The sequence below is a fragment of the Colletes gigas genome, unplaced genomic scaffold, assembly GCF_013123115.1.
Source record: "Colletes gigas isolate AHSC1104 unplaced genomic scaffold, ASM1312311v1 Colletes_gigas_Sc00003, whole genome shotgun sequence".
In the NCBI taxonomy this organism is placed as follows: domain Eukaryota; kingdom Metazoa; phylum Arthropoda; class Insecta; order Hymenoptera; family Colletidae; genus Colletes; species Colletes gigas.
In genome coordinates, this window is record NW_025106632.1 from 9,069,251 (window position 1) to 9,141,339 (window position 72,089).

The 72,089-nt window shown below is 38.5% G+C and overlaps 6 protein-coding genes across 10 annotated transcripts in view; 4 read left to right on the forward strand and 2 right to left on the reverse strand.

Annotated features, from left to right (window-relative positions):
* Positions 1-1,204, forward strand: part of LOC122404859 (serine proteinase stubble) — an 18,456-nt gene extending 17,252 nt beyond the window's left edge. The window contains exon 10 of the mRNA XM_043409166.1: positions 1-1,204. This exon is cut by the window's left edge and continues 641 nt beyond it. The gene's annotated coding sequence lies outside the window, so the exon portion shown is untranslated.
* Positions 1,205-22,074: 20,870 nt separating this feature from the next.
* On the forward strand, positions 22,075-31,631 carry LOC122404786 (serine protease filzig-like). The gene is made up of 7 exons (XM_043409011.1): positions 22,075-22,162; positions 26,798-29,283; positions 29,643-30,081; positions 30,154-30,340; positions 30,675-30,940; positions 31,030-31,184; positions 31,455-31,631. Exons 1-7 carry the CDS (start codon positions 22,075-22,077, stop codon positions 31,629-31,631), a joined length of 3,798 nt encoding a protein of 1,265 aa, XP_043264946.1.
* A 3,711-nt stretch (positions 31,632-35,342) lies between these two features.
* Positions 35,343-41,184, forward strand: LOC122404524 (prohormone-3). The gene is made up of 6 exons (XM_043408558.1): positions 35,343-35,444; positions 36,951-37,146; positions 37,668-37,803; positions 37,870-38,019; positions 38,211-38,299; positions 39,240-41,184. Exons 2-6 carry the CDS (start codon positions 36,985-36,987, stop codon positions 39,381-39,383), a joined length of 681 nt encoding a protein of 226 aa, XP_043264493.1. The 5' UTR covers positions 35,343-35,444; positions 36,951-36,984; the 3' UTR covers positions 39,384-41,184.
* Positions 41,185-47,412: 6,228 nt separating this feature from the next.
* Positions 47,413-49,541, reverse strand: LOC122404671 (metallophosphoesterase 1). Of its 5 annotated transcripts, none has more exons than XM_043408847.1 (10): positions 49,463-49,541; positions 49,032-49,154; positions 48,810-48,955; positions 48,653-48,723; positions 48,440-48,580; positions 48,204-48,371; positions 48,042-48,127; positions 47,860-47,982; positions 47,656-47,796; positions 47,413-47,574 (listed from the first exon to the last, which is right to left on the reverse strand). In XM_043408847.1, the coding sequence occupies exons 1-10, from the start codon at positions 49,502-49,504 to the stop codon at positions 47,413-47,415; spliced, it is 1,203 nt and encodes a 400-aa protein (XP_043264782.1). In that variant the 5' UTR covers positions 49,505-49,541. The 5 variants fall into 5 exon arrangements, with proteins under 5 accessions (XP_043264782.1, XP_043264785.1, XP_043264783.1 ...); XM_043408850.1 differs by having other exon boundaries at positions 49,439-49,518; XM_043408848.1 differs by lacking the exon at positions 49,463-49,541 and adding an exon at positions 49,302-49,439.
* A 3,867-nt stretch (positions 49,542-53,408) lies between these two features.
* On the forward strand, positions 53,409-57,319 carry LOC122404552 (trifunctional enzyme subunit alpha, mitochondrial). Its single transcript, XM_043408606.1, has 11 exons — positions 53,409-53,558; positions 53,983-54,092; positions 54,222-54,494; positions 54,590-54,840; positions 54,920-55,303; positions 55,379-55,549; positions 55,670-55,892; positions 56,125-56,334; positions 56,406-56,601; positions 56,685-56,887; positions 56,959-57,319. Exons 1-11 carry the CDS (start codon positions 53,486-53,488, stop codon positions 57,160-57,162), a joined length of 2,298 nt encoding a protein of 765 aa, XP_043264541.1. The 5' UTR covers positions 53,409-53,485; the 3' UTR covers positions 57,163-57,319.
* A 4,108-nt stretch (positions 57,320-61,427) lies between these two features.
* Positions 61,428-65,007, reverse strand: LOC122404560 (early growth response protein 1-like). Its single transcript, XM_043408619.1, has 3 exons — positions 64,034-65,007; positions 63,557-63,763; positions 61,428-63,012 (listed from the first exon to the last, which is right to left on the reverse strand). Exons 1-3 carry the CDS (start codon positions 64,283-64,285, stop codon positions 62,149-62,151), a joined length of 1,323 nt encoding a protein of 440 aa, XP_043264554.1. The 5' UTR covers positions 64,286-65,007; the 3' UTR covers positions 61,428-62,148.
* Between the last annotated feature and the right edge of the window lie 7,082 nt (positions 65,008-72,089).

Below are 72,089 nucleotides of genomic sequence, written 5' to 3' on the forward strand. Positions count from 1 at the left end.
CGTGTATTAACAACACGCCTGTACCAACTCGACTCGCATCGCGAGCTTAGTAAAGAGTATCGATTGATGGTAATCGATCCCCTGTAGATCTCTTTTCTATCGAGAATAGTTTTTGATTCGAGGAGAAAAATATCTTATTCCAGAAATTAGATAGAAATTAGAAAATCGCGAGAGGATGTTCGACGAGACGGAATCGTCAACTCCAAAAAGTCGACGATAACTTGACGATTTCCGGTCTCTTGCAATTCTATTCTCACATCTTCCGTCCCGACAACCGCTAACGCGTTGACTGCCAGTTTTTCATGTGAAACGTAGTAATATTCGATAATTAAATAGTGGTAGCTGTTATTTCACAGCATCCCTAATAAAAGTAGCGTTACTTACAATTTTACAAGTATTAGGATTCTTCCATCGTAAACAGCATTGCAATGCGCTGTGAGTTTAAAGCGCTGGTCACCAATGACCGTCATGGCAGTCAACGTGTTAAAGACCGTTATTGTGGTTGTGTTCTTGTTTCGTTTCTGATCACGCTAACGCCATATACGTACGACTTAGGATGAAGATATCGAATAGAAAATAGTATATTCGGTGTTCGAAGAAAATTAAGAAACTATTTAATAACCGACAGTACGAATAAATACAGAATACGAGTGAACGTTGACGTTTGATCATCAAAGAAAACAATAAGTCTGGCGAATCAACGCATAAAAATCTGGTAAAAACGGGGTTTGAGTGATCTCAGCGCAACGGAACATTACTCGAAACTCGGTGCTGCTTGCGGTAATTTCCGTGAAACTTGTTTTTCGCGATCGTTCCGACTGTACCAAGCCAATCTCGAGCAGGAATACGCCGACAGTAAACAGGGCAAAAGCGTGCTGGTGCACTTTGCCAACTCGTTACGCGCAATCGAGCATTCTGACACGAGTTGGGCGCGAACAGTGGCATAAATCGTGTGCATACGAAATTTAACGAGAACTCGCGGCGAAATACAACAATTTACAGAACCGGTGTTACGTTCTGTTACGTACAAGAAATTGCTTAAATCTTATTTAATTTAATTTATACGAAAAATTCATGCATATGTATATTATACGTGTATATACGTATGTGTGTATACATAGATACATTATCATGTAAACTCGTATAGATAGGCGGACGTGTATACGCGAATAAATAATTTATTAACGTACGTGTTGCAGTCGGGGCTGCAAAAATACGAAATCCCCGAGCTTGTAAATATGTACTCGATCGATTGGTGGTGCGTGCTGTACTCTAATTACACTCTGATATTTTTTACTGTTTCACTGCCCTTCACACATCTACCCCTCAATGTCTCTGTATTTACCAATCGAGCATTAAAGAGCAGGAACGACGTCCCTCGTCAAAATAAAGCTCTCTGATTATCCTGTTTACCTAACGCGAATCGTCTAACCAGAACCGTTCGTGTCCAGCAGCCGACAACGTGGGTGTTGTTATTTACGATCCATTCCCAACCATGAGTTCGATCGTCGCCCACTGGAAACGCCCACGCGTTCACCTGTGGCTAAATGGCTAATGGAACATCGACAAAATCCCAAAGTAACAGGATCACCGTGCCCGGCCAGGTTTTACACGATTGTCGCACGAACGACGCGAAACATTTAACGAACCGGGGAAACTCGATCGGAAAATTTCACGGCAAGCTACAATAATCACATTAGAATCTGTAATCGTAACAAATCATTTTATATTAATATAATTATTAGATATTTTCGACTCTCTGTTTGCGACCGTTTTCAAAACAATCGGTGATGAAGTTTGTATACGTATATTCGATATAAATGACGAATTTATTACTGCAAAACTGCAACAGAAATTACATAGACCGAGTGCAGTTGTTCATCACAGTTTAATGAGCAACTTTTTTTTAAAAAACCGAAATTGAAAGTATCTGGTAAATTAAAATCGGCGTTCTCCGTCGGAATAGAATGAGTAAATTCTTAATGTCAAATATGAAACCTGTAACTATATAAATTACGAGTGCATTTATGGAAAACTATTTGACCATAGAAATTTCATCGTAGACAATGATAAATTGTTTCTACTTTCAGATCGAACACCTGCATCGCGATTGATACGTTTCTTATGTCTAGCGTGTAATTATATGGTTCGCTAGACTTTATTAGCGTTTTTATACCGTTCGATTTGTATAAATTTGTTCTCGGGGACGAGGCGATTTCTTAAAACTTTCTATCGTTCGTGTGGAATATCGAGTGTTAAAAATCTCAATAAAATTCGAAAACTCCATTCTATAGACTTCGTTATTGCTGCAAGATGCGCGTGAAACAACATGATTCTATCCGTACCGGAGTCGTAAAACAGGAACGTCGAACGAGCGCGATCCACTTCTAATTGGAATTCAGACGGACGTCAAACTGTTCGTACCGTTTGTATAAATGGAAGGCATCTTGGATGTGACACCTCAATTTCCTCGAATTCAACCCTAACTTCGATTGCTTGGCCCGTTACAGACTTCTCCGTTTACTTCGCGAATGCATAGGCCTCTGAAGGAACGATACATTTCGATCTGAAGTGTTCGATGAAAGTTTTGTCCCCTTTAAGATTTAAATACTTTCCAGTAAAATACTAGTAATCATGTGACGTAACTACGATAAGTAACAAAACGATCTGGTTTGCAAAAGTACTTTTAATACATTTTCTTTCACGGTCTTAGCTAACTACATAATAAAAAATAATGAAGCTATGAAAGTTTAAATATTAGTTTAAAACCTAATAAAAGTAAATGCAGTCGTTACCGTGCACTACTAAGGTAGGTAAAAGTTAAAATTAAACATGGATAATTGAGGTCATGAGAGCGAAAGCTGACCCACGCATTTTCTATATGCGGGCCACTCAAACAAAATCGGTGTAAATGTAATCTATTTTCGATGTTTTTATATCTGTACATTTAATATGTGCAGCTTTAATTTCTTAACAATAGCACTGGCTCAATGACTTAGCCACAACTAATTCGATTTGTTAGCAATTTACGATCTTTACATAATACAAATCCCTCTTACTACTTTGACACCATTCTTTTCGCTTGTTTCCAATCGTTTCTATTTATGCTAGTTCATCGTACATTTAAATTTCGTACTTTCTTTTCCTGTATTTCTGCATTCTATAACAATTCTTTCCCCTCCGATAAATATTCATTCGTCGTCGTCATCGTTATTCTCTCTTTTATCCATAAAAATGTTTGCGTTTGCAGCGATGAGTTTAAACTCGAATAAAAGAAGAAAGTAGATTCAAAGTTCAAACATTGTAAAACGCATTATTATGAACGCACCTTTGATTTTTATATTTAATTACCGCGTTGTGTCAAAATTGATTGGTAGATTTATTTAGTAAACACACAGTTGCTTGAATTATTAAATACGGAATAGGTGTTAACATTAATTGTAGCCTGTAACCGATCTGACATCGATTACACAAGTATTTCGTAGTTCTGTCAGAATTATTTAATCATTTCTGTTCCTTATTTTTTTTATGGAATTTCTAGATAAACGATATATGTAATTCGTATTAATACATCAAGAATAGTAGGCGTGTCTACATTTTTTTACTCTGTGCAACTTACTGTTGCCACATCTTATTCGCGTGTATCGTCAGCATTTTTCGTTCGATTTTCTTTTATCATTACACGTATTCAGAATCGAACGTTTTCTCTAAAAGTACACAACGAAAGTCTTCAAGGATCAAGAGAAACACGGCCGTAGTAAGATGAAACTCATTGGCGTTCGTCTTATTATCAGTACACGAGCAACGCGGGAATTCGTGCAAAATCAAAACCGAAGTTAATAAAGAAAATAATCGATCCTCCTGCTTTCTGCGACGCGGCAGCGAAGTTGTCAGCACATGCTTGTAAACGATCACGAAGGAAGAAAGAAAAGAAAGACGAAATGATTGACGCTCGTTTTCTCACGGAAAGACCAGTCTGGCCTAGATAGTATCGCGGTTTTTAGATTTCGTTGAACGGGTCGAGCAGATAGTCGCGCCCAATTGTGCCGATCTGTCGCCGTGAATGTGACTCTCTCTCCTTTCACGACGTTTCGTTGGTACGTAAATTTTGAGTGGTCGGTAAGACCGGGTGTGATTTCTAAATCGCGGTCGCGCTACTCTTTCTTTCGTCGCGTTCGTATTGTGTCAAATTTAAATTTCTAGCGATGCCGCGGTAAACGGGGAAATTCCACGCACGGATCCCGCACTGGCCGTCGAGCGGGTAAATAACGCTCGACGCGATTCAGAGCAACTGGAAAAGCGAGTGCTCTTCGAGCGTTTGCATCACATCCGTGACTTCGGAGCATTCGTCGAGCGTAAAGAGAACGAGAGACGCTACCGGGATCCATTTCAAGAGACGCTTCTTTCATCGGAGCGCTCGAATAAAACTGTTAAGATTTTCAATTGGTTCCGACGTCCTTTTTTTTTATTTTTAACATCCACCGAAACTTGCGTTCCACACATTTTATTTCTGAAAAGTCTGAATAAGTGTCATCTGTCGATAGTAAGCGTAATGTAGTTAATATAAATATCAATATTTCCTCCGGAAAAATAATTCTACTTATTGTTTACCGCTTTGACGTAGAAACGAGATATCACACAAATGTCAGAAAAAAGATCGACGATAAAAACGATTGTTTTAATTCATGTTTTGCAGCATAGAACATTTCGCTTTTCCTTAACCGATTACTGGCACGCGTTACCCCTTGTTATTAACAGTAGAGAGGGTGTGGCAACGCTTCTTCGACAAGCTATAGTTTTTAATTATCGAATAAACACATCGACTACAAAAAGTAATCGCAAAAGCAGTAAATTACTGACCAATTCAGCGACCAGCGTATCTTCCGTCGGTAAAGCGTTAATATTGATTACATTGCAAACGGTTCGAACCGTTTCTCGTCGCTTCGAGGAACGACCCAGACCCGACGAGAAATGCACGGTTTAAATTATTTCGTTCCATTATCTTCGGGTCGCGAATAGATTTGCTTATCGTTGTTTCACACGCGGTGCGTCGTTGCCACGGCGAGGCAATTTATTTTAATTTCACGGAAAGCCGAGTAATTTAAGAATGTCCGGCCTCTCTCGTATCGTGTAACCTCTAATAAGAACGGTAATAGAATGTAACTGTTACAAACCGCATAGAATATAGGCGTGCTGCGATCACCGGGAACAATAATCGTTCGTAATTTCTCCCGCGGAGTTTATGCATCCTCCGGCCGGTGGAAGTTGATAGTAAAATTACGTCCTCGCGTACGACGTTTTGCATTCCGCGACGCGCCGGCGAAAACGTAATCGCGGGAAGAGATATTCCGCGGCCAGCCTCCGCGAGAAAATGTCGAAAATGTCACAGGCGTGACGGCTCATGGATGGATGTTACTGGACCGGGTTAAGTGGCTTTGGAGAAAGCCAGCTACCTCCGCCTTTTCCTTATGAAGCCGCGAAACCGTGCGGACACCGGATAGTAAACCATCGACGGCCTTCACCCGTCGGTCACATCCACGAACGATGCAAATTTCAAAGCATATTCGACACCCGTGACCTTAAACGATGGAAATTTACGACTCTCGGCATACGCGGCTCCCGCGATTCGATTGGAGAGGATCGATGGACCGGAAAGGGTCGTCTTTCGATCGCGATACGACTTTCGAGAAACGGTATCCGATATTGAATTGGCACACCCAAAACGCAGCGATAAAAAAATAATACTCTATGCATTTTTATTAATTTTCGTCGTGCAATACCAGTTTTTATATTTGCACATCAATTTTACGCCCAAAATGTGGTAACGACTCTTGAGATGAACGTTGCTCCTACGATAAAAAGAATTTTTTTAGATAGTATGCATCTGTATATTTCAAGGAGTTACGAAACGTACCATTCTCCTCTTTATAAATTAGGTTGGCTCAACATGGGCCAGAGATGGATTTTCTAGCTCTAATCATAGAGATACAGCGATGATTCTTAAAATGAACGGTGGTGAAATACATCAGCTATATCGTATCCGAGTCGATTTTATCTTTATACAAATTATTTTTACAGGAATCAGTCACCCAGCTTAACTCTAAGAGAGATCCTGCAGAGATAGATATGATCAACTTACGAATCACGTTCATTTAAGAAATCGTTACTGCATCTTGGTTATGTTTGGAGTTAGAAAAAAATACCAGAGCAGAAAATTGAACGTTTTCGTAGGAGCAACAAGATAGTCTAAGGGTGAATACGCAGCGATCATATGTTGGCGTTTAACGTATACAAATATTTTTTTTGAAGCTAAACCTTGCGAGTCAAAATGGTTGAACGTTGTTTAATAAAAATTCCATCAGTTTCTGACCAACTTGATACAAGACCAAATATATCTCGTCCTTTAAGCAAGGCGGATTTTCTCTTATAGCGGATGGTTCGCGAACTGAATTTCATTCGCCAAAATGAAAGTTACGGTTCGCGAATCGTACCGCGATTTAACATGCGAACAACGTGGAGAAAAGTGGTACGCAGGAGGAAGCTTGCGGGAATAAGTGAAACACGTCGTCGAGGACGAGTTGCGTCGGCGCTGGCACGCTGCTGCGCCCAGATCGATCAACAGATTTTATTCGAATCGCCATCAGACTCGGGCAGGGTCATGGGCTGGCCTTGATAATCCAGAACGATGTCGCTAGTCGTAGAACCTTGTACCTTTGCTCGCCAAACATTTACGTGTCGTTATTACGAGTTAAAAGCGACACCGAGTTGGTTTGCCACGACCAACGTAACTGATGGAAGAAAAGGGAATCCGACGATGACTACTCCGAGGTCAATTTAACAATAAGATACAGGGGTTCGGGTTATGGTTATCTTCGTACCATACACCAAAAGGCCTGGCAAGTTAACGCTAGCAACAGCAATGAAAAATGTGAAAAGACACGGCTAAATTCTGACCCAGTTTCGTCGAGCGTGTCCTGGGTCATGATCATCGATTGTTTCTCCTCGTTCTTTCTCGCGAATGGCTTCCCATTGGTTATGGGGTCACGACCCAAATGCTTTGGGATTTGCCTCTCCCTGGAATTAGGCGCTATAACGATCGCCGGAAATGTATGGCGATACGTAGAATGAGAAATTCTCTTTCTTGCTATCTTCTTCGATAATCGATTCAGCTGGTAATGAAACTTTTTGCGTCCTTGCACTCAAGGATCAGCTGCTAACCTCAATCCTCCTACGAATTTTAGTCCTATAATACGCGAGCATGAGATTTACTGCACCAGAGACGTGTACGTGCGATATGAAACGAGGTATTGAATTAAAAATAATAAGTCGAAGTAAAATATATTCTTGAAAATGACAAAATAAATAAAACAGCTTATCTGACTTATTATTTTGATCACCTACTGCGATTTTTCATTTAAGATTAATTTGTGTTTCAAAATATATCTATTTTATTGAACATCTATTGCATAAAAGAATATATATGGCTCTCCGCTACGTATGTATTATCTATTTGCATAAATATATATATATGCACACGGTGTTCTCTTTGATCCCAGTCGAATCATCTTTCAAAGGGAGTCTTGCGTAATTCCATCTCATTAACCACGAATGATAACTCCGTACAGAAGGAAAAATACGTACTTCGGGATTCAAAGGCGAAATGCAGTTATACGCTATCATTAATTTATCGCTCGGAGCTCGCCAGGTGTTTATTTTTACGTAATCGTCGCCGCTTCTTTCACTGCCCCTGCAATTTCGTGAGGCAATAGAAGCATTCTATTCGACAATAGTTACACCGCAAACAGTTAATTGCCGTAATAATGTTAATTAAGAGAAACGTGAAAACTATGCTACGAAGGCTCATAATATCGCTGGTATTCTTTGTGGAGTCACGAAGGTGTAAAATCCATTTGAAGACGGACGAGTTCTGACCCACTTAACGAAAGTCACGATCACGGTCAACATTCGTACGTTCTTGCGAGGTGCGTCACGTTCCGAAAGAAGGGAACCAAAAAAAAAGAAAAAAAAAGAAGATAACTCGTCGCCCTAAGGCCGTTAGCGACCATAATTACGAACCAATACCGAACAGGCTCGAAATTAATACAGCAACTAATGGCGGAATATCCGTTGGACACTTTTGGAAAAAATGGACAAAATTACGAGCACCGTTATTTTTACTGTATAATCCAGCGAACACATTTACGAATTAAATCTCTTTGACCGATTTCTTCTCTCCTTCTGGTCTAATATAGCGTAGAATCGCCGCCACGGAATCGATTCGTTCCGGGCTTGAAACGTCAAATATAAAAATAACGAAAATAAAGCTGACGTTTCGTTTAAGCTGAAATCGACTGAAACTGTTGAAACGTTTCAACTCGTTCCGATATAACAGTAATTTGTCGACTGCTTCTGTTCTAAGAAAATAATCCACTCATTTTGCAAACGAAGTTCTAATCGAGCAGTAACAGTTACTCTGTTTTGAAAAAGTTAAAGTTCATTCCTAATAGAAAAATTGGGTGGTAATTCTCTGATAAAATTATTGTGAAATCTAAATTAAATTTGTTACTGTTCGAACTAGACCTGCCAAATCTGCATGCCACGATTATATCTTCCTAACTACTTTCTTTCATAAATTTTTCTAAACCTAGAGTACCTACTAGAAACCATTATAGTCTTATTTATTATAATTAATACATCAAGTTTAGTATGCAGCTGAACTTTAAGCGTAGTTTAAACGATAGACTAATATTATTACAACTTATGTAATTTTTGTAGGTTTCTGTTAAATTGTATGTTGTTTCCTTCGTTTATATAATTCATTATTATTATTGTTTTATAAATTTTCGATTTGCATTAAATTAATTTAAATCGTAAACTTTCAAATCTATCTGTGCATCGCGTCGACCGGAAGATTAATTTCCCACGCGCAAGATTCATCGTTGGTTTTCAGTGATCAATTCAAGCCTCGCAGGAGTAACTGTACAAATCAACAGGTACGCGTACCACCGGCGAGCATCTCGACATCGCGTCGAGTTTAATAAGACGCCGAGGGAAAAATGCAGTAACATTGTTCAGAAATTGTTTCTGTTTACGTCTACTCCGCGGATCTTCGGGCAGTAATTCCATCCGACAAGCATCGCCGGTCAATTATATTCTCGGTCGGGACGCCTCTAAATAAATGGGATGCCACCTTGGTCGAAGACAACGTCGAGGTGCCGCTGAAAGGTACAGGTCCTGACCTACTTGGGACGAGTCACGTTCACGATCAAGGATTGAACTTTACCTACTCTCTAAAGGCACCACCACCATCGCCGCGTGCACCGGTGTAATCCCATACGAGTGCATAATTATTCCCGAAGATCTACTACTGTGCATCTAAGACCGCGGTGCGGTTGTAACGGCGGGACAAAGATGTTAGGAGAAGATCTTATCCGGAATTCTTGGTCCCGAGTCACAAGGTGAGCACCAAGGTACCGTAAAAGATGGCCTGGCGAAGTTTGACACACTTCGTCGGCTCTGACCTCGTGAGATTTCGAATCTCGGACTCGCCAGGACACTTCGGATGCAAATTTCGTTCCAGTGAAAGGGGCATCGATTATACGCGGAACTCGTTGGAAATGTCGCCGCGACAAACTATCGACGAGCCGACTGATGTTTCGTTCCGTGTCCCTCGCGATAAGACTCGTGTTTAGCAAGGACACGGACACTTTCCTTCGAGTAATTGCACCGTGGCTCGTTGAAAACTTTTTACCGCGGATCTCGCGACCGAAACTTTTTCAACGGTACACAACGATCGAACGTTTGATTTCCAAAGAAATCATTACCGCGGCGTGTTATTAAAGAGTTTGCAATGGGGTCGCGGGCGCTGTATAAATACACCGAAACTCGTCGATATTTTCACATAATTACACGGCATGGAATTGCACGATACGACCCAGCAATTATCGACGTTTCGACGGTGCATCGTTACACCCTTGTCAGTTCTAAATGGTAATTAATGCCTTCCTAACACCGTATCCTCGCATCGAAAGTCTACTTTTTTTCGCGTTGTTGGTTGTATCCGGGGCTGGTGCACGCCAAGGAATTAGCAAAAACGGTTAGAAAGTTTGTTCTGTCTCTCGTCCTTTGATGTGCTGTGGCTCGTGTTTTTTCGGACTGTAATTATGGTTCCTGAAGGCAGCGCGTGTCTACGATGCGATTCGTCATAAGTAGTTGACACACATTGACGCTCTGACTCCGAAATGAAGTGAAATTCGATCGATTGGGATTCTTAGCCGTGTTGTTGCCCCGTTCTCGACGTCAGTTTTTCTCTTGTTCCAGTTACACGAATGAATTTCGACAATAAGACCGGCATTTGCCATTTCATTGCTCGTTCGACACATTGACTGCCATTCAAAATATTAATTATCAAAATTGGATGTTAAAAAAGATAAATCTAGATAGGACTCTTGATTTTTAACGAGGCTGTAAAAATAAGTTCTATAACAAATTGTGTATATCTTAGTTTCTAATCAAAGTTTCCCTTTCGTGAACAATTTGAGGAGTTTGGTGGGGCAGTCAACGTGCTAACGCAATAAGAAATCGCAACCTCTCGCCAAAGATGTATCGTCCAACAGTATTAGATAACGCGCGGTGAAAACTGTTCTCCCGTTAATAAAAGGCGTTCATTAATTTTCACGGAGGTCATTTCGAGTAATGAACAACAAAAATTTCAAACCAGCTTCATTAACGGAACTCGTTAGCCTCGACGCAGGTTGTTTTAAAATTAACCCAGCAGGAGTTTATCTTTTCGCCAAAGTTTCATGAAATATCGAACAAAACTTGTAAATAAGGTAAATTCGAGGCGCATCGTTTCCGTTTGTTCAACGACGCACAAGTAAATAGAAATTTTCTGTTTACGGTGAAAACACCAAACGAAGGAAACGAGTCGACTGAAACTTTCGTTCGCGCAAACGAAGTTATATTTAGAATCTGTACCTTGTGAATTCTGGGTTGTGTATCGAAACTTGTAGTTGGACGTCGAGTAACTTGTAGTAATTAGATCCTGGAATCACAAAGAAAGAATAGGATAACGATCGTCTAACAGAAATTATTATTTAATATTAATATAATATTGTTAATATTAATTTTTGTCGAATTGCTAAATTATACGTTCAATATTACAATATATGTTAATTTTAGATTAATCTTAAAATAAAAAGTACGTAATTACGATCGGTAATATTCAATTATGTGGGGTCATCGCAATCAGATTGTGGGTCACAGAGATCAAGGTAAATCATGTCGATCATCAATTCTATCTTAAGCGAGCAATCAGAAAGTGTGCCGTGGCGATCACTTTCATGATACTAATTTAAGAATGTGAAATGTTTCCCCGAGTTATATATTTTCTTCATATAAATTTTGTTTTAATAAGATCTATGTATAATATCACAGATTAGTTCCAATTTTTTGGCATCGCTGTATCAACTATGGTTACATCGTCGAATAAGATTAAAAGATAACTACTATTCAATAAAAGATAATGAAAAATGGACCAAAAAAGTGTGTTCGTACAGTTTAAAGGTCTCTCTTCGTGTTCCTAAACGCGTAATACGATAGAACTTTTAATTATTTACGAAAAGAATTAAAAAGAAACCTTTATTAGAGAATACCCCTCTAAGTATACTTCTTTCCTCGCGCTCCACGTAAACGCGATGATGTATCTGCGGATCTCTAATAGCGAGTAATGGGAGAAGCGTCGAAGCTCGTAACTCATCGTCTCTGTTGTAAAAGTGGTCCCGCGTCTCGGCTCGAGCACCGATCGAACAAGCGAGCGGAGGCTGAAACGCATCGCGATACGTTTCCTGAATGGACAGATAGAAGCAGGAGCGGCGACGATGCCGATGAGTAGGACAGTGTGTCGCTGTCGTGCGCGTTGGGCCTCGTTCTTCTCCACGTGACCTGGTCACTGGCCCACTTTGATTCCTTCTGGTTCGTTCTCCTTCCCTCCCTTTCACCGTCTCTCTCCCACGTCGTCCTTTTCGCTTCGTTCCCTGACGATGGTGCCTCATCGTTTCTGTCTTTGACGACGTCCCCACCTTTTCGATGGACGATCGGTCTTGGCTACGACGCTACCTCCACCATAAACGACCTCCACCACTGTTCGTTCGTTCGACCACCACCACCACCACCGCGATCCTCTTCGAAGGCGCCGCTTATGACTTAGCCATGCGATTCCAGCACATGCCGTGGCACGAGGTACAACAGCCAGACAGGTACCATCCAGTTGACTAACCGGATGGACGAACGATGCGCGGAAGAGATCGGTATTAGAATCGCGTGAAACACGTACGATCGAGCATCGTTCAGAGTCCATCGAGTGCATCTGGCTGGCGAGTTTCGGGACCGGGTTGTCGACCAATCGCTACAACTTTCGACGCTAACGAGGCACTCGATCGTGTCGAGGTTTGCGATCGGTCTGGTGCGTCGCTGACTGATATTCGAGTGACTTTCGGATAGATCGGTGCACACGGTTAGTCCCGCTCGTTATCGATCGCGCGTAAAGTTCGGATTTTCTCTTAACGACGTACGGACGGGACGGTACATGGTCCGTAAGTCTGGAAACGGAAGTGGAGGAAGTTCAGTGACGAAGTGTACCGGCGCGGAGGTACTGGGGTGACAACGTGTGAACTCCGACAAAGTACGTTCCTGTGACGTGAGAAAGGTCGTGTTTTCTTCTGGAGGACGACCCGGGGCAAGGCTTCTCTCGAGGATTTAAGGCTACGGTATGAGACGGTTCTGACGAATCGGTGGACGTATCACGATTAACGGGTTGCATGGTAAGTGTCTCTCTCTCTCGAGGTTCTTCGATTAATCAAGGCGACTCATAATTATTCCGTAAACGCACGCTGTTGCTATCAATTACGAGTGTCATCCGTTAACCCACTCGCGCGAAGGAAGAATGGATTGCTCGATTTCTGCGAACCATTCTTGCTGAAATTAACGTTCATTAGTATGCTCGATCTGTTACAAAGGCCATTCCCAACTATGTCTCCTGGTTCTAGGATATACTGTTAGCCCGTTCTAAACGACCACCACACACAGAAACACCGTGCCATGGATATCAGTTCCGTTGCCATGATTTCGCGAGGGGGGAAAAAAACCATTCTTGGATGCAATTACACGTGGCCGGGTTACGACGACGCTCCGCCGCGCCGCGTTCGACGCGGGTTCGCGTCGCGCGTCCCACCGCGGCACAGACAATACGATAAATTATTAATGTAGAAAGTTTCACGGTGCCGGCGACAAAAAGAAAATTGGCCAGTTTGTGTCGTAGGATCGTTTATCGGAACCAGGACGTGATCAGGAATCAGTGCGATCGTACAGAAGGTAATCTGACCGTGGAGGCAGGAGAAAGCTGGGCTTCCGACTTTGGCCCGTAGCAAACTAGGCGATATACATAGAAGATCATTTGGCATACTTCGCTGCTTCGACGCATCCTTCTACCCTTTTTCCCTCCTTTCTTTCTTCGTTCTGTTCGCTCGTTTCGGTTCCCAGCGAATTTCGTCCACGCGTCGTTACCTACGCGTTGCGCCTTCCCACAGGCCCGTTTATCGAAATTAGGCGAACACAACGCAGTCACGCGTAATTACTCCGCGCTTCTTTCTTCACGTAATTACGGCTTTTAAACGCGCGTCAAACGCAAACTCTCCTAAACGCATCCGTTTACCCTTCTTTCATTCCGCCTCCGCTCGACTGAAATTTCAGTACACGATACGCGATACTTACTTTATTTAAGAACTAAACGAAGAAAGTTCCACTAGCACGCGCAGTTTGTCGAACGCTAACTTCTCGACCTCACGTTTAAATTCCCGATACGATTTATATGAAATTGTTTGTTAAACAAGAAGCACACTATGGTCCGCTAATATTTCCATAAGGAATATGCGTTATGAATTTTTCAAATAGTTGATAAATGTGTACAGGTATAAAACAAACACGGTAATTAATTAAAAATATGTAGAAGATAACAAATTATATGAGTCGAAACGAACGAACTAGAATCTCGTAGAATACTTGGAAAGAGAAAAATGGAGAAGAATAAAGTGGTGGGATAGCTGAGAAGAATATCATAAAACGCTTATAAAAGTTTTTACAATCGACTCGACTAACGGCCATGCTATTAATTCCGTAAGAATAATTTTCTAGTTTTTCTCGCTCGTATACCTAATAACCTTTCTGCAAACTATTCAGATTCAATAAAAAGTGTTTGATGCATAAATTATAACGAAGAGGATCTAAAAATAAGGTCGAAACGTTTATACGCTACTTTCTCCATTTATGCATCGAATTTAAATAACGTCGCGAATTAATATCATTACCAAGTTTCGCTTGTTCGATAAAACTTTTAACGCGAATGGACGTGACGCAGGTAGTAACGTTAACCTCGTTCTTATCCTGAAACTTGACCTTCGGAACATCCAACGGGAGATGTCGCGAATTACGGGGACACGCACGCTTAGTCCGTTATTCTAATCGACACGATCATCTAATGGACTTGTACCATAAATCGACGATTTCTTGTGAAATCGAATTTACCTGTCCATTCGTTGATTTGCTGGAATGACTGTCCTCGACCTTAAGAAATTCTTCATTAATCATGCGACTCGAGCGTTCGCCAGAACTTCGTGCTACCCGAAGGAGATGCGAATACGGAGAATAGAGATTTCTCGTGTTGACCCCAAGCAACGTCTGACACGTAGGTACCGTGCACACACGCGACAACACACGCGTGCACTTAACTCAGGTATGCCACGGCACCGGGTAGTGGTAAGTTGGTAACGGTTGTCAGCGCACAGACGGCTCGTGTCACTCTTTCCAATCCTGCTCTCTGATTTGTACGTTTAACGCTTATTCGTGACTCTTCCTGTCGCTCTATATCGATACAACAATAAATCTACCAACATCGAGCCAAGCCACGAAAAAGAAGGTTCTTGTCGAGCAAACGTCGCATCGTTTAAATAATGTAACACCCCTTCTGGTGCTACGCGTAAATTCCGACAACAATACAGTAATGATTCTTAAGATGAACGTAGCTCCGGAGTTGGCCTGTTCATCTTTCGTACAGCGCAGGTGAAACTCGACGCCAGCAGATGTACTCTCGTAGGAAAAGCTGCTAGCGAGAGCAACTGGGAAAAAAGCATTGTCTTTTATACAAATCTTTATACTTTCTTAAACGTCTTTCTTTCACGCTTTACTGGCTCCAAGGGGGATCCCCCAGTTGGGAGTTCCTTTTAAGAATCATTACTGTATCTTGGTTACGGTCGAAGTTAGAAAAAAATATCAGAGGAGAAAATTGAATGTTTTCGAAGGAGTCACAAGATAGCCTAAATTGTTTTTCTATGAGTGGATACGCTGCGGTCATATATTCGTATTTAATATATACCAACATTTCTTTTAGAAGCGTCGGTTCCTCTTGTCTTACAAATGTTTAGAGTACTGATGTTAAAAAATTACCAAGTCACTAGCAAAGGTGTACATACTAGACATAAAGTTTGTAGAAAAAAGATTCGAAAGTTCGTGTTATAAGTCCAGTTTTGAAACTTTGACTATTGACTATTTTACAGTGTCTATCTCTCCTAAACGTCCAATTGAGAGGGATAGAAATGTTCAATTTACGAATCGTGTCTGGGATTCATGTTAAGAATCATTATTGTACAATACCGCAGAATAAAAGCGTAAATTAACGTAATTTAACGCGCTCGTTAGTTGGGCTTGTAATTATACCGATGCATAATTTTCTAATGATCGGCTTCTGTCAGCGTGACCGACGTAGATTAGCCGGCTTAACGTCCGTACCTTTTGTTCCTATTGCCCTAGATTCGGGGACTACTTTTCGAACCTCTTAAAATGCAGACGACGCACTGTCCCTTTCATGTTGCTCCAAAGTAACTACATTTTGGCACGTAGCAACGATAGAAAGTGGTCGTCGAGCGTTTCGTGCATTCTCATTTCCCCGGGGACTATATGCACATACGATGGCTCGAACGAAGCATCTCTTTTCCTTGTCGTTTTTCCGCCAAACGTTTCACCGTTTCGATACGCAATACGGCCTGGACTATCACTTTCTGCAATTCGCGCGAAGGCGAGACGACGATAGGCTCTCGTTGAGCGTTCGAGAGTCATTCGAGTCGAACCGAGTCGAAGGAGGCGATCGGTTTTGCACGAATGGTCGGGCTCAAAGCGTACCTCGAACGTACCAAGTGAAAGCAGAGACCGTCCCGCAATGCCGTTGCGTATCTTCGCTTTGCATCTCTTCGTCTCTTCCTTTGTCTGTCCCGTGGCTTCGGGGTTACTTTCTACACCGTTTCGTTATCGGGCCAATCCTCCGATCGACTCGACGTAAAAATATATCGGTCAAGCGAGAAGAACCGGGAAACATGAATTCGGGAAGTCACGATCGTTCGAGGATCGGAGGGAAACAATACCACGGAAGAGCAGGATATCTCGGATAAGGGAACCTCGATCCGAAAAGCTAGCAGGAAGCTCTTGGAGGATATATTATGAAGATCGACCGATGGTAGTTTCTACTGTGGCCTGGGCCTGCTGGTGGACTCGTCATTAAAGCAACCCTAGCAGATTCTACCTAGGACGCCGGGGCAATTAAGGTTGAGTATTTGCGAGAGAGAAGAGTTGAGCGTGTCCCTCTGGTGGCGAGCATGAAAAGTGTCACCACGTTACTTTTACGGCAAGATTCGATGCGACCGCGAATCGTTTGCAAAAGAATAATGATCTTGGCATAGCATATTCGCGCGATCCGACTGCGAGAGACAGGGGAGAGGCACTACGAAGTCCATGACGAGGACGATGACGAGGAGGCGTTTCTCGGTTGGTCGGCGAGGCCAAGCCAATCGGGTCACCCAGATCCAATAACGAAGAAGAGCCGAACCGAGCTTTCTCCGAGGTTCGCGTGTACGCGCGTGTGCGCAGAATTCTATGCACGCACCTGTACACGCGGCCCTCGTCGCTCGCTGACTGACGGCCAATGAACGCGGAAGAATTTTCGAGGCACTCGAGTCTACTCTTTGACTCTTTCCTCGTGCAAGCTACGAGCCCAAGATCGTGACCGTGTCCAGACCTTCGAGCGCATACAGGGTGTCCTCTTTCCATACGCGCCGATCCGAGACACGCGTCGCTTCTGGATGCAGCTGACGCGAAGGTGTTGCTTGACCCTCTTCAAATACCGACGAGTCCCAGATTTTCTTATTTACATGGGTTCTTTCTCAGCTAAACGATCAAACCTTTTCTACGTATCAACGCCTACCTAGATCTAGAAATTTATTGATAATGTTTCACAAGCTATAACTCTCTCGTTTCGAGTCAACATTTAATGACTTTTCCAAGTTTAAATGTTAAGTTATATATTTTTAAAGAACGTAAGAAGGATCGAGACCACTAAAATATTGAATCTCGGAGACTATTAAGATCGCTATTGATTTTTCAAAGATGCCTCCGCCGTGTTTTAAAAACAATGGCCTACATTTTTAAAATGGAGTAGATATTAATCTTTAAAGTCGATGAACTCGTTACCTGTGGACTTGTACACACGTTGGGCGTACATCTTTAAATTTATCACACTTTTGACGACCGCTAATCAGTTCTAGATACACATAGTACCAGACCTACCGATTTCAAATTTTCGACGCGTATGTTTGCATATGTTAAGTATGTACTTGTATAAATTGTTTCGAGCATTAACTCTTGGATTATATGTACGTTACCATGTTGAAGGGCAAAGGACCAGCTGTAGTCTGCAGAATGATTACTATATCGTGTGAACTTGAATTTTTTTAAAGTTATCAAAATTGCAAATTTACCACCCTTCCAAAAAACAAATTTGACTCGTTAACGAACATTTTGCATGATCATTTGAATCAGTGCGTGGGATTCTCCGATGTTTCCAAGACTTTATCTCGTGAATTCTGCTCGCTGTTTAGACTTCGTTTACGAGCATACACGTATCGTGAATGGTTTTAAAGAAAATACGTAAAATTCGCTTGGAGTAACGGGGACCCGTGTTCGCGCGTGCATACCTCTGTATAGCGAAATCCCGTGTGCATCGAGCTTCAGTTTCAATTTATTACTACAACGTTTCGCTTTATCCGCGTTTTCATATGCGGAACCTGTTTTACCTTTTAGATTTAACCGTGGAAACACGTTCGCGTGCTCGCATCCCCGTGAAATCTACTGAAGAATAGGAGGAAGGTAAATGGAAAAAAATGAAGTTATCTCCATTCTTTGAAACCGGATCAAACCGGTTGAGGATGCATTGACACACATAATTGTATATATCTTCGAAACAAAAATAGATTTGAATAGATTCGACCGCCATTACGTAAATTTTCGTAAGATTGTCCCCTACAGGAAAATTCTTATTTCGTTCATAGTCCAATTTCGAGTCATAGAATCTCCCCGGTTCTATTTGTACTGCCAATTTTTTCTACATATATTAGTTCGTAAATAGCCTCTGGTTACTTGGAGCTTTCGGAGGCTGTTTAAATAAAAAAACAAAATTTTTACTTTCGACTAATAGATCCGAATGCCAGCGAAGAACCTGGCGCACACCTTCGCGAACTAACGCTAGCTTGTTGAAACGGTAGCAAAACGGCCGTCTTATTAGCTTTATTACCGCCAGCGAGGATTTCGTTCGAAGAGTAACTGTTAACTATTCCGTAAGAACGAGAGGATCGTCGATGATAATTACCTTCTCGTCTTACCCTGGCTGGTTTTTGTAGCGATCGAAACTGCTTGAAACCGAAGCCCGAGAAACGGAACGGTTCGATGGAAAGTGACTTCCGCGTATTCGCGCGTGTGGGGCTCGCCCGTATCGCGCGTGAATAAACGTTGAACGAAAGGGAACGATTGTCGTGCTATCAAACGCGAAACGCTCTCGCGACACGGTTTTGCGGACGCGAACCTCGGATGCTGCGATTAATTTTGTCGATGTCGTATAATGGAAACGGGGGAATACTTTCTCCGTGTGTCGTGTGTGCCGCGAGATGTCGTGGATAAGAATAAAATTTATATGTAATTCGTGCTGCTGGAAAAAAACGAACTTTCTACGCGTAGACTGCGTGACGTTCGCGAACAACGGAAAACGAATTTAATTCGAATTTCATTTAGCTTTTTTTCTATTTGCTCCGATGAATCGTCGCGCGGGGCAGGCTCGCGTGAGCGTAATACCGTCTCGCGACCAAACGGAAAAAACAGCAATAACGCCGAGTATTGATAATCGATAGTAACGGTACTGTGCCTCGACTCTTGGATTCCTGTCTGACGCTCTCGAGAGGGAACAAATTACTATCGGACGTGCGAAAAAAAACGGGCGTTCAGCGTTTAGCATGCTCCGGGCGATCGTAAAAGGAAACAGAAGGCAACGAGGTGCTAAAAATACGCGTCGACTGGAGGAATTTTACTGTTCTTAGAGTTTTGGACTTACGTAATTATACTACGGGTGAAAACCATGGGGTAATAATACATAATATGCGAGGTAAGTGTACCAGCAGTTGATCATTCAAAAGAACATTGACACAAAAACTTGTACAGTCCTTTGTTTCCATTCTTACGGCATCGTTACGTGCCAACTGTTTCTTTATCGAGTCAACAAGGTTGAATCTCAAGGAAGATGCTGCAGTGCTCGATACCTGTTGATATCGAAAATTTTGGTACTCGACATCCTTCTAATGCAGTGTATTTGAAACACCAGTTTTTTTAAAAATGCAACAGTGGATGGGAAGAAACAAATAATTCAAGCTGAAGAGTATCTAGAATTATTCCAATTTACCTTCTCTTTGTAAAATTGAAAAGCATAGCTATTAAAATTTCCATAATTTAGAAGACAAAGCCAGTTTACTTTCACGGAGCAAGCATGGCGCGCGATCGATCGTTGAGATTCGAAAAGAGAACGCGGTGAATTTAACGAATAATCGATTCGCTTTTATGGGGACGCAATCGAACTTCTCGTTCTTAAGAAGGTCACAGGAACGGCCGAAGAATAGAACCGGTGATGGGGGAATTGGTAACTGGGTTACCGGTGGCTTGGTGAAGCAAACGCTGAAGCGATCAGCCACTCGCTCTCTTCGTCTTTCTCACGGCCCCTCTTCTCTCGCCCGGCTGTTCCGTTCACGTTTCCATCATTCTTCCTCATCGTCGTCCCTCGTTCTTCTGTTTAGCATCGCTCGCAGGTCCGTGTTAATACGTAGAACGCTCCAGGACGGACTCTGTAACGGGATTTCGAGGCACGTAGGGACCCGTCGTGCGTAGCGTATGCTCACATACGAGAAACGCACGTGCCAGCGAGCATGTAACTCTCGGGAGGAATTATCATTGGACGAAGAAAGTCCGACGATTCGGAGGCCATGGACCTCGGTCGTTTCCTCGAATCAAGATCATACTACTATCATATCTTACTATTTCCCAATTCGAACCCTCGAATCCGTCGTTAAAAAAAGTAATATATCGTTAATAGAAAACAATATACCCCTGAAGTTATTTCCCTTCTTTTCGTAACCCATCGTGTACCAGTGTCCTATTTACATTCGAAAAAACTAGTGTTTATGAAGTAACAAAATACTATATACAGCAACGATTTACTTAATTTTTTTTTACGTGCAATATTCCCTGAGAACATGTTTCTTGCTTCCAAAAACAGAAGTTTTTCATGAAAATAATTTGTCTCCCAATAGACGAACCTCTTCACTGTTTTAGCATCGACATACGGTTGCCAAATTATTTTAAACATTGTAACGTACACGTAACCACTCGAATTGATAAATATTCAAAATAATTCGTACCGAAAGCGGTTAACTTCGAAGTATTTCACTTGCAACGTTGACCTGCGTATTCACATTGTGAATCTTTCTGCAAGACTTGTTGGGCCTTCCTACCCAATGATTATCCGAAGAAATTTTTTTTTTTAATTAAGTAAGAAGAATGTAGTCCGCGAATCAAAATAGAATGCTAACTCGTTCAGAATTTCCAGCTTCTATAACGCATGCGCGGGATTGGAAGTGTTGTACCGTTATCGAAAATTACGTACAGTGACGAGCAAAAGTGTAAACATGCGACGCTAATCTCGTAATGAAACGAGAATGCAGCCAAGATTTTTTTAACTCGGGAACGAAAGGAGAAGGATTAAACTTACTGGACGTCGCTGAGAATGAAATAATTGAAATGTTGGCGAAACACGTAGAGATACAAGTCATTTCCGAGTGGCGATAAGAATATGTAATCCCGTTTTAGAAAACGTAGATGAACTTGCGATATCGAAGCATACGACCTTGAAAAAATTGTTTGCCATGATATTCAAAAGACGTGTAAATTTTAAGTGGGACACTCTATAGAAACCGAGGCTCGATATATCGCTATGCGTCGTGGGTTCAACAGTCGACGACGACACTACTACAAAGTAAACTGTGTTTCACGCATACGTGTAGACAGAATTCGACTGTGTAGAACAAAAGTTTTTTGCGAAAATCTCGGAAACTATTAAATAACCGAAGCTGAAATTTTATAATTATGATCTACACCCCCTCCACGTATATCCTTTCTTTCTATCATCGAAAGTAACGGTGATATTTAACGCAGTCGAGTACTGAATTTATTGTACTCAAGGTCATTCGAAGGTCGTGATACGTATCATTGGATTGATTTTGACTTTCTACTGTTACGCCACGGTGATAAAAATATGTAGTTTCGTTTATAAAAGATATCGAACGATATGACGTTGAGGAAAGATTTATCGCGTGCCAGAATATTTGCCAATTTTGCAATCACTGAAAGTAGGCGAGTTATTCAGGTGGCCTGTTTTATACGGTTCACCTTGTATAAGTTTGTAGATTTGAAAGGGCGATTAATGAATTTCTCGTTCTTAATATCATACTAAGATATAACGTTTAAATATATCGCCGCGATGTGTTCAGCGACTTTAATTTCATTCAGTCCGTAAATGTAGGCTAATTATTCTACGCTGTTTCACGGCAACCCACAATTTTTTCCAACGAACAATATAATTTCTTTTTTTTTTTGTTGCAGATGGCTGTCGGGAAGAATATCCAATTAATCCTCGTCATCCTTTCTTCGACGTCCGTCATTTCGCACTCTCGCGTGGCTCAAGGCACAGGTAACAATTATATTGCGTAACTAGTACAAGACTATAAATCGAAAACGAAAGATTCATGGTTGCATAGATACACGGGATGATGACAATGGCACTGAACGTTCTTTTACTATAAATTCAGTTTTTAATAAAATTCAAAAAAATAAAGAATTCTATTTTTTTTAAATAACGAATCTCATTAAACCTTATCTCATTATACATTGTCTCCTTTTTTGCCATGTAATTGTTGTTTGATAAATTTTTATCTAATTATAATTTCTAAATTAATCAATGGGCTAGAATTGTACCACTCTGTATGCATTACAACCCTGTTTAGATAACTCTTAACAGAATAGTTTAATTGCGCGGTACCTTGAGGCTACGTATACATTGTACTATGGAATATGCAGATAACCTTTGACTTTTAAGTTTCCATGGAAAAGTTCCGTTCGATTTCCAGTTCGAGGTTAGGGGTAGATAAATCTTTCTTCCACCGAGGCGACGTTTACAACCCTTATTCAATGCGCAACAAAGTAATAGCATGACAACAAAAATATACTAATTTAACTTTGCAAACAATAACAACGCAAAAATTAAAGTATCGCTGCTATGATAGATGCTTTTATCTTTTCATAATATTATTTCTATTTATAGCTATCTTTGTCTTTTTCAGTCTATTTCTTTCCTTCAACCGTTAGGTGTAAAAAACATACACTTATTTTTATATACAATCAATAAAAATATTTCACAATCTCTTTCAATTAACTTTGATTAATTACGTTGTTCTATTTCAAATCACTTGTGTGATTCGAATCATATATACAAATATCAACAAATTGAATATTAAATATCTTTGTAAATAATGAGCATTTACAAACAAACTTGAACATGTCTGCTTGTTTATTTGGTATCGTAAAAAAAAGATAAAATCAATGGTTCCCCAGGCGAGACTTCTTCTCGTCAATGGCGGATATAAAGACTACGCGGGGTTGAGCCACTACTGCCCTATTAACTAAATACTGAAAAATCATCGAAACTAATGTTTCTAGTTCCATCTCTATTTATAATTTGCCAGTACCCTTTGAACTCTTCTAGATCCACCACTCTATAATATATTATAAAAAGTATACTACAGAAACGTATAAAAAAAGTATTTTTTCCAACACAAGACGAATCGATACTGTCCGCACCACCGTACGCTTCTCAACGTAGAACGAAGAAAATGTCGGGGGTCAATGAAAAGTTCCGTTCGCGTGGAACTCCGCGTTCCAGCGTCCGGCTCGTCGCGTACGTATTATTTACACTTCTTCGGAAGAGTGTTCCAACCAATACTTTGTCGACTTTGAATTATTTGCCGATACCGTAATTCCGTGTGCCAACACATTCGACGAACGCAGGTTTCCACGTGTGCTTCCCGACCGATGGTTCCCAGAATCCGTGAATGGCGGTCATTTTGCAAACGATCTACGTGTCGTCCAAGTTTCACGTTTGAATAGCACGGCGCGCATGCGCCACGCACACGGGCACGCGGGGATTTTCAGAATCCCGCGAACCAACACTGACACCGAATTCCACTTACATCTCTCGCTTCCTTTCGAAAGTCGCGAATTCCACCGGTCGCATTTACACGCGCGCATCTCATTCCGCGGGCCGCGTTCCCAATGCGCGACAGCAAAATTCAAATAATTCCATCAATGACACACATACTAGCGATTCGCGTTCTGAATTCGAACCGAGTCCGTCCTGCTCGCGGGAATTTCACGCGTACAAGACCCAACGCATCGATATCATACGCGCGGGTTCACCGAACCAGACGCAAACCGTTGAGTCGCCCAATGGCGACCATCGTTAATCCTTTAATCGTCCGTCAGGTCTCTCAAATTGTCCAGGAAAACAAAACTTCGTTTCCAGACAATCGGAAACAAGCACACAATTTGTCATCGAACTTGTTCTTATACACTCTAACATCTAATCTTGAGAATTAATTTTTTTACGCCTCCGCAATTTGTAGAGTGAAAGAAAATTTACTATCGTAAGTTATGCCTACGTTGCACATATAGTCACTAGATATTAATAGATTATCACCGAATATATGAGAGTATGTACATATAAATACGTCGACTATGGATGATTGGAAATATCGAGATCAAATTGTTTACATACCGTATTAGTTTGTACGACGTCGTTAATTCTAAGATATAGTTTAAGTAGACGTTTGACATTGGTTAAATTGATAGACTTGAAAATACGCTTTTATATAATGGGTTAAGTTCAGCGAAAGAATGACAGACTTTTTAAATTATAGACAGCAAGTCAATGTGAAGTCTACGACTATGTCTCGGTTATCCCTGTCCAATGATGAGGGTTTATACCTAAGTTCCAAAGCCACGTATTTCATTCTAGAAATGAAAGTTCAAAATAATTAAGTTCTATGGTACGTATTTCGATCTAAAGCCCGGCCCACACTCGTTTGTTTGAATACGGTCGATCGAGTCTTGACGGATCAAGCATAACGTCGTCCGTAGCGATTTCTTCCGTCGAAACAAATGTTCGCATTTTTTAAATCGTGTCAGCCCGCGTGAAAGTCGCGAAATCGAACGAATTCCTTGGAAAATATACGAGTGACCTCCTAAGTAAAAAAAGGATAACGAAGCGTAATGTGTACGAGGAAAATTCAAAATCAAAGAGTCGACGTTATCCACGGTGTAATCTGACGTAAAACGAAAGCCCGTAAAAAAAAACGAAGAAAAATATCTGGAACGCCGGAAGGATTCTGACAAGCACTACGGACGATGAATGGAGTAGGTCATTCTATCGGTAGTATGTAGGCATATGAGAAGGCACGTGAAAAGCCTACATGCTTGCTCGCCTATGCCTTAGTCACCTGAGCAGAACCGATCACGCTAAATATTCGCCGTTACAACTATAAAAACGTCAAGAAATATTCAAATATCATATTTATTTGCACCGACGAGTGGACACGTTCTCGCATAAATAAAAAAAAGATAACGATAGAGTTTTTGAACGATAGCTCACGTTACGAGTCTTAACAGTCCCCTTAACTTTTTGGTTTGCCTTTATATTCTGCTTATTTTTAAGTCAAACGAAGAATTTTACCCTTACTTATGTATTTACATCTTCTTCTAATTGTTCGACGCGTTTTCTAAATATCCTCGTTGAAGAAATTGTTTTTTTATTGAATAAACAGTCTGTAAACAGTAATTCCTCATTCGTTAAGCCATCGATTATGATGTGTGTAATTAACTACTGAAGCTATACAGTATGTTTCCTTTTTCTCTTTCGAGAGCTAGCGAATCTCTACTAAAACGTTCCCGAATTTTCAAGGTCCGGATGACCACAGTTTGAGAAACTCGGTTTTGTAGTATTTCTCCGGTTTTTGCGAACTTGCAACCGTCTGAATACAGAATTCGGAACAACTGTTCCCAATTCGTACGACTGTGTGACGCCAACTGGACGAATACTAATCGGAGTTGGTCTCCGCGATCGTCCAGTACTCGTTTCGTTTTCAACTCGTTTATCGTGAACCGTTGTAAACTCAGGACTAATTGCAGCCGCGTACCTCGACTGGAATAATAAATACTCATCGTTTCGGTGAACCGCTAATCGTACGGAATTAAATTAACCGTCCAATAATTTGAAGGTCATCGTGTAAGTAATTTATTTATTTTACTGACAAGGAGCGAGGCGTTTACAGAACGACATAAGATATAATAGTAAGGTAACAATAATGGTACTTTTCACCGATGGTAGAATTCAATGACTCTGAGGACCCAAAAAGTGAGCCAACTTTAGTAGAATATATGTTAACTTTGTTATAGATACGCTTGCTGTAAACAAAATTGAAATACAACGCATAATACGTATCGATATGATATAATTGACGGCCACAAAAATTTCTAGCAGGCATGTTAAAATTGATGATAAGATAAATGTACGATAAAATAATTTAGAAGTATAAATAGAGATATAAAATCGGAAATTGTTCCGTTGTACTTGAATGTCAACAACAGGAATTAAATGAAACGTTTAAACATTTACGATTAAATTAAATAGTTACGATGAAAAAGACATCACAAAAAATAGACAATTAGAGGATGCTTAGTTTAGTCCAACTTTGTCAATACTAAAAATTAATTATTAACTCTCTGGGACAATTAATATTAATAGTTAACATTGTCAAAGAACCGTGAAAATCGAAAATGCACAGAAAACAAAAGTTGAAAGTAAATTAATTAGCCTTTGAATAGATGGTGCAATGCAGATAATTAAATTCTCTATTAAAATAAATTTGCAAACATTGATACACGCCTAAGTACGTAAAAACATCCCGAAAGTATTACGAAAGTAAAACGAATTTTTGTTTGTATCCCATTATTGTTATTTTATTCTATCCGACCATCCACATTTTCATCCGTATCAGCAATATAAATTATTTATAATCAATTTTGAACGGATTAACCGACTCGTTTACCGCTTAGGAATGTCTGTTACCATGGATTCCGCTGCCTCGCGTTGGAAACTCGGGGGTTTTCGCTCCGATTGAGCACCGATTACAATCCATTCGCTTCGCGAAAGATAATCTAGTCACGAACTTTGTTAACGCCGACTTACTATTTCTTTTCTTTGTTTTCTTTACAGGCAGACGATTATTCGGTGGATACAGAATAGTGCCGAAAGCATGCCAGCCGTCTATCCCGTCGCGAGTGAAATCGAACGAGCCCGCGATATGCATGTTCAACTACGAGTGCTCGCGTCGAAACGGACAAGTTGTCGGCGCGTGTATGGACGGTTTCCTCTTCGGCGCGTGCTGTCAGCTGCCGTCGAAAACATCAACCGTCGACAATCTCGAGAAGATACCAGACGCGGATGAAATATTCAACGTGCACGAGATCGATCACGTCCCAGATATTCCTATACTATTAAATTCCGACGGGACGCCCCTCGGTATGACGATACCACAGGACAACGCCGTGAAGACCGAGGCGTCGAACCGTCCGAGCAACCACGGTACAACGTACACGAAAGTTTCGATCTTCGACGCGCCATCGACCACCGCGAGACCGTCTTTCGGCACGTCTCACGTGATGGACAGCATCGAGAACGCTGAAAAGCCACAACTGCCCGTCCAACCGGACATAAGTCACCTGGGGGAGGATTTCCCGGCCCTTCTGGGTCAACAAAACATTTTGGACGACCTGAGCCTACCGAATCTGTTGAGTCACTCCGACGCGAACAACGACGTACAGAATCACCAAGATACGTCCGCCGTAAATCCGGTTACCACTCTGCTCAGCCCTGATCAGATACTACAGATAGCCGATCCGGTCGATCAGCTGCCAGCCCTGTTCTCTCAGGGACTGGGTCAAAGCGATCACGTTTCGGCCGACACGATACTGTTGAACGAGAATGGAACCGCGCTGAACGAGACGCATAACCCGGACGATTTGTTCAAGCCCGGCGTCGAATCGAGCACCGAGAGAAAGCGAGTGACCGATGCTCCGACTACCACACAGAAACCAAAACCGACCGACGATGCACCGACCATGGGAACCAGAAAGAAACCAGCGCACGGTACCACTCAGTGGGTGAAGTTTCCCGAGTATCCTGGATCCTCCGTGACAAACGGAGTGTCGTCCAGCCTCGACGGGCAGAAGATCAGCACCTCGTCGATGACGAAATCTCCGTTCGTCACGCAGATGTACGCCAACACGCAGAGACTCACTACTGCTCCTCCCGTTTCCGAGACGGTGTTCGATAATTTTGAAAAGATCGGAACGATCGAGGAAAGAGTGTCGACGAAGAACGTGCAGGCGCTCGATTGGACCGACGAGAAAACGACCACGCCGATGACCACGCTGAGCGACAAGAAGGACGATCTGATCAGAGTGCCGACGATCACTTACGACACACCGTCCGGTATCAAGAAGAACGACATGGTGGATAAAGAGGAGCTGGCGATCAACCACATAATTTCTATTCTCAACGACACGAAACCGGGCTCGGGGACCACCATTCAGACTCCGAATTCGTCCATCAACAAATGGGTCAGCATCGACGAGACCTCGAAACCGTCCTTGGTCAGAATTTCGTCGACGAAACCAGCTGTTCCCGGACCCACCACTGCTCAGTCCTTCCCTTATATATTCTACAAACCGGTGCAAACGTCTAACTATTACAACTACGAAACGGTCCCCACGGAAACGACGTATCCATCGCACTCGACCTCTAATTCGTATTCTTCGAGGCCATCGACACAGTCGAGTTTCACCAGTACCAGCAATTACGGTTACTCCACCAAAACAACTACGAACCCTCCAGCGCCGACGTTGATAGTTCTGGGCCCGCTGGAGACAGAGTTTGCCGAAACATCGCAGAAACCCGTCACGAGGAAGCCAACGGAAGCTGTCAGACCCACAGCGGCGGCTACCAGACCCACCATCGGATCGACGAGACCCAGTCCGCTCACTACGAGAAAACCTAGCGTTTCTACGACCATAACTCACAATATCAGCACGGTAATTTCGAACGTGGCCACCAGCAACGTCGTCTCGACGAGTTTCTTCAGCGTGAACCTCAAGGACGGCACGACGTCCAAGCCGACCGTGAGCAACGACTACAGTACGCAGACTGTGATTTCCGAGAATAATTTCGAACAGAACTTTGAGAAAGCGTCGACCAGAAGACCCACGATTTGGACCACTTTGGCTCCGTGGTCCGACAAACCGAGTTTCTATTTGAAACCATCGACACCCTCGTTCGTCTTTCCAGACGAGAATCTGACACCCGTCAACACTATAGTCGCCAATAAAGATCCCAGCTTTTCGCCGACCTCGGGTTTCAAACAGACAACGCCTGCTCCTCACTGCGAGGACGACACGCCCGCTCCCGACGACCTGATCAATTTCCCGCCGGTTCGAAATCCAAATTTGAACATCTCCACGCCGATCTCGCAACAGGAGAAACCGACCATCGTCGAGACCTTTAACAACACTGGCTATCCGGAGATCGAGATCATGGGCGAGAACGATATTCCGACGCCCACCTTTATCGAGGACGACGTCTTGACGAACAAAGTCGACACCTTCGTGAACAAGATCGTCCAATCCCTGCAAGGGAACTTCCAGGTATCCTTATCAGCTCCTTTTACGTCGTAACAGGAAGTTAGAAACTGGGCAACTTGAAACGTAACATAACTCTTTTAAATTAAGGACCTCCGTTTACTTCCCACGCAACTAGGAAAAGGTATAATGATTCTTAAAATGAACCCCATACGTGACTCGTAAATTGAACATTTCTATCTCTTCCCACTTGGGGAATCCCCCTTCGAGCCAGTAAAGTGGTTTGTGTTGGAATTCGCCGATATATAAGAATCATTACTGTATCTCTAAAACGGTTAAAGTTAGAAAATCTATTGTTTCTTAATTCCTTGAGACATACAGATGCATACTATGTAAAAACATTGTCACTTCGTTTACTTTTCTAGGATCTCAAAGACATCGTTTACAGTCGCGTAAACGCAACGTCGGCTACGCCGTCCACGGTGACGAAAAGACCAGTCAGCACCACGAAGAAACCCATACGAAGACCTGCAACGACGTCGAAACCGTCGCAGAGTACAACGCGGAGGCCGGTGACCACGAAGAGGCCAACGAATCGTCCGACGCCGTCGAAACCATCGGCGACGGAGAAACCAGGTCGTCCTGCGAAACCGACCACTTTGAAACCGAAACCGACCGCTACGTCCAGCATCACCACGAAGAAACCCCAGGCGACGACGAAACGGCCCAGGCCGACCAGAAGGCCAACCACAACGCCGGCTACGAGCACGGAAGCAATTGTTGCCGAAGAAGAAGTAACCAGTCTTTCGACCTCGGTTGAAACTACCACGAGCTCGCCACCGCCACCGACCGATTTGCGTTCGCGTAAGTGTCCGTGATTTTACCCCGGTTACCGGAAATACTGTTCCCCACGTGAAACGCTATTTCGTTTTGCAGAGTGTGGCGTGAGGCCTCTGATCAGAGAAGGGAAAATAGTCGGCGGCAAAGCGGCGTTGTTCGGCAAATGGCCGTGGCAAGTTTTGATTCGCGAAGCCACGTGGCTCGGCCTGTTCACGAAAAATAAGTGCGGCGGGGTTCTCATCACGGACAAATACGTCGTCACTGCGGCTCACTGTCAACCAGGGTAGGGGACGCTTCTTTTTGCAATACCGATATTTCATTTTTTAACGGTTCGAAGGAAGTGGTTTCTAAACTTTTTGAAAGATGTATTCTTCGTGAAAAAACAAGTCGACAAGGAAGAATAACATTTCTTACTGTTAATACTAACACTGTTTTTTAGTACATTGACATTTTTTAATTGTTTAACATTGAGCAATGTATAGAGAACAAAGTAGACTTGACAAAACGTATCTATAAGTCTAGGGTGCAGAAATTCTTTTTTTTTTTTCAATGTAACATCTTGCGAAAAGTTTGAGAACCAGTGATTTAAATTAGCCGTCCTAACGAAATTTGTACAGATTCTTGGCAACCCTCGTGGCCGTTTTTGGAGAATTCGATCTATCCGGGGAATTGGAAAAGAAACGCAGCGTCACGAGGAACGTACGACGCGTGATCGTCAACAGAGGTTACGATCCCGCGACGTTCGAAAACGATCTGGCCCTTCTGGAGTTAGAGTCACCGGTGCAATTCGACGAGCACATCGTGCCGATTTGTATGCCCGAAGATGGCATAGATTATACCGGCAGAATGGCCACGGTTACAGGTTGGGGACGGCTGAAGTACAGTAAGTACCACATTTTATTCTCTCTAACAGTACGTCGAGCATATGTTCGCAAACGACCTTAAGTGTTCTGACATGGCGGCAATTTGCAGACGGCGGAGTACCATCCATGCTACAAGAAGTCCAAGTGCCCATAATAAAGAATTCTGTTTGTCAAGAGATGTTCCAGTCGGGTGGGCATTCCAAACTGATTCTCGACAGTTTCTTGTGCGCTGGATACGCCACTGGGGAAAGGGATTCCTGCGAGGTATAATTTTTTCTACGATTTAATTACCCAACAACCATTAAAATATTTCCCTATTTCTCTTCATTTTGCAATTGATTTCTTTCGCAAATAAGAAGTGTAATCTCTCAATAGAGAGTTGCATACTTATGTAGAATCATGTTATTCCTTAATTTGGATTCATGATTTACAAGCATTCATCGTTAAAGTGTCAAATAATGAAGGTTCTGCTCTATTTCTGTTTTTCTCTTTCCTTCCGTGCACTGCGTTAAGTTTCGGACAATTTGTTACCAGGGTGACAGTGGTGGACCACTGGTAATGCAACGACCAGATGGAAGATGGTTTTTGGTGGGCACTGTATCTCACGGAATAAAGTGTGCCGCACCCTACCTACCCGGTGTCTACATGAGAACAACTTTCTTCAAACCCTGGCTGCAGGGTGTCACCGGACTCAGGGGAACAGGGAATTGAACGTTCCTTGGAAAAACACGACGAGGCATCGACGATTCCGTGCCACTTGTATAAATGTACAAAGGAAGACTAATTTATTTCCTTCGGTGTAGATTGAGGAATATCGATTAAGAGACTAAAAAACAATACGAACGCATCTCGAATGCTATTTAGAACTTTGAATAATTTTCATCCGCCATTCAAGCAAACCTTGAAACGAATCAATTTCCGTAAAGAAGACTACAGAGATTGGCAAAACTTTATTCGAATGATATGTGACGAATACAAATGACTCACATCGGATTATTTGATTTTTACTGAATAAATAACGAATCGAGCTATTTAACTTATATTCGTTATTCGACATGATTTATGTACAACTTGTCCCGTTTCTGATACACTAAAGAATACGATTGTAAATTATTTAAACTTCGAAATAGTATCGTGATTTGGTACTCTGCGGCGAGTACTTTCGAAAAATTCTAATCGATATACGAGAAACTAATGCGTATTTACATGTATATCCAAGCATTGAACGTGCTGTGTGTTCCGTGTACATATACGTGAGTGCGCTTCAGGCGTACTATATGTATACAATAACGAGTTGCTTATTTATTTCGTTGTTAGATGTTATTTATTAAACTCATTTTTATACAAGATAACGGTGTTTCTTTGTTCCCCGAACGATATGAAAACGGAAACAAATAAAAACTTTCCATATTTTGCGCGGGAAATGAATACGAACTTTCAAGTGGACGATACAAATCTTTGAACGACCAATCCACTCACCTGTGGAACAACTAGCTACCTGTGCGTGTTAATGTTACAAAGTTCAGCCAACGTGAACGTAGTTTCTTAGAAATCTTGAACCTGTTACGTCTGTTAGCACGCGACAGTTAATCCTAAGTAATGCAGCTATCCGGTACAGTATATACATTTTTTTATTTATGCGAGCAGGGAAAAAGGGTCACCATAATCTGGAAAACTCGAACAGGTTGCTGATGTACGGCGTACACGCAGAAAATAAGCACCAGACAACGTCGACTTCATTAGTCGCGAGCACGTTACGGGTACACGATTTTATTCCGTCGTTCTCGCACAGCCCCGCGTTGCGTTTAAATCTTGATTTCCACTTCGGTTCTTCCCATTGAGAAAACGAGACTAAATAAATCACGCGACCGCGCGTAATAAATAGATGTTACGCGTGCAAAGTAAAGGGCACGCTCTGGCATTTCCAGGTGTTTGTGCACTTACGACCCTCGTCAGGGTAGCTGGATTCTCGAGAAATCACTCGGAACGCGTGTCTGTCGGAAGCGAGTGAACCGTACTTCAGCGTCAGCATTTCGCGAAAGTAAACAAGATTTATGTGAAGCTAACCGTTACCCGCGACTCTGACACCTTTTTTTAGTTCTAAAACTTGAAAGTATTATCAATCGTCATATTCGTTGCTCGTCAATTATTACTTAAACGGTTTAAATATTTATTATTGTTCGTTATGATATCGATAAAAATTAGTTCATTAGGGTTATTTTCGAGGACACCTGAACGCCTTACGGCCTAAACTAAATACTATAATACATCCATCATCGACACCGACGATAACGTTCCTACCTGATTCTAGAGGCTAAAATAAGACGAAAATCAAGAATATCAATTTCTTCATTGAGGCTTCGTTAAAAAGTTATTAAAAAATAAAATTACAAAATTTTAAATCATTCTGAAAAAATTATTTTAAGTTGCAGGGGTCAATTGCAATCATTTTTGGTCAATAGACATACCCCCGAAATCCTACACACATTCGAGTGAAAAAATTCGAGTACGTGAAATTTTTGGGCGAAATTAAAAAATTTCAAATCGTTCTAAAAAAATTATTTTCAGTCGCAGGGGTCAATTACAATAATTTTTGGTGAATATACATACCTCCAAAATCCTACGCACTTTCGAGAAAAAAATTCGAGTACATGAAATTTTTGGGCGAAATTAAAAAATTTCAAATCGTTCTGGAAAAATTATTTTTGATTGCGTGGGTCAACTACAATCATTTTTGGTGAATAGACATACCCCCGAATTCCAACGCACTTTCGAAAAAAAAATTCCTCACCGAAAATATACTGTGTGACCGAGCACCCTGTATGCACTTCTTATAATATCTGCAAATGATCATGTTGTTTCTCGAGTATATATTTCGGTATTTTTATCAGTAAGAACAGGAAAATATAGTAATGATTCTTAAAATGAACCCCATACGTGATTCGTAAATTGAACATTTCTATTCCTCACAACTTAAAAGAAGGCTTCGTGTCGAAATTCGACTCCGCTGTACGAAAAATGAACATGCCAACACCGGAGCGATGTTCGTTTTAAGAATCATTACTGTAATATGTGTAAAAATAGAACGTTTTACGCTTCGAAATATACCGGTACTCGACTTCTGGGCTACATTGTGAATTGAACAAAGAGAAAAAAATGAAATTCAATTGTCTCAATCACTGTGTTAATGAAAACCGTCCTGTCCACCTTCGCGCGTACGCTTGCCATGTCTATTATTCGTGGGCTACGTAGAGGGAAAATATATGGAGCAGGATCGACCGCCCGGTAGAACATCAGGACACCTTGGATCAATACGACCAAGAGAGACCGAAACAATGGCCATTCAACTGCAACGACGAAGACAGAGCTAAACACCTACACGAATGTGCGCCCGTTGAACGGCGCTGCTACGTCCTGGGTTAGGATGCAATTTTCTCGGTGACTTTCATATTTTGCTAAACAACTACAAACGGTACAACTTTCGAGATAAAATTACAAGTTTCCTTGTAAAAAAGAATGCAAAAGATTTTCCTACAAAATTTATCACCTGGCAATCAAGTTCTTCGGAGCTGGCTTTACGCGACGTTGTCAATCTTTCTAGAATTTTCGCTAAATTTGAAAACGGCCAAAACTGCCCTGTAGGTCATCGGAAAATTGATTCGAATCGCATTTACGAAGCAAACAGAACCGCCAGGAAAATTTAAACAAAGCAAACAAACGGAATCCTCATTAATTCAACAAGTAATTATTATTCAGCTCGTAGATGGTACTCCTATTCGAGATAATATGGCGACGATAGTAACGCGAAGGTTCGAGGCGATCGGAGAAAAATGAAAGTGTCTCCCGCTAGATATATCTTCCTCTTTCGATAGATAAAAGGTTACCACGTGTGACATCAAAGGCGGAACCGAAAATCTGAATGGAGAAATGTCACCTATAGTTCGTTCCATGAGACGATTAAGTCGGGCGTAAACGTAACACGACCCGTGACCAAAATCTGATTGGTCCACTGTGACGACACGGAGCTCTGGCCAGGAGTGTATCATCGACTCGACGTCCAATGGGAATACGCGAAAAGATGCAAGAAACGATTGAATAATAATGTATGGAGAAACCTTTCGTTAAAAAATGTTTGCAGAAGCTAAAATTCTTGAAAAAAAAACTGAATCGTTGCTATCAATTTAGGTAAATAATAACGTGTTTGCCGAGCAATACTCTGTCAATACGTTCCTGGTATAGTCACGTGGTTTTATTTAAACCCTCCTCAACCTCTCGTGGAACAGACTATAGGGTTGTGTATGTGAAAAAAAAAGTCAAGGACCGCGCTTGCGCGAAAGTAGTGTACGAGTCTGCACAACGAAGACAGGAACAACGTAGGAGTATAGATTGGCAATGCAAGCGCAACTCAGACTCAGTCCTCCAGCAAACTTCGTCGAGGACTTGTTGATCTCGAGAACAGCCAGAAATCCTCCCTTGTCGTCCTACCGCCGGCCAACTTAAATCTGAGCAAACACTAAAAATCTAGTAAGTTCAACGAATTTATTCTCCAATTATTTGCAACGTTGCTTTCTCGTTTATTCTATTTCGAACGGCTAATTTAGCACGTAATCGTGAACAGACATTTTACAAGAATACGCAAACTCTTGGCGCTATGAAAATTGTCAATTTACTTAATGCATCTCCGGTGTTATTAAACAATTGTTACCGTTGCCGCTTTCGCAAATACCGTAAGTCATTAACATTGGTTTCGATGATTTAAAACCTGGTATGGAAGATGCAAATCGAGACTCTTTCGCGTAGTAATTTAAGAAAATAGTATTGTACTCGATGATTTTAAATTCTATATGTTTATGCATTCGTCGAGTATTCTAATAGAAAATAAAAATCAGTTGGCTAGTTACCATTAGTAAGTAGAATGTGAACAGTGTCGTTTAAGTAGTAGCAGACATAACGAGGGCTGACTGCTTACGTTTCCCGACCCAATACTACTTACAGTTGCATCGAAAAATGATCTTTCTTTCTGTTTGATATTAGTATTACGATTCTTGTCCCGTGTAATTGTGACTATTATGCGAACTAAGATTTTTTAAAAATGATCAAAATTGTGGAATTGCCACTCTTCCGGAAAAAAAGATTCGTGCTTTGATAGAAACTTAAGCCTTTGTTATGCAATAGCAATAAAAGTTTCTAATATATAAAATTAATCACAGTGCAACGTTCTAAATCTTAAATTATTGTTTCGAGAGAGTTTAGCATACATAGGGTATGTGAAAGATCTATTTCAAAGTCTTACAATGTTGCTAGTTTTTCGAATTTCGTCATAAAGTTTTTAGAACGATGCCTTTAAGATTGCGCAGAAGTGTTACTTCATCAACGCAACACGCATTATTATGTGACAAATCAATTAGACAAGACTCAACGTATTAATTGGCGTGTCAGTCTATACCAAACAGAGTTGCGCAAGTCTATTACTTCCGCAACGTCACACACAAATCTTTACTGTACGTCACTCTAATTAGGCAAAAAGCATCGTTCGGTTGTACCAAAACGCAATAAACGCAACAGTTTTATATATACACTCGATATTGAGACACGATTCAATCTAAACGATTAAATGAATTTAATTAAAACTTCACGTGTAATATTCCCATCTCGGGATCTTATTAAATTTTAAACAAAATATTTAAAAATTCGAAAAAATAATGAAATCATAAAATATTTTCGACAACGATCACACTATTCGTCCTGTCCGGCACGTTTCAATATTTTTCCCTTAATATCGCGTTCTTAGGAACTATCGGAACGTGCTTTTCAATTTTACTTTACCTTTAAAAAAAATTCAAACAGTAAGGGAAATCGAGACTTATTTTTAACAAAAATTTCTTTAAGTATCTAAGTAATCACTTCCCTTTAAGGGTTTTCAATCGGAACAAAACTCGTCCGGGCAGAGTAAAGATTTCGAACGTATAAACAGTATATTTACCGTGAAACTGATGCTTGATTTAAAAGCTCTTTACTTTTGATTTTCAGGAGTTCACGTTAAACACCTGCTAGAAAAGCGAAAATGCACACGTGCGTTGCACTGGCCGTCGTCGCCCTGGCGAGCTCGATGCACCTCGGAGTCGAAGCATGGGGCGGTCTCTTTAATCGTTTCAGTCCCGAAATGCTGTCGAATTTCGGTTACGGTGGCCACGGCGATTACATGAGCAGGACAGGACTGTACCAGGTAAGGGGATCTTTTCTAAAACAACGCGATTTCCCGTGGTGTTCCAGGCGTCTTTGCGCGCACGATAACTGTTGCAACTTTGCCGCAGTACGGTCGACAATCGATCGACATATTGTTTTCACGTAACAGCAAAAGCACTTAGACGAAAGCGTTTTACTGTCACGAACTATTCTCGCAAGAATAACGTTGTTAGATTTCAAATCAGATAGAACTTGGAAAAATTTAATCGAGTAATTTCCTAGCACGCGTAGGCGGCTCAAAATAACCCCCAAGCATCTTTGCTCCTTTAAAGGGTTACGCCACGACGAACTAAATATTAAATATTTAGTCTCGAATAAAACTTTTTATCGTAACCGAATTTAAATACAAAAATGCATTTTGTTATTCGACCGAACGAATTACACAACAAATATAATCAATTATATTCTAGAAAAAAACTTATTTCTTTTGAGATTGGAATCTTTTCGAATTGTTAAAATATCTCTTTCGTAATAAACTAACTTTTCGCGTTTCGATTACAGCGGCCGTTATCTGCTGGCTACGGAAACGCTTACGGTGATTCCTTGGAAGAGGACCCCTTTGTGCCCTGCGAGGAAAGGCGGTGCACGAACAACGAGCACTGTTGCCCGGGTTCTATTTGCATCAACGTCGACGCAGGTTAGTCGTGTTATTTTTCACCCTTACGATCGAACCTGAGACAATAGTACAGCGGATAAATTTCAGAGGAGGGTCATTGCGTGTTCCAACTTGGTCAGAAACAGGGTGAACTGTGCAGAAGGGACAACGACTGCGAAACTGGCTTAATGTGTGCAGAGATACCCGGCAGCGAAACTCGATCGTGCCAACCACCGGTGACTTCCAACAAACTATACAGTAAGCTACCCTTGATCCGTTACGCGAAAGACGACGTGTAACTTTGTTTCGAGTAAAGCGTTTAGAGACACGTAGCCCGGCAAAGGTCACTGCACAAACGGTTTCACGTCAAAGAGATAATTATAAGGTCTCGTGTGACACGTTTATATTTAACTTCTAAACGTGGAACCAACAATAACGAATGATTCCAGACGAGGAATGCCACATGTCTGCAGAATGTGACATCAGCCGTGGTTTGTGCTGTCAGCTACAAAGACGTCACCGGCAAACGCCCAGAAAGGTATTTACAGTGTGTTCTTTAATATCTGTTCTTTTACGTGTACCTTATTATAGCCGGAAACAAAATCAACTGACCGTTCATAACCCGCCGGCGAGGAATTTATCTATCTTTGCTCGCACTCCCTTCGATTTTATTTGAACTTTCCGAGTTTTTACAACAGCCAAGAATAAAGGATATTCGTTCTTTTTTTAACCGCGATAATTCAAGTTCAAGGTTAGGATAATATAGATTTTTGTTTATTTCTATTCGTTATTTCGCTGAAATTTCAATGCTTATCGGTGCTATTCTATCCAATTACTGTTCGAGAATAATATCGTAAGGGTGAAGTTAATTGAATAATGAAAAATATAACATCAAAAAATTATTAAAGCTCCATTAAAAAATGTCCACCGTACTTGCTAATTCAAGATTTTTCGGTACAAAATACAGATGCTGTATAAAATGTTTCCACCTTTGCTTTACGATTGGCTATCCCCACCACGCGCGTTATTACGTAAATCTGCAAGCGTACTTTCTTTGTAAATTGTCATGACGTCAAAAAGGAATCGTGCATGCGCGATCGACAATGGTGGGGATGTCCTTGTCCAGACAATTGATTTTATTCTGCTAACTTTCCTTTGCTCCCTATGTTATTTCACTTTTTTTACCATCTCTTTCGTTCTTCTCTATTTTCATCGTCGAGTGTCACCTGAAACGTGTCTAACTTTTCTCGTTTAACACGTTAACGCGTTGACTGAGCTAAACAAATTTATTTTCAAGATTAGATTAAAGAAGATAAACCTTATATAAATAGAAAATAAATTCTAATAAATTCTATGAGAAATTGTGGGTATGGCAGTTAACGCGTCAAACTGTAAGAAGTAATATTTAAATGTAAAGGTATTGATTTTAAAGTTTTTAACTTGATAACTTTTTCTAAAAATTTATTATGTTTAAACAGGTTTGCTCGTACTTCAAGGATCCACTGGTGTGCATTGGACCGGTAGCAACGGATCAGATCAAGTCCGTGGTACAGTACACTTCCGGTGAGAAGCGGATCACCGGACAAGGGAACCGAATCTTTAAACGGGTCCCCTTCGCCTAAATGATCTATCGTTCCTTAATTAACCGATGAGAATGCAAGGAGTGTCTACTTGAATCAAATCTACCTTATATAACTATGCAGAAAAGCCTAGGATATAAGTCTGTCAATTCGAAATTCTCTCGATTCGTTCGATGTTCTCGATCCGCCCTCGCGACGACCGGACCGGAAAGAACGAGAACGCGCCCTCCAATCGTTTCTTTCTCAACATTATGACTGAGAAACGCGATACATATCAGAACAGCCCGTCTCATAGAATCGTAAGACAAAATACATATCAACGAGAAGATTCATGGAGGCGCGTTTTCAAAAGTTGTTCCAATTGTCGTCGAAACAACATCCAGGGTGTTTAAAAGTTTCGTTCCTTTATCAATTCTCTTAACACCCTTTTTTTGTATCGTACGAAAGGACTAGAATTTGCATTGGAATCGAATAGAAAAGGAATGAATGATTATAGCGATAGAAACGTCGAAGAAAATAATTATAAACGATAACGATTGAATAAAAATTTTTGTTAAAGGAAATCTCTTTGCGTTCGAAACAATGACTGAAAGATAGAAATGCTCTTTTCTTGCGATAGAATTTATTTAGTTATGATCGTTGGACCGACGATCTCGAGAGATCCTCGAATCGAGTTTCCTGAATTTATTCGTAAGGTGTCTCCTCGAATTACTTAAACGCACACACAGAGGAAAACTATATATATACATATATATTTTCATTTCTCCTGATTCTCGAGAAGAAATCAGACCAATACTTCGTATGTCAGTGGTAATGGAAATACTTTTCGCGGGGAAGAGTCGAACACGGTAATGCGACACGACGATTACGATATTAAAGTTCTAAAATCTGATCGGAAATCGCGCCGTAGACGTTTCCGTAGAACACACGATACCGAAACTTTGAAAAGAAGGAACACTTCGTCGGTGTTTGCAAAAACGTAATTACTTAACGCGTTATTACATTGTTAAGTCGTGTAGCGGAATCCGAGCACAACTGTATTTTAATCGATGCGTGTTCAGGAGCAAAATCCGATAACGTACATATCAAGTCAGCATTGCTTCGCGTAGCGTATATTCCAAAATTCTTAGAGGTATACGTAGAACATTTAGTACGATGAATTATTTAAGTGTGGAAACTGCTCGATTAAACATTTATCGTGGAAATCGCTCTATTAAGGATTAAATCGCGGGAATCGCTCTATTGAATATTGAAACCTCGGAGGTTGCTTCGTTAAATGTTATTAAAGTCGTAGCGTTACATATAACATAATTAAAGGAGTACACGCACACGCATATATATATACATATATGTGAGAATCGTTACTTTAAATATATCTATATCTCTACTAAAGAAGAAATCAATATCGTTGGGATTCGCAGATGTTAATTATAATTGTGGTTTTAAAAAAAAGAATATATTATATACATACGCGACGAAGGAACCAGCTGCATTCACGATCGTAGTCGTGGCATTAAAGAACGTGAACGAAGCAAATGTTACAATTGTAATAATACCGAAACCGCAGTGTTTAGTTTAGACACTGTCGCGAGACATTTTCTGATGCGTCAAGTACCTGTTGCGAAATCCGGACTACCCCTCGTTTCTAAGCCACTGATGCTAGGCAATCGAGAGTCCAAACTACAAATAAAAACAAAAATGGAACGTATTTCTAGTTACACGGGAATATTATACTTCCAACGTTGACCTTTATAGTATAAGGAAACTCTAAACATATCATGTGAATGCCTAATCCATTAAGAGAGTTTGTGAATGCTATTATACGAGATATATCTTATTGAAATTATATTTTTATCTTCGACCGATATGTATACTTAAACGTTATATATTTACATAGTATTCATATATTTTCCGGAGGCGTATATCTATAACATATAATGTAATTACCCTCTGATGCGTCGTGCGTACCTCTAGTCAGCAAAGATTAGCCAATCAAGTACTTTGTTCGATTGATTTGAGCCTTCGTTCAGGTTACACGATTCACAGTCCCAACGTTCAATTAATTACAATTGTAATAAGCAATTTGGTAACAATTATACGAATGTAAGTCGTAATTCAGGCCCCCCCTCCCCCTTTGTAATCATTTTGTATTGTACGGTTCACACGACTTATTTAATCGTTCTGTTATCGTTATTTGTGGGATTAAGCGAACGAAGAGAAAATTACGAACTGAAACTAATACATATCATACACCTAGTGGATTTCTAATCTTGATGGGAAAATATGGAAAATCTTACTCTTCCGCGTATTATTTTCACGTACGACACATTTGGGGGACTATGGCCACTTCAGGCTCGAGTCAAAAGTACCTCTATCAAATGAATTAATTCCAACATAATTATATGTGTATAACTATGTATATGTACTATTCAAAATTATAATGCAGAGTTTAATGTGAAATACATTGTGGTGCATTAAAAACAATCCAATCTGTCCCTCTCGCATTTATTTCACCAGTTTTCCGTCGAACGAATTTGCTTTTTCCTCTATTTAAAAATGTCCCAATAATTTTCACGATTTTCGCAAATTTCAACGTTCAAGACCCACGTTTTTTAGTGTAAAACATCAAAGATCAAACAATAATTTGCTTTTCTTCGTTCATTTTTCTTGCCACTTTACGCAACAAAATTTCTATAAATAATATAGTTTCCGCGCAACATATTTTCTCTACTGAAATTCTTCTTTCTGAAAATCTATCTATCTGATAGGATTCTGATGTTTTGCCAGGATTGCAGTAAACCTTCATACAACGCTGATTTCCAATCGATAAATTGATTAATTGCCAATGCAATACTGACGAAACTACGGAACACTGTTCCAGAAAAATTCAGATCGTACAGTAATTCGGTAATATTATTACAGATGAAACGCAATTGTTTACACAACGGTAATAAGATTATCTATAGTATGGATGATTTCATCGTTGTTCTTAAAAAATTTCAAACACTCACCGATCGTAGAATGCAGCACTAGTACCTGGATGACCATGTTGTCCATTGAAAATAGTCAACGAAGTCATCCATGAAGTTTTCTGGATCCAAGAATCATGAATCCTTGACAAAATTAGATGCCAAAATTCTGTAAAAGAAAATAGAAAAAATAACATTCTGTTTTTACAATTATAGAGATTTTAGTTTTAATAAAAAGATTTCTAATCATTCTGAACATATAAAATCGATATAACAAAATTTAGAACTAACAATAACAATTTTTTAACTAAATACAAATATACTTACAATTTTTCGCACGTGGGATATCGCCAAACACTCCTGTTCAATGATGCACTGACTCTAATACCGATAACGAATAATTTTTATTTTGAAAAGAACAATTGCAAAAGTTGTTAAAGATTATAGTAGGGCGATAAATTAGCGCGACCGAAAATTAATCATCGGCGAACAAATGATTCTACTATCGCGATTCATAAAGCAAAGAGAGCCCCGATGCTCTGTACAAAATTTACGTGTGAGCAATATACACTGACTCGACCTTCGCGTGTATCTAAAATGTATACGAAACTCTACTCGAAGCCACTGTGCTTCGAAAAACAATAAACAACACTACGCAACAAGCACTGATTCTACCAACCGCATTGCACGCGGTCATCAAAATTACTGAAAAAGAAAAATCTGATTAGAAATAAGAAATAATTAAGCAAGCATATAGACCTGTCTATTTATCGAAATAATACTAAATCGATAAAAAGACAAAAATATATAAACGTATATAGGTGCATACTCACTTGTTATAATAAATTTTCCAAGTTTTCCCAATGTTCGATTTCAAATTTCCTCGATTCGATATTTCGAAGCAATGTGGCGTCGATTGCGAGCCGGTAGCGTTCTTTCGAATTGCAGCAACCAAATTCTTTAACATATATAAAACACAAATTTCAATCAGATGCATCAAAATATATGTACATACCTACATCTTAATTTAGCATCATCTGAACACGATATGTGTCCCATGAAATAATAATTTCGATTAGAGATGTGATAATTAATGTCGATTAGATGTGGAAGAAAAAGCGCCAAGTTGATTCAACTTTTTTCTCGATTCCGACTGAATTTATAATAGACACGTATTAATATTGAACGAAATCACCAACAGAGAGTGACGGAGAGTACTAGTAGCGATTAGAAACATTTAGGTGAGAATAATTAAGAAGTACGTACGACATTAGACGCGAAGCCTGTCAATGTACCTCATCCCACCAGTTTCCAGAGAACTATGAGGAGCAGGTCCGGACACGTTTACCGCGCGAAGTAATGGAGGGGGCGCGGGGTGAGATTGGCTGGCAGTCCAACGTCTCGATTCTCGATGTACATTCCCGAAAGAAAGGTTAAATCTTATATCTCGAATAACATTGATCATACATGTAGAAACTGTGACTGTAAAATAAATACGAAACGATACCAAATAAACAATTAATTACTTAATGATTTATTATCGATATACTTTTGAGACGTCACAATACGTTTCATCCGACTTTCGATACATTCCATAGATTCGATAATGTCTCTATTCATGAGTCGATCGGAATATGTACTTAATAATATGTAAATATATTTTTTTAAAGTGATTATATTCTTACCATTGCCAGCTTTACTAAACCCGGGGCAGTGATCCGATTACGCGACAGTTCTTTTCTTCTGTGACTCATCTGACTGTGTTTACATTCTTGGCCACCGGCTTCTCGTCTTCACCTTGAAGCTAGGAGGCTCTCGAATTACTTGTCCGTGTGACACGAAAAAGTATTGCTCTTCTCGTCTACACTATGCATTGTTTGTGCACTTAATCCGTGTGTTACGAAAAACAAATTGCTTGTGACCTCTATTCCATTCTGCGTCTATGCCGATACAGTTTCGAACTTTTTACCATTGCTGTGTCAAACCCAATGTTATCGACAAAATCGAGAAAAATTGTTGTGTAGATATAGTGAGAATTAATACAAATATTTTTAGAAAACACACTATACGCAAAAAGAACATTTATATGAGAAACTGATTGAAATTTTGATATAAATTAATATTTACACGTTTCTATGGTTAGAATAAATATATTTACATCTATCTAGTTACTTATATGTATATCGCATAACATATCGATATATTCAATGTTCAAGAAGTGCCAGACCGGATGCTACGGATGTGACGTCACATGAGTATAACGATAATAAATCATTACGTAATTTATTGTTTGTCTCGAATCTTTCTATAATTATTTTTTAAATAATATAATGTTATTCGATATATAAAATTTAACCTTTCATTCGGAAATGTACATCGAGAATCGAGACGTTGGACTGCCAGCCAATCTCACCCCACAACCCCTCCATTACTTCGCGCGGTAAACGTGTCCGAACCTGCTCCTCATCGTTCTCTGGAAACTGGTGGGAAGGGGTACATACATTGACAGTCTTCGCGTCTAATGAGGTACGTACTTCTTAATTATTCGTACCTAAATGTTTCTAATCGCTACTAATACTCTCCGTCACTCTCTGTTAGTGATTTCGTTCAATATTAATACGTGTCTATTATAAATTCAGTCGGAATCGAGAAAAAAGTTGAATCAACTTGGCGCCTTTTTTTCCACATCTAATCGACATTAATTATCACATCTCTAATCGAAATTATTATTTCATGGGACACATATCGTGTTCAGATGATGCTAAATTAAGATGTAGGTACATATATTTTAATGCATCTGATTGAAATTTGTGTTTTATATATGTTAAAGAATTTGGTTGCTGCAATTCGAATGAACGCTACCGGCTCGCAATCGACGCCATAATGCTTCGAAATATCGAATCGAGGAAATTTGAAATCGAACATTGGGAAAACTTGGAAAATTTATTATAACAAGTGAGTATGCACCTATATACGTTTATATATTTTTGTCTTTTTATCGATTTAGTATTATTTCGATCAACAGACAGGTATATATGCTTGCTTAATTATTTCTTATTTCTAATCAGATTTTTCTTTTTCAGTAATTTTGTTGACCGCGTGCAATGCGGTCGGTAGAATCAGTGCTTGTTGCGTAGTGTTGTTTATTGTTTTTTGAAGCACAGTGGCCTCGAGTAGAGTTTCGCATACATGTTAGATACACGCGATGGTCGAGTCAGTGTATATTGCGCACACCTAAATGTACAGAGCATCGGGGCTCTCTTTGCTTTATGAATTGCAATAGTAGAATCATTTGTTCGCCGATGATTAATTTTCGGTCGCGTTAATTTAATATGCTACTATAATCTTTAACAACTTTTGCAATTGTTCTTTTCGAAATAAAAATTATTCGTTATCGGTATTAGAGTCAGTGCATCATTGAACAGGAGTATATGGCGATGTCCCATGTGCGAAAAATTGTAAGTATATTTGTACTTTGTTAAAAAATTGTTATTGTTAGTTCCAAATTTTGTTATATCGATTTTAAATGTTCAAAATGATTAGAAATCTTTTTATTAAAACTAAAATCTCTATAATTGTAAAAACAGAATGTTATTTTTTCTATTTTCTTTTACAGAATTTTGGCATCTAATTTTGTCAAGGATTCATGATTCTTGGATCCAGAAAACTTCATGGATGACTTCGTTGACAATTTTCAATGGACAACATGGTCATCCAGGTAGGTACTAGTGCTGCATTCTACGTTCGGTGAGTGTTTGAAATTTTTTGTTCCTATGAACCGGCTGTTCCTGATTATTAATTGCGATTTACTTCTGACAACTAAATTTTCAATCGCATCCGTTAATCGGTTGAGCACTTCTATAAAATTAATCGATTGATGCCTATCTCTAAACTGCTAAACAGTTTTCATTCCGTTAAACATCAAAAAAATTCCTTCTAAAAGGTCTGTTTTAAAAAGGGAACTGTGTCACTATTAGGAGCGGCAAAGCTTCCTCTTTGAAATGATTTTTGTTTTACGTCGATCCGACTTTCCGTTTCAGAGATATCGTTATCTAAAGGAAGACGACATTTTTCCAATTTCACTATCTCTCTCTCAGTTTTATGCGTCGCACCTTTCTCTCACTCGCGCGTCATGTTGACCTACCCCAATCATATCACCTGCGCAGTAACCAACGAATAGCCAACAAAGTAGCCAGTGAATATAACAACTATTATAATTAATAGACTTTTATGTTTATTTTTAAATCTACTTTGACGCTATGGCATGATCCCTGGCGGGTCTATTTGAAAACATTTAATTTATAAAAGTAACTGATGATAGAAAGAAAGTATGAGTTAAATTTGAAGATAAAAAAGACTGTGAACACAATCGTATAGATCAAAAGTTTCGATTAATGGATTTCTGGGCCTCAAATGGGGTTTTAAAAAAATCAGGTCGGCAAAATGATATTTCAAAAATGAAATAGATGTTCAATGCTTCCAATTTTTTATTAGTCCGTTTTAAAATATTTCGTACTTATACAATATTTACGACCTCATAAAATAAAGTTCGGCACACATAATTCAGTCAACACTATACATATACAATAAAAATTATATACACGCGTACACACAATTATATATGTATAGGTTGCATTGATTATACTAATATTACTGTTATAAACAGTATAAAAAGTTCATAAAAATATAATATTAATCATAATCAAAGTCAGTATTATAGCTAACAACATTAATTTAAATTATTCTTCGTTTTATTGTAATAAAATGGTAATGTTTTGCAAATTATATCTGCAAAAGATTGTTGATACACACCCACACACACACATGAGCAACTTTTATTATATATTATATTTTAGTATAAAAATACAAAGAAAATTAAAGTGCATATATAAGAATACTGAAACAGATTTTTCAAATTTGGTTGCATTGAAGGATTCTATTAATATATGATAATAAATAACAAATATTTTGTACTGTAAATAGTGTAAATAATATGTAATTACTATTTTTAAATATATACAAACCTTTAAAGAGTAAGAGATTCATATTTCCACGCATTTGCTTATTTCTATAATTAATTATCATAATCTACTAGTTAAACTTCAATGAAAATTTAAAACGTAATATCGACTCTTCTTTAGTTTACATTTTATAATAAAATATATAAAAATGAACACTATGCTCATAATATAAATTTGGATCTCTGTAGATTCCACGGGCAGATAACATTTTGATACAGAATAATTATTAGGAGTAAATACACCCTGGAATATCAGTATTATTTTATATGTATAATGATAATGAAATAATTAATTTAAATTATATATTTTAAATTTTTAACTTACAAGTAAGACTGAAGGATTATCTTTATTGCGCCAACTAAATGATGATATTGTAAATTCAAATATATTCCCTAAATGTAATCTTCTACAACCATGATGAGTATGGCCATTAATGATCAGTCTTGGATTCAATATATCTAAAAGCTGTAAGTTAAATATTTTATAGTCAATGTTTCAATAATAGCTCTCATATATTATTTTATATACTTGTTCAGATGCTTCCTTTGACAAACATTCCCATCGTTCTCTAAATTTAATATCTTTTATTTCATCTGGTGCTTGATCAATTTCATGGCAAATTTCGTCTGATTCACGATACATTGGGTAATGCTATAATCATAATTGAAATATAATACAACTTCTACTGTATCAAAAAATTCTTTACTGACCTGCAAAAGTATTGGTCTACTATATCTTGAGATTGCATTATCTTCACCACAATGACTTCCAATACCTTTTGCACATCTTAAATGTGCTGAAAGAAAATGTATTTTGTTCGCAAACTTTAATGTTCATATACATTTATTTTTTAGACAAAAAATAAAATGTACCTGCTATTTTATTTAATGCTATTTCCGTAGGACGACACAAGAAACATCCATCTCCTTCTAGGGCCATACTATTGATTAAAACAAAGTGATTCCCCCTTATACTAACTCTTCTCACACTTGGTGATTTTAAACCATTCATAAATCTTTGATTCAAATATGGCGTAATTGCTAAATAAATATTTCCTTTTTATTAAGAACATTAACTAATTATAAGAATACGCAAGATTTCATAATACCATAGTGAAATCCAATATCATGATTTCCGGCAACAACATAAAGATGTGTATTTTTAGGTACTGAAAATAGTGAATGAAATCTTTGTATGTACTGATCAAACTCTGCAGAACTACTCCATTGTCCCTCATCAAATAAATCACCTATTGTGATAATTATGACATTTCATTATTATTAATTATTTCATATTACTTAAAATGCATATTATTGCATACCTAATATGAAAATTATGTCTGGTTTATGAAGTGTAACCATAGTTTGGAATGCCCTGTACATTTGCCATTCCCTGAATAAGAAAAGATTCATTTTATTAAAAAAGATTTAATTCTATCTACATGTGAATAAATAATAAAAACTATACATAAGGTGGACCTTTTTAGTTTATCAAACCAATGTCCTCGTTTAGAACCTAACAAATGAGTATCTGCTATAAACAATGCATGCACCGGAGTTTCTTCTTTCTTTGGTTGTGGAATTGTTTTATCGACTTTTCGAGAGTCCAAAGTAGGCCATGAACACTAATATATTAGAAGAAAAAGTTTTACAAATTTGTCTATGTACATAAGAATTACAACTAATATTAATGTCACTTACTTGAATAAGCACAAGATAATATATCAAATATTCACAGAAGATAAATACGCATAACAAAGCTATAGCAGTTCCTGTTAAATATTTCTTGCATGAAAACATTCTAGTATTTGATGTTTTGGACAGCTGTAAACAATTTAAGGGATGAGATGTAACATAATTTATAAGTAAAAAACAATGTGATTTTAAATAAACATGATATTAGTAGTTACATGTACTCTACATTATAATGGAATATTGGAAAAGTATTCTGTACTGCATGACATTACATACTTATCAAGTTATTGCATAGTACGTTTACACGAATTAAAATTACTACATCGATATTATGTAACTACGGCGTAAATTAAGCCTCAATGTGTTATTACTGATCTTTTCCTCTATATATAACTATGTAGATGTTTGCATACAAATCAGTGGTGTCTCAGACGGACCATTTTTCTCGTGTATGCGCGGCCCGCCGATGACAAAAACATAAACTATAAAAATTTAATGACATGGATATTAGGAAACTGACGAATCCTTGCACACCGCAGTTACAGGTGAGGCAGATCAGGTGATCAAGCATATGTAATTTACTAATTTGTGCCAAATAAAGGTGCATTTACATTTGAATCTGAACTCCGAACATGAGCAGATTCTATTTCTATCAGATCAGTGATGCCAGAAAAGCACCGCCGGGTGCACACGCATACATGCCAGATACGCGTACGTGAGCTCGTGGAGTTTCGGAAAGTCGACAAAGGCAAACTGACGCATGCCCTCTTTCTCGATTCTCCGAAGCTGCCCGAAGTAATTTCGGATCGCCTCGTGGGAGTCGAGAGAGCAAGGCTCACATTTGCCTTCTCGCTCTAAACAACTGAAATCCGACCTCCCGTCAACGGCATACGATTTGGATTCTCGAGCCGAGATTCTCGACTGCCCAGGCATTTTTACTTTCCGACCTATGTAGGCGCACATAAGCAAAGTACCCATAATGAAAAAAAAATTTTGTAAAATTTATTTTACGAAAATACACGTTTTAAGACCTCCTGATCATATTTTAATTATTGAAAAAAAAGAAATTTTTTATTATTCCCATGTATGAGCACACATATGTATATTATTAATACGATTGAATATAAATAGCTGAATGAATTTAAATGAATTTTACATTTAAGTTTTATGTTCTCATTTCAAAGGCGTGTGGACGGATTCAAATACGTGAACACTAAACGTAACGATGTAATTATATTATTTAATATTTACTAACTATTTAACATAAAGAACATAAAGAAAGACATAAAACGTAAACGTAAAAGATCATGAACGTAAAACTGTGATTGCTCTCGACTAACGTTCGATACAGAGTGACGTTCCTGCAGTCAAAGTCGACCCTTCCTTATTCCTATCTTATAATAATGATCTAAACAAAACGCACGTTCGAGACGCAGTCTCTAAAACGTATTTCAGCTTAAACCTAAACACCTCACTCGATACCTACTCTAACTTAGACTAAACACTCCTATCGACGCAAACGATAACGGTTCTCCTAGCCACACACATACACTCCTTACAGATTATACCTCTTGCTTCATAGTTGTTCCGATATATAGGCATAATGTATAAAAAATCTTTTAAATGTTTCATATAAATCTTAGGACGAATTAAATTTTATATAAAAAAAATTATATAAACTTTTTCTCTATCTTCTCTAGAAAAGAAAACATTAAATGAAATCTTATACATTACATGCTTACTTAAATCGCATTGAAAACGAATACCACAAATGTTTTAGAATAATATGCAAAATGTGATTGCGATTTTCGCTAAGACAAATTGAAAACTCGGTTCTAACAAGGAAAAGTTGGAATGGTACCCGATTTTGGGTTAGGTTTTACTTTGAGATATTATTAAAGTTATTACAGGTACTTATTTTCAGAAATAGAACTATGTTCACCACTAATCAGCGTGGCGTGAGTGATGAGGTCTTTGCCTGCAAGTTCCGAACTTCTTCTGCTCTGCTGGTTCGAACCCTGCTCGAACTTTTTTTTTTTATTTTTTCAATCATACTTTAAGCGTACACTAAATATGACATTATATTTTTGTCTGACCTTCGAATATTTTTTTTTAAAGTTAAATTTAACCGATTACATTTAACATATGTTATTTTCAATGTACGAAGTACATGAATCTGGATGGTACTTTTCACAAAAACAGTCAAAACATAAAAATTTCAAGCACCACGTACATTTACTGAAAATTTTGTTTTCACAGAAATTACAAAATTTTGTATTTAACTCTGATGGAAAGGCCGCTTCATTTACATTGATAAAATGTGAACGATTTTCGGATAGTCGTACCTTGTAGCTCGTACTTTTTACCTTATACTTCAGGTAAAAAGGGATATAGCTGGGAAAAACAGTTTTATGACATTACCTGCTAACTTATGTTACTGTTCTACAATGAAACGCTATGTTTTGTACCTTTAAAAATATTCGACTATGTGCTTTTAAAATTTAAGATACAACCCATACTTTGTATTAAACTGGCAAACGGGATCACTTTTCCTTTGTTTCTAGTTAGTTCTATTTAGTTCGTCATAACCAATTGATACGGTTATTTCAAAACAATCGAGGAAAATCATTATTAATTAATTTCTGCAATTATTAATTCTACTGTTTTGTTTATGTTATAAAGTAAGAACTCTTCTTATTGAAAAATACCACAGCTTGCACAATACTGGTAAAAAGTGGAATCTCATTTTAATTTATTAATTTTCAATCTTAAAGTATTTTGATTTTCAAAAATCGTATTAATAATATACACATGTGTGCTCATACATGGGAATAAAAAAAAATTTCTTTTTTTTCAATAATTAAAATATGATCAGGAGGTCCTAAAACGTGTATTTCCGTAAAATAAATTTTACAAAATTTTTTTTTCATTATGGGTACTTTGCTTATGTGCGCCTACATAGGTCGGAAAGTAAAAATGCCTGGGCAGTCGAGAATCTCGGCTCGAGAATCCAAATCGTATGCCGTTGACAGGAGGTCGGATTTCAGTTGTTTAGAGCGAGAAGGCAAATGTGAGCCTTTCTCTCTCGACTCCCACGAGGCGATCCGAAATTACTTCTGGCAGCTTCGGAGAATCGAGAAAGAGAGCATGCGTCAGTTTGCCTTTGTCGACTTTCCGAAACTCCACGAGCTCACGTACGCGTATCTGGCATGTGTGCGTGTGCACCCGGCGGTGCTTTTCTGGCATCTCTGGTGTATGCATACAATAAAGTGCAATTTGGACTTCAGTACAAGTAGAAATCGTGGATAGTGGGCAAACATATCAGAGCAACTTGTACTCAATCAATTATCTCGAAGATAAAGCCTCGTATGAAAAAATTTTATTCTTTATTTTCAATTCGTCTTTTAATGTAGAATCACTCCTATCTCAGTTGTACTATCGATGAGACAAATATGTATAGTATATTGTGATTGGAATAATTCCAATCACAAATAAAATACAGGGAATAAGATCGATTTATTCCTTATTCGTGAAATTAATTAAGTCAGATTTATTTGTAATCATCCATTCGCTATTCGACTGAATTTTTGTTCAATTTTGGTTTGAACCGATAATATTGGTAGTGACATAAAAATGATAAAGGACACGCAAGCTTCCTATCTTTGTAACTCGAAAAAAAATGCTTACGTTTATCGGTTTATTCTTTATCTTGTCTATGCCCGTCAGATGAAATATTTATTTTGTATCTTATCTGTGATTCTACGTTTCGTCTGCAGTAAATTCAATAAAAAAATGATTGTAGATTGATAAGATAATTGGACTTTACCGTTAGTTACTAAGTACGGAAAATGCAAAAATAATGTTACGCAGGCAAAGGAGTAATATGAAAAAAATATATACAAAAATTAAAATACATATACTCGCACATTTATGTTGTTTAAATCTTTATTAATGTTATAAATATATTTCATACATTAAAGTTTTGTATACATTTTTCATTTACATGTTGTTATAGAGTTCCACCAATTTTTAAACAAATATTTATAAATGTGAAGTATTAATTATTTTTACAGACAGTACTGCATATATTATACTAGTTATTTATATTTTTTCAAAATACTGCTTATTACAATTACTCGAGCTTTTTATATTTACAGAAAAAAGTCTTTCGTAGATTGTTATCATTTATGACTTAATCTATATATATGACCTGTTTATTTGCAATAAACAGTGCAAAATGTCCAAATTATCTTTCAATATATATTGTATGTATCATATATTAAATGCATCAACTAGAGGTCAAAGTCTTCGAAAAGTATAGCGAATTCTGTAAGTTAGGTTAGTACCAACTCACATATTGAACGCATGCGTATCTGTAGAAGGTACTTCCAGAATAGTATTCATTCCATGTTCACATTTAATACTGTTTATTTGTACGTATGCAGGTAATACTTTAAAATATGTCTCAATACAGATTATTAAATGCTATTGCACGTTCTTCGCGCATAAATAAAAATTTTATAGTTCAAACAGGTAAGTACGAACAGAGAAAACATTTATATATGTATATATTTGTATCTTGAACTTTGGCTCTAAAGTAGTTAATTGACAAACTTGTGATTTTTATGTGTTATAACAATGAAAGTATAAATTCTGCAAACGTAATATCTATGTAATATTTAACAATCATTAATAATTTGAAAAATTGTAAAAGAACATTTTTAATGCATGAGTATATTTTAACTTTAGAATGGAAAACCTAAAGACTATATAACATTTATCTACATAGATATTGAATATTATACTTTAATATCACAAATGTTGAACTGAATTACTGTTATTTAATGTTTAATATATTTTTGTCCCATAACAATATACAATAAAGATAATGAGCAAGTTCTTATGTTTTCCTTTTACCTTAACTTTATGTAATTCATTGCATAAGTTTTGCTTTCAGGAATGTATCAGACAATTAGAACTCTTGCTACTGCAGGAAGCTCAAAACATTTGAAATATAAAGTCATAGACAATGTAGCTGTGGTTACTATAGATTCTCCAGGAGTCAAGGTATAATATTTATATCATATTAATAGATATTGATGATATTATTGTTTATAATTAACAAACATTATAAAAAAGTAGAATGAATCAAGTAATATACATTTCAAATAAATCCATTAATACATCTTAATGTAGGTAAATACAATGAATTATGAAATAATGAATGAACTTTCAAATACCTTAAACAATATACAAACAGATTCTGCTGTGAATTCTGTAGTTCTTATAAGTGGAAAACCAGGTTGTTTTATTGCTGGTGCAGATATTACTATGATACAAGGTTTTAAAAGTATAGAAGATGGTTATAATGCATCTATAGGATGTTACAGTATTTTGAATGCAATAGAACAAAGCCAAAAACCAATTGTAGCTGCAATTCAGGGCAGTTGTTTAGGAGGAGGTTTAGAGGTATATAAATTACAAAATTATAATTTGTACATTGTTTTTAATATTTTTATATACCTTAGCTTTTACTTATTTAAAGTTTTATTTAAACAATATAGCTTGCACTGGCTTGTCATTATCGAGTAGCTACCAATGATCCAAAAACTAGTTTAGGTTTACCAGAAGTAATGTTAGGTCTGTTGCCTGGAGGAGGAGGCACTCAAAGATTACCTCGATTAACAGTACTTCCTAATGTATTAGATATGGTTCTTACTGGTAAACATTTGAAAGCAGATAAAGCTAAAAAATTTGGAATAGTAGATATTTTAGTAAATCGTCTTGGTCCAGGGGTTGAAACATCAGAAAAAAAGTGAGAAATGTTTTAATTACTTTAATGTGTACTTTTATGAAAGTTATATATATGAAAACTATATATGCAATATTTATAGCTCTATGAGATATTTAGAAGAAACTGCTGTTAAAGCTGCAAAAGATATTGCAAATGGGACTCTGAAAATTAATCGTGGTCCTAAAACATTGGCTGACAAGGTTACGAACTATGTTCTTTCACTTAACTTTGTCAAAGATCAAGTATTCAAAAAAGCAAGAGCACAAGTGATGAAAATGACTGGAGGCTTGTATCCTGCTCCACTCAAGATTTTAGACGTAGTACGCACTGGTTTAGATAAAGGTCCAGTTGTTGGCTATGAAGCAGAGGCTAAAGCTTTTGGTGAATTGACAATTACACCAGAATGTAGAGGTCTTACAAGTTTATTTTTTGGACAAACAGCATGTAAAAAGAATCGCTTTGGTACACCTAAAAGTGCTATTAAGTGAGCAGGTTTCTTTGCATATCATTATAAAAATGATTAGTTTTTTACAGAAATATAACTTTGTATGTATATTAGGAAACTTGCTGTTGTTGGTGCTGGTCTAATGGGGGCAGGTATTGTTCAAGTTAGCATAGACAAAGGCTTTGAGGTAGTTATGAAAGATACAAATGAAACAGGTTTATATCGAGGTATCAATCAAATACAGAAGGGAATGGATAATGCTGTAAAGAGAAAAAAGTATTCGACGTAAGTTTGGAACTTGTTTTTCATTGAGATATTTTTGTATAGGATGTTTCCTTTGAATTTATTCCTATATCCAGTCTATAATTTCAAATATTTATTATGTAAATTTGTGTTTATTTTTAGTCTTCAAAAAGATAAATACTTTTCCCAGCTTGATGCCACTTTAAATTATAATTCCTTTAAAAATGCAGATATAGTAATTGAAGCTGTATTTGAGGATATTGCAATTAAACACAAAGTTATAAAGGAAATCGAAGCAAGCACGCCAGGGCATTGCGTACTTGCAACGAATACGTCAGCAATTCCTATTACTGAAATAGCTGCTGGAAGTAGTCGTCCAGACAAAGTAAGCGTAACAAGTAGGGATGGGCGGGTACCTTTATAGTTTTTACAAATTTTCCACAAACCTAGTTTGTTCGATCTGTTGCGACATGTTGTAAAATTCAGGTATTGGAATAATATAAACATTCGGGCTCCTGAACCGACCCCCGTCCCGAACCTGAAATCTCAGGTACCCGCTGACCCTTAATGACAGCGCTGTGCTTGTAAATTTAGTCTAATAAAACTTTGATATTTAGGTGATTGGAATGCACTATTTCTCTCCGGTAGATAAAATGCAACTATTAGAAATAATAACGCACAAAGGAACATCGACCGAAACTATTAAAACTGCGGTTGATGTTGGTTTAAAACAGGGTAAGACAGTTATTACCGTTGGAGACGGTCCAGGATTCTATACCACAAGAATTCTGTCTGCTATGTTATCTGAAGCTATTAGATTAATGCAGGTTAATACTTTTATTTCTATTCATATTAATTAATATATTAAGATAAAGTGTAATGTTATACACAAAAATAGGAAGGTGTGGATCCAATGGATCTGGATAATTTGACAAAAAAATTTGGATTTCCTGTTGGAGCAGCAACCTTATCCGATGAAGTCGGAATTGACGTTGGTGCTCATATAAGTGCTCATCTTGTAAAGGTTTTAGGCGAACGTTTTAGAGGTGGAGATGTAAATATACTTGGTGATATGGTTAAAGCTGGTTTCCTTGGTATTTTCTTTCTTATTAATGGTTTTGTGATGATTTTATCCTTGTAATGTACAGATATTTAACGAGGTATCTACAATTTTTAGGCCGAAAATCTGGGAAAGGTATATATGTATATGAAGCCAATACGAAACACAGAAATGTTAATCTTGGAGCGTTAGATATTTTGAAGAAATATAAACTTGAGCCAAAAGGAAGTGTATTAGACGAAGATCGTCAATTAAGAATGGTATCTCGATTCGTTAATGAAGCAGTGCTTTGTTTAGAAGAAAATATATTGGCTAATTCAGTAGGTCGAATTATTATTTATGCATTATGTACGTTGTATCTCTTCGTATATAAAATAATATATTTTTGTAGTTGGAAGGTGATGTTGGAGCTGTTTTTGGACTAGGTTTCCCTCCATTTACTGGTGGACCTTTCCGTTGGGTAGATCATTACGGAGCCGGTAAATTAGTGAATAAAATGGAGGAATATCAAAGTAATTATGGCGATGCTTTCAAACCGTGCCAGATGTTATATGATTTTGCATCAGATCCAAGCAAAAAGTTCCATAAACAATAAATAAAACTTAAAACTAAATAGTTCCAGTATATACAGCATCCAAACTTGAAAACTAAATGGTTGAGATTTTGATGCATTTATAATAATGGCATGAATGGCGATCATAATGTTTAAAAATACTATATTTTTCTATATACTTATATATATACATATTAAGACTGTCCTAACAATTTGGATTTTCTACAACGAATGACAATGCAAGATAGTTGTATGTTTATTTATTAAAGCATTTTTATACAGTTTATACTTTGAGATAACTTTAATATTTGCATAATATATATAGTTCAGTGGTAAAATGTATTTTTAAAAATTAATATAAACCTGCAAACTATATGTATACATGTTTATTGTTTTGAAATATATGTATATATTTTATTATTCATAAAATTGTAAAATATAATTTTGTAAACATTGTCCTTTATAAAAGTAACGGCAGTACAAATGCGTAAGCGTACATCTATTATACTCTATCAAGGTGTTCAGTAATGAATGATTGGTACATGTATACGAATAAATTTATCGCTTAATTAAAATTTTTTATTCACTTTGAATTGTGAAAGACATAGGAGTGGAATTCTTGTACTTGATGCAATGTCTAGGAGGTATTGCACTTTTAGGTATATGCTTATTTATGAGGGAAAAAATTGAGGTGTTCCCTGCTCGATAACATTAACGGGTATGGTAAATATAACTTCCGCGAAATAAACAGGAGTTTTATAAAAAAGTTCATTCAGAGAAGCTCAATAAAAAGGTTAATCTTAATTTCACATGGCATTGAAAAGTATCACGATACACTTGATTCAAATATATTTATAAATACATTTAAATTTCAAGTAATTTTGATAACAAAAATTGCTTAGTACTATTTTCACTTTACATATTTAGTCTTTTTTCAAATAAAAATTAATAGGCAGAAAAGCATACAGGGTAGTCTTTATTAATCAATAATATTGTCCTTTAATTAAAAATTACCAAAATATTTGAAAGAATAAATCAATCATACCAGTATACAGACAGAATATCGACAAATTTAAATACTTATAATAATAATAATAACCACAATAATAGTAATATTATGCAAATCAAACTTTTCCGTGGTTAGAGATGTTTATTCTAAACGGTTTAAAAAGAAATAATTCTAATGCATCCTTCGTTTTCAATGGCCGAGACAAATTTTAATAAAAGCAAATGCGGGTAATCAAGAGGATATTTTACGTCATCTACCGGTCCCACACCTGTTTGTGGCATTTACAACATTAAAAGAGACCGAGTCCTTGGCTGATGCAAGAAACCACGACGTTTCGTGAGAGACCATTGGCGAGAATCATGTTTTTAAGTTGACCTGTACAACTTTGTCCTGCACTGGTTTGCCAAGAATATGGGTAGAAAGCTAGAAGTATAAAGAAACTTTTTGATCGTGAAATTGAACTTGTATATTTATCGATTTAGACACAAACGGGCTCTTTTTTTTTTGCTTAGTCAAAGATCTGTTTATTTGGTTAGCTTTGAATATACTTGTTTGAACAGCCGAGTATTGTTAAAATTCTTAATTAAGATATAGGCAACATGCGTGAGAAAGTAACCTAAAATAATTACGAATATGCTATCTCGTTGAATGTTGTATCGGAAAATTGCACTTTTATTTCGGCAGATTATTAAATACCAAAATATTTAAGATATCAAAATCCACGTGTATTTCTAAGGAAATGTATTTTTGGCAATTCAATTTTTGGACGAATACAAACGAACAATAAAAAAATCTTATCTTAATCGATGACCTTGCGAATTATGTATGACTTTAAGACGATCCTTTTTAATAAGTGTGAGGAATACGATAATGTTTGCAGTGGAATATTTTATTTTCCCTTCTTTCTACTGTATCTTTTCTTATAACAAAATAAACTTTACGCGTATTTAACATAGTAAATGTATTGTTATATAATCATATTTTAAAAATAATATGATTACAGAGTAAGAAAGCGAGAAAATTGTGTCTAAATGTGAGTTTGTTTCTTTTCCTAATGTCAATTGTAATTTTCTATTGTCAATTATTACGTGGACGGAAACTATAAACTACGTATAATTATTTAAAAAATATCTATACAAAAATTTAAATGCCATTAGGAGATCTATTTTTATATGTAAATTTGTATAAAATTTTCATGGATCTCTGTCAATAGTTTTTCGAAGATAAAAAAGATATTTCGGCGTAAGAAAATCGCGGTCTTCGAAATTGTATGCAAGGTGTCTCCGTGGAGCTTAATCAACTGGGATGAGATTGTATCCAACACTTGAATGTAATTGAGCTCTTCATATGATGCGTGATGGAAACTTTTTGCTTTGATATAACATTTATTTACCTTATCCTATGCTTCCGTTCTTTCACCCCACGATTTGTATTACGCATTTGACCTTCAATTACTCTCACTGGGTCACATTTGATCCGAGGGGAAAGAGTTTCTTTGTTTAAAAACAAACGATCAAAGTTCATGTTTTCTGTTCTAGGTATCATTCTGTCTAAATACTCTCATGCTCCTACCGGGAGTTTTTAACAACAAAATTCTTTGTATATCAATACCATTTCAGATAAAAATAGATTCAGTAATTGTACACGAATAAACATTTGTCAGCAAATTGATTCTTAGTGGAAGGATGGCATCGTTCAAGTTGTTTCGAATTCATGAATAGTCCTAATTATGAGGAAACTTAACCACATGTTTTTAATATCAGGCATTCAGTTCACATGGAGAATCATGCTGACTCCGAGCGTGTACATAGTGATTACGACAGCGATTTGGAAATTAACTTTGGTAATGGTTAGATGGAAGATACTGCGAATAATCGTTTTAATTATTTTTATGATAAAAAAAAGAAATTATTAGCTGAAGTTCGAAGTAAAAGAAAATATTCGTTCAATACGAATTTTCAATCAACTCATCAAACGAAGCTAACGGAAAACGTAAAAGATATTATATCTGTCCTTCGCAAAAAGGTAATAAGTATTCATCGACATATGATAAATGTCATAAGACCATTTGCAAGACATTTAAACACGAACATTTATTGCGAAATATGCGATAATTAAATTAAAACTGAGTACAAAAAAAATATTATTTTCTCTTTCCCAAATGGAAATTAAGATGAACCATTCAAGCAAAGCATACTTCCATTTTTTTTAAATTTTACTATAATTAGTAATTTTTTCTTTCTTTATATCGTTCATAGTCCATTATAATAAACTATCGAAATAGAAATAATATTATTATTATTCGTCATTTAAAAATGGCATTGCGTCAAAAATTATCAAATAATCGTAATTACACAATGAAATATTAATAATAGTAAGAGACATTTAATATTCATTAATTAGTACGTAATTCAACTTGCACACATATTTTTCAAATGGATCTGAGTCATCGGAGTTTTCACTTCCACGTGTAAATAATGTTTGAGTCCAAATGTGTTAATTTACGATACATCGATCTATACAATACCCCGTGACGTTAGTTTTTTAAAAATATTTACTTTCGTTTGAATCGTTTGATAGTAGAATATTTATTATTAATACATCATTTTCGACAATACTGCAAGGTTTCTTGAGTACCATGAATTCAATAGTGAAAAATGTTTATGCATAGCAAGTGTTTCAGTGCCTTACCGTATTTATCTAAATCACAGCAGACATTACGTCACACATGCAGACGGTTCACTATCGTCTAACCAATCGATGCGTCTGACGAGTTCTTCGTAAATACACATAAAAACGCGTTTTTCCCCGCCATTGGTCATCTCTTTTCATGACCTTCCGTATTCATCTTAAACTGTTATTTGTTTGAAAAATGAAGATCTAACGATGTTTGTTATACGTTTTTTACGCGATGTGGTTATGCAATTCAAGCGGAGAGGAGTGAAATGTTCTTAGCGCTAGTTTTTATACTTCTCAAAGTTCATAAAAATATTTATCGCGTTGTAGTAACTCGTTTTAAAGGCTAGTTTTTATTCTAAACTTTGAATAGGTTCAATTAAAAAATCTAAATTAGTACGTTGTTCTGTTTAAGCACTGATCGTTGTAACTATAATACGCACCGATGCAACTCGTAATAAATGCTGCTGGTCATAAACGGAAAGTTTGTTACGTCTTACCATTGTAAATCATTAGAAGGTTAAATAGTTGGACGCGTAAGGACAGAGGAGAGGATAGAACAAGGCTCGACAGTAATTGTACGTATACACAATAATTTTACGAAAGTATATAAGTCGTTTAATTAATCTCTGATCTTGTAGAAAAATCATTAAAACTTATCTTTACAGTAAGAAGTCTTAGGTTGCCCGGCAGGATGTCTGAACCGGACGAGATATACATATATGATCTATAATTAACATATATAACTAGTCGACGATAATGAAAACTGCATAACTATAGCGTTCCTTTTTTGCATAGCCGTTATGTGTTTAATTCATAAAAACTGTCTTTGAATTTTTAAATAAATACTCTTTTCTCGGTCAACGCGCTTATGCATCACAGATCACAGACACACTTAGGTACTTGGTTCACGGACGGCAAAGAAGCCTCGTTTTCATGACTTATCACCGCTCCTCGTGCCTTTAGGTCCCTTCCTAGTAAGTACGCCTCGTGTTAATTCGTTTTACACAATCACGATGTGATACTCGTTAAAGAGGCAAGCGGGGACTCACTCTTGCTTGTAATTCCTCCAATCTCGACGCAGTCATATTCTTCACGTCAGTTCCATCGAGAACGTACGAAAACCCTCCGACGATCATTTTCATTTTTCACAAATTCGGAGGACATCTATCGTCACGTGTAGATTCGGTTTTCGATTATCCATCGGAAGATAATAAATTTTTTCGATTTTGTTCACGACGTTGGAATGGTTCTCAATCCTGCGATAATTAAAGCTCGGTTCGCAGCCTTTAAGGTATGGTACAAGCATATCAAATGACACCACGTCACTCTCCTAGCGCTGTTTAAGCCGCCAATTGCGGTGGTATGATTTGATGAGTTGATTGTGTTATTCGTGGCGCTATAACAGGAAGTAAGCTAACCTTTAAAGGCGCTGCTGTCATCTGCGTAACGGAAGCTTGAATACCGGTCACACCGACGGACGAAGATCTGTCTCTGACGTGCCGTTTCACGTGTTTCGCCAAATGGTCGCTTCTCATGAATCTTCTTTGACAGACCGTGCAGGCGAACTTTTTCTCGCCGGTATGCGTGCGCTTGTGCCGTGACAGTTCGTCGCTTCTTGAAAACCGTCTACTGCAGTCTTCGTACGGGCACGAAAACGGCCGTTCACCCGTGTGGGTTCGCGTGTGTGCTTTCAAGTGGGACGATTTAAAGTAATTTTTCCCACAACCTGGATGCTCGCATTCGTAAACACGACGTCGAGCAACCGACTCTTGAGTAGATAAACTTGTCGTGGTGGTAGCCGTAGGCGCGGTTACCAATAGGAGAGGTGCTCGCGGTAAAACCAAAGGTGATCCAAGAAGTCCGGTAACCATAATCGGTGCTGGTTTTGGTGCCAAAAGATGTAATTTTGGCTGTGTAATCTCACGGTCCGTGTTTTTATTGTTCACGATAATCTCCTCCTTCCGCAGGCTCATTTTGAATTTCAGGCTCTTGAGAACATTCTCCGGTTCCGTGGTGCTCCGCCGTGAGTTTGGTTCCGACTGCGGCCCGGAGACCAGTGCCACACGTGGAATCGGTTGTGAGGTTGTGGTTGTAGTCTTTGGCGTTAATATGACTGGACTACAGGTACCGTCACGATTGGCATGCATTATCACCGACACACGAGCAGGTTCTGGACTCGGAGGTGGTGTACCGTCCAGCAATAGCTAACATAAGAAAATTACAATTTTTAAATTGCATTTCGCCGGTAATTATTTTTAACGTACACTTTACATTTTTAGTACAAAACGTGCAGCGTTTACAGTGATCGGGGTATCAATTGGTGAACGACTAATTAATTGGACACTCGTACGGAAAAGGTTAAAGCATTTTAAACAGGTTGGTGCACGTATTTTCGGAAGAAAAGAAAAGAAAAGAAAAGGAAATTTTTTAATGACGTATCGTTTAAAAATTTTGTAGATTTTATAGCTGATTTTAATGCCATCTATTTATGATAATGTGCCAGTTATGGATTTTGTGACTGGTACCGTCAGAAGGTATGAAACATTCGCTCGAAGGATAAGCGACAAAAATGGTGTAAGAGTGAATGCACGCCGTAAACGGGGTCATCTTGCAAAACAACTGTACAACGCATGCGCGCATGCACATTGGAGTGGCCAGTCGATCGCGCGCGTAGAAAAAAATCAAAAAGAAATAGACTTCTGTATTTAAGATGCGCAGAAAGCAGTCTGTCGATAAGACGGTATTTACCTTCGCCAATTCACATTGCTCTAAGCATCGCCGTTTTCGAAGAGGCTCGTCCTCCTCCGAATCGGAAGGCTGAGGTGTCGGGGGTAAACCAGGCCATGCATTTCCATCGTCGTCTTTTTTCGCGTTTATCTCGGTACTCTTCGTTTTCTGCAGCAGCTTGTCCCCCAAAAGTGCCGCGACGCTGAACGACGATTGAAGCGGCTCAATCTGCGAAAAGGAAAATACATTAACGTTAAAATACACTAGTTTTTAAGTAACCCTACGTATGTACGAACAAGGGCACAAACTTGATTAAAATTGACAAAAATGTCCACAGAACCAAAGAACTGTAAGACAATACGAAAAGAAGAGAAAATAATAGTAATAATCGGCTCGTTATGCGGAACAGGGTTGGGTCATTGTTCCCAGCTGCGTTCGTATTTCGCGGGCGGATAGTCGCTCTACGGCGGCGGTACTTTTAATTCAGCGTACACTTACGTGTCTGAATTGGGGTGAGGCCGGTGGTGAGAGCAGTGTTTGATTCGTATCCATCTTTTGGAAAAAAAACGTGGCGTGAAACTGTAGTACGTTAAAGAGGCTCGACCAGCGACGGGAAAACTCGGTCTCGCGTATACGGTATACCGTGCGAAAAAAGCCGCAATGGACGTAACCGTTGAACGTCTGGTAACGCAATGAAGCTTTCTCAGGTCGGCTGGTTGGACACGCCGTGGCCGTGGTGTGCGTGATCATGCGGCGCGTACTGCTCCAGCCAATCGCGTCGAGGGGCTCGCCGTGGCTGGCCAATCGGAGCGGCGTTATCAGCCAACGACCGCATGATCACCGGCGTGCTGTTCACGTGCTCGCGGTCTGACTGAGGCCGTGATCATGACGTCAGTCCGCGTGGCGCGTTCGGTCGATACGTCATGGTATCACTGCGCTCCCCAAGCGTCATGCAGTTTCAACCCTCCTACGCCTACCGCCGTAGCTATCTGACTCGCTCTCTCCATCTCGACGCCTTTTCCCTTCCTACGACTCTTCCTCCTCGTAGTCTGACCGTGGTGCGTCGCGGACACGACGAGCCCCCGAATTGTACGTTTCGCCTCTCTTACCTTTCTTTGCCTCCTTTGTCCCGTTCGACGCGCACACGTTACGACAAAAACATTTATTATTCGTACGAACGACCGCGCGCGCCGCTGTTCGACGATTTCACTTCTACTTCCTTCTTTTCTTTTTCTGCCCGGCGGAGCAGGATATTTTATCTTTCCCGCAACGTTGACTGCGACGGAGGAAAATTTCCCGAGCCGCGTTGCTTTTCCCGGAACGCGCTTTGCATCCTCGCACGCGTAGTTAATGATTAATGATTCTTCGAGCAGACGTTATTTTTCTTGCCACGTCGTTCTCGCTAAGTATCTAGGCGTCTGCCCGCCGGTACATTTTTCAACCGGCACGACCGATTTATTCGGTTTATTATCGTCGAGGTTCCACGTGCCTAAACAATCGCGGCCGAACATCGCCGCGGCGTGTGTCGCTCGAGCAACTAAAAAATCTTGGAAAGCGAGGTCGCCGGGAGGTCGATTTTCAACGAGGAAGCTTCTGGCACAGTCTGCCGTTAAATATATCGGCCGCCCACTTTACGACTGGTTAATTCGAATCCAGCTCTGACGGTGCTGGTCTTTGACTCTTCTTCTCCTCCTCTTCCATCGTCCTCTTGTTGCGTTGTATTTTTCAACGGTGCCCTCTTCGTAGAGCAAATTAGTCGGTTTGGATGGCTGATCAAATGTCTGCATCAGCGGGCACTCGGAGCTCCGCTTATTTAAAGCCAGATTGACCGAATGGATGGAAGCAGGTTGGAGAAAGAGTACATGAAAGTTACTGGAAAAAATAACATTCTTACGATCATCGTTCTTTCTTTTCGAATACTTTTTTTTTAAATTCACAATGTTCCTCGTTGATTTTCCGTAATCGAGTAATCGCTGAAAAAAATATCCTCTTTCCGTTCATTAAATTTACTCTCCTTATCGTCGAACTATTTTCCAACGACGTATTGGCGTGGAAACGCGAAAATCTGCCCGCAAACCGGGACAATCTGTTAACGTGCCACATTTCGCGCCAGTACTAAAATAAATCAGAGCCGCGAGACGATAACAAATAGTTGACTCATAAACAACGGGTCGACAACTGATGTTTATTGCACGTGGTTAATCTAATCATATACGTTGCATTGTCTTCGGTTTACTTCTCACCTTGAAGACGCGCCCATCCCGGGAAACGTCATTTTCTATTCTGAACACCTTTTCCTTGGGCGTCCCAACACTTTTCACGACCTTCGCGTCGCACTGCAGGGTCGGTCCTAATAATGTATTAATAAGATTACGATCTCGAGATACGTATCCTTCGATTACCATCATAAACGCGATTCGTACGGTGTGACCCACTTATGCACGGTGCAGCTTTAAAACGCAATTATCAATTTTCTTCAATTGCCACGCGACGGTGTCCGCCCCACTAAGATAACGTGGTTCGACCGTGTTGCTTCCATATTGGAGAGTGAAAATCTCGCGTCCGACATAAGTCGACAAATTTTTCTAACAATTTTAACGCGACTCCTTCTTGGACTTTCAAAGTACAAAAACACAACAAAGGAAAGTGAAAAATTGATCCTTGACCGCAGCATTTTAAAAGACTTGTCTTAACTCTTTATTAAGAACTTGTTAATACTTTTTTAATAATGCAAAAATAATTGTACAAAACGGCATTGTTGTCCAAACTTACCTGTACGCGTTTTTTTAGAAATTTCAGTTCACTTTAATGTAATTTTCTATTCTCTGTTGTATGCAACACTTCTCTTTTCGATATCAAAAGGGCTTTATTATAAATTTTTATCATTCTTTTACTTCAAAAAAGAAAGTTTTTTTTATTATATAGAGAAATTTTATGTTATTGAAAATCAAACGATTTCTTTGTTCGTTCAATTTTGTCTGCCTTTGACGCAAATGTCTCGACAATCAACTTGCTTTCTTTATTTGTTGTTTTTCGTTTCGAACCACGTTCTGGTAAATCGCCAGCTGGATTTGTTTCCTTAAAACGCATGACCCACTTGTTTATAAACGCCTTTGACTCCTTCGAATGTTTTGTTGCCTTAAAACGTACGACCCACTTGTTTGTAAACGCCTCCGACTTCCTCAGATATTTTTGCAGCCGCTTTCCATGACATTTTTGGTACCTTTGAACACGTATACAAAAACACAGACTGGAACGTTCAACGTATTCGGCACTCATGGCGAAACGTGTCGTTTCTTCGTGAAAGTTAATACGAAATTCAGACATCTTCTGTAACGCGTCGTAGAGGAAAGGTCCTGTAACTTGTTCCCTTAGAAAGGGTGAGTGGTGAATAAGTAAGAATTCATCGACTAGGCGATGTTGTTGCAAATCAGATTTAACCAGAAAAGTGTCCAAGAGTGAACATCCTTAGAAAAAGTTGTACTTGGAGTTAAGATAGGTCAAGTATCCATCCTCGATCATATGGGAAACATTGAGGGGGAAAATTGTGGAATCAGAGGGTTGATTCTTGCTTATAATAATGAGCCAAATCTAAATAACGAGAAACATAAGTACATACGTGAATATTTTCGATTATATTCTAATCATTTCAAATACTTGGAAGTGTATTCTATTTTATTACATTAATCTGATGCGTTTATTTAACTTGGAAATATACTGTGTATATTGCCTTATAGTATGCGTTTTAAAGAGCATAGGTCTTATTTATCTATTTCGAACGAGAGGTCAGCCTCAGCTCATAGCCGAATCGACAACAGTTCGAAAATGTAATTACCATATTTTTACAAATATCTGTATTTGTTACACCGTTAAATTAAACAAAAGGAAATTATTGTTTCAAAGTCGTCGGTCGGAAAAGTGTTAACTATGTTCGCGAGAATCGAAGGATGTCGGCTTTTGTCGTCGAAACCGTTGGGAAAAACATTCCGCGTCGTAATCGGCTTTGTAAACGGTGCATCCCGTTGCACGCGGTTACCTAATCGTGCTCGGTACAGGGCAATTTATAATTGCGCGTTCTTATCAATGCGTCCGTAACACTTTTACAACGATTCATTACGGTGTCACAACACTATAGAGATCATAAAAAAGGCAAAGTACCGTTAGTATCAATACTAATAGTCAACATGATAATAACGTACATCTTTAAGATTATAAAGAGAACCAACAATCAATATTATTTATTCTAATCGAAATAAAGTGTACCTAAATACAAAATTAAAACCATCATTTTTAATTACTATTTTTTAAGATCATATACACTGGATATATACATCTTTGTTGATTACTAAAATAAAATGCTTTTATACTTTTATAGCATTGATGGAACATTCGAAACATTGAAAGAATCAATATCGTATTATTTAATTTGAAGTAATGGATTAGTCATTATTAGTATGGAAATGATATGTAATATTTAAATTTGAAAAGTAGATGTCATGAAAACAGTAACTTGGGTCGCGACTTATAAAGAGGTAATTTGTTAGCTCCGTGATTTGTGTTTATAATTAAAGCAAGTAAGATAGTATGTTTTATTGCACTGTAAATATTCGGTGTTTACTCTTTTGGCTTTTTCTCTACCTTCTTCGGTACTGTGTGAATTTGACATATTTGCATAGCAAGATACGCGTCTTCTACGTGCTAATTTTCTGGAATCGTTTCGCGGTCGGTTAGATTATAGTATACATCTTCCAAACGTCGACTCGGATCGGAGGTTAACAACTTGTTAGTGAAAGAAACTGCACTTAGATATTAAAGTTTATGAGAAAGCCATATCAAGTATTGTTATCTTTAGTTTCTCGTAATAGTGAAAAGGAAAGGTAAACGTAAAGATTGAAAATAAAATTTTCTAATTCTGTATGAAAGATTGTGGTCGAGAGTAAATGAAATTCTTTGTTCTGATTCTTTGACTCTGGTTTAAGTCATCTTTAACCTAATAAAATAAAAAATATATACGCAATATAATAAATGTTAAACTAATCGTACTAGAAAAATTCATACAACAAAAAGAAGAAAAATGAAGGGTAAATGAAATTAGACGCAGCGAGATATTATCAAAAAGTTGGTTTTTTTCAAGGTGTATTTGTATTTTCTTAGATTAGGTAGTATAGGTGAGCGATAGTGGAATATATATTTATAGTAAAACTGTTTATTCTCTATAACGTAAATTACGTTTGGCTTTGAAAAACAATTATACATTCGATAACCATTGATAAACTAATAATAAGGTATAAATAAATGGTAAATTTTAATACGTACAAATTTTCAACTATTTTCACTCTAATGTAAAATACTATAAAATATGTAGTTTGTTTATATTGATTGTTTGCAGGCTGTATTATTGCTTTAAAATTCCAATTGATACATATTAGATAAGAGTGTTACGAGCGCGAGATCCTGGATTCGGTCGAGGGCAGTACTTGACCGGTGGTTTTAGGTATGGTTAGGAAAGAGAAAGGAGTTCCGGACGAACCAGGGGCTCTATACCCTGGGAGCCGCTAGAAGGAGTGGACGAACCAGGGGCTTTATACCCTGGGAGCCACGTAGGTGTTTAGGATGTTTTTAGGATCTTGCTCTGTCGCAATGGTACACTTCGAGCGGTAAAGGTGTACCTCTAGTCTTACTGTCAATAGGGTTCAGGGTTGTATCAAGTGAATAATGCAAGTGAGGATAACTACTTGAATGTATTCTAGTCGATGCTCAAGTACAATGGTCAATTAACAGAACTAGTACTATTGCTAGGTTGCCTTGGCGGCGAAAGTTCTATGTCGGTTTTACTTCTCGATTAGTCTAATAGACACTCGCTAATAAAACCGCTAAGGGAGGCACGTTGCTTGATGGGGATTATAGCCCGATCTTGCCTCGAGTGTCAAAGTAACGTTGTGTCGAGAGTTTTAGAAAAACTGAGCTCTCCGAGTCAAAAAACGCGGCGCTTATATACTAGAAATTGAGCCCTTACAATGGTGGGGCATTACCGTATGAGGTAATGAAAATTGAGCCGGGTACTCACACATGGCATGAGCCAACCCCGTTCGAGGGGTTGTACGCTAGATGAACGGGCCAACGCCCAAGCTACCAAACGTTTATGTGACTTGAGAGTGACTTTAGATTATAAACGGGTTAACACGAATGAGAATTCGTGCACCAAGAGATCGGTGTGTAGATCGTCTGAATAAAGAATCGAATTAGTTTTTTATTTGTAAAGTGTTTATTCAAAATAATAGCACTCAAACCTATGCAAAGCGTTTCAAACAAACGAGACAAATAGAAAAATGTCGATCCGTTGTATGAAGAGGAATCGAAAAGTTAAAAAAATTTTTTTACAATCTGAGGCATGAATTTTGATGTAAGCATTTAAAATTTACCGACGTGACTCCCGGCACGCGCTACTTATATCCCAGTCAGCTGATCGCACGATCACAATGCACACACTCACACAAGGCACACGTGTCCATGCATTCACACATGTAGAAACTGTAACTGCTTATATCTAGAAAACGAAGCACCAGATTGCAAAATGGCGTAGGATCTTTCGACTTTCTTTGCGCGAGAAATTTTCAGGTTCATAATTAAATTAATCGGCGGGTCAATTATTCAGGCAACGGTTTTCGTTATTTTCTCGAATTTCTATATTAACCTAAGCGCAAACGTATTTTTGAGAACTACCCAAGAAAAAGAAATTATTTTCAACCCGATTTTCCATACAATGCGATGAAAGTTTTGTTTAGACTCCTATTAAACATTCTGTTTTACCTCTCTTGGCTTTTAAGAAATTTAATTAAATTGTTATTTCATCCACAAAATTAAGGGTATTTTTCACTTCTGTCAATAAAGAAATAGACAATGCTTTATCTATACGTAAAGTTTCAAAAAAATCTATGTTCTACATTCGAGTGATGTTTCTTATCAGTCAAGCACTATTTGTTTGTTTGTAAGGTCCTGTACACGTGGATTCCTTATCGATTAAAGCGTACAATGCAGAAAAGGTGAAATTCGTGTAATTTTCCTACGCGAACCGAAATTTGAACACTTGCATTATGTCGTCACAAGTATACCGAATCTGTTGACGCATAATTCGATTGTAAAATTTCCGTTCTCACAAAATTGCAGTAATACGAAACTCAACATTTTCAAAATGTTCAACAACCACAAAATTTAACAATTTAATTTTAAAATATACAAGTAGTTTTTGCTGAAAAAGTAGGGGGTATGCGTGAGAATCGGCTTCCAGCGGTCGAACCAGGAAAAAGTTAAGCTAGGATTCCAGTTCGGTAGATGATAAAATTATCACGAAATTGAAGATTGACATTACGACTCGTTAACACATAAAACGGCTAATTAAATAACTCGTCAAAGTAACGAAAGGTTTCGAGATTTTAAACGACCCAATTTCTAGCGAAATTTTAACGTGGATCGTTCGATCGCGCAGGTGAACGACGATCGAGAAACCGTGCCCGCCTTCTGCGCGATTTTCCACGTATCCGTCGGTGTTTTTATCTCCGGCGTTTTTCGACCGCGCTTCTTATCACGCGCGGCGTGAAATCGCGTGGAATATTACTATGTAAATTCGTATTCCAACGGATGGTTTCGCGTTTCCAATAAACTCGGATCTTATCTGGCGTCGTATCTCGTCGTGGTTTTCAATTTATGCCCGGACGACGCATCGGAAGAATTCGTCGATGGACGCCGCGTGCGCGCGCCCACCGCGCGAACGCGTACGCGTACGCGATTCGTTCGAACAATCCGTGTCGCAAGGAATAACCCGTGTATCGTGAAATTTACCCGCGGTTTCATCACTGGCTTTTATCTCCGTCCCCTCGTACAACGGGCCGTCGTTTTTAATAATTCCCCCGCTGCCTTTAATTGGCTTGTATCGATTCTCGTGAGCAGCACGCGTCCCGCAGATTTGACGAATTCAAAGGCTTCCAATGTTCACGACAGACAACAACGGAATCACTCGACGGACTCGTGATCACCGTTCGTGGTGTGCACGTATCCGTCGCGGACGCACGTATTATCGCCAGCTTCGCGTTAACTCCGCAAAAGTGTCGCTGACTTTGTTTTTAAAAAGCGTGTATCTAGCGGCACACGGGCAGGAGACATCCGCACGATTACCGAAACTACGTGAAACCGGCCGTCAAGTGTAAAAGTGTATCGTGGGGACGGTTTCGTACGAATAACATTCGAGCCCGTATCTCCGCGCCACGTTCCCCGTGCGAGGGCTCCAAGGCCGAGCACTCGACCTTCCCCCGGTCTTCGCATTATAACGTACCGCGACGTTTTGCAATCCTAATTAATCATATAACCGAGGTAGCCGAACGGTTTTTGCATACTAGCACCAGTCGCAGAAATAGAATAGAAAATCTGCTAACGGACGATCGCAAACCGATTGTCGTTCTTAACGTCTACGAAACGTCTCGATTTCACGGGTTTTCAGACCCCGAACTTAAGGGGGGATTCTCCTGTAACGGCGTTACAACTTCGAGCTTCCTTTTTA

Bases quoted from the DNA above. Each gene is read 5' to 3' on its own strand.
- LOC122404552 (XM_043408606.1), top strand. From the start codon at position 53,486: ATGTCTCAATACAGATTATTAAATGCTATTGCACGTTCTTCGCGCATA. The intron at 55,304-55,378 runs GTGAGCAGGTTT...TATGTATATTAG, and splicing joins ACACCTAAAAGTGCTATTAA to GAAACTTGCTGTTGTTGGTG. The intron at 56,602-56,684 runs GTATTTTCTTTC...TACAATTTTTAG, and splicing joins GGTTAAAGCTGGTTTCCTTG to GCCGAAAATCTGGGAAAGGT.
- LOC122404671 (XM_043408847.1), bottom strand. From the start codon at position 49,504: ATGTTTTTGTCATCGGCGGGCCGCGCATACACGAGAAAAATG. The intron at 48,956-49,031 runs GTAAGTGACATT...CTAATATATTAG, and splicing joins ATTATCTTGTGCTTATTCAA to TGTTCATGGCCTACTTTGGA. The intron at 48,128-48,203 runs GTACATTTTATT...ATTTTCTTTCAG, and splicing joins AGCATTAAATAAAATAGCAG to CACATTTAAGATGTGCAAAA.
- LOC122404786 (XM_043409011.1), top strand. From the start codon at position 22,075: ATGGCTGTCGGGAAGAATATCCAATTAATCCTCGTCATCCTTTCTTCG. The intron at 30,341-30,674 runs GTAGGGGACGCT...AAATTTGTACAG, and splicing joins GCGGCTCACTGTCAACCAGG to ATTCTTGGCAACCCTCGTGG. The intron at 30,941-31,029 runs GTAAGTACCACA...GGCAATTTGCAG, and splicing joins TTGGGGACGGCTGAAGTACA to ACGGCGGAGTACCATCCATG.
- LOC122404524 (XM_043408558.1), top strand. From the start codon at position 36,985: ATGCACACGTGCGTTGCACTGGCCGTCGTCGCCCTGGCGAGCTCGATG. The intron at 37,804-37,869 runs GTTAGTCGTGTT...GATAAATTTCAG, and splicing joins TTGCATCAACGTCGACGCAG to AGGAGGGTCATTGCGTGTTC. The intron at 38,020-38,210 runs GTAAGCTACCCT...GAATGATTCCAG, and splicing joins GACTTCCAACAAACTATACA to ACGAGGAATGCCACATGTCT.
- LOC122404560 (XM_043408619.1), bottom strand. From the start codon at position 64,285: ATGATCACGCACACCACGGCCACGGCGTGTCCAACCAGCCGACCTGAG. The intron at 63,764-64,033 runs GTAAGTGTACGC...TCCTTTTCGCAG, and splicing joins CCTCACCCCAATTCAGACAC to ATTGAGCCGCTTCAATCGTC. The intron at 63,013-63,556 runs GTAAATACCGTC...TTCTTATGTTAG, and splicing joins AGCAATGTGAATTGGCGAAG to CTATTGCTGGACGGTACACC.